Here is a 72089-nt window from a genome sequence, read left to right as displayed (position 1 = left end):
TTACTGCCTTGCCTGCTGTATGATTTATACAACTCAAGGTATTGTATGTAACACCTAGTACCTTGAGTAGTTTTATTCATATTTAGTTATCGTTTAGTTATCGTTTTTTGCATGGAATGAACAGGTCCATAGATTTTTTAGTATGTAACACATACTTCTTTGATTACATATACCTATGCTGTTTCATCCTGCAGGCAAATTTCACCTGCAGTAACAATCAGCATCAAGGGTTAATCACTCACCTGAATTTCCCATATTCATTATCTTTGTATATCTAGCAGGCAAGGTAGGAAGTGCTTTCACATTCTCTTTGCCATGAGTAAGAGCACAGCTCGTGCTTGAAACGCGTAGGCCAGGGCAAACCGCCTACTATCCACACACGTCTTGGGACTGCGTCTCCCTTCAATTTTATTTCAATACCCCAATAAAGGTGGGAATACTGCTTCCTTTTTAAATCCAAAGTACGACTCAGCGCTGGATCATTTCTTCTTTTCTTCTATTTGCATACCGCAAGCCGTAGCGGGGATCCGAGCGGAGAGTCTGGAGACGCATCAAACTGGTGAGCTGGAGGTTTCCTCCCTTCTTTACTGTTCTCAAGTATACGGCTACTCATCCGTGCCCACCGGACCTTATATATACAGACTGGAGTGTATTACATTTGGTATAGCAACGTATATTTTGACAGTTCTCAATATCAGGACTTTATTACTACTGCCACACTACAATCCAATATATTATATCTATGTCCCAAGAGTGTTCTCTATATCTATATATCACTTATATTTACCTGAATACCACTTTCAGTGCATGGCTTGTTTTTAACCATTTATGACCAGAGGAATCTACTTACATCATTTATCTTACTACCAATAAAAGATCTCAGAATACGGAAATGCCTGTGCTTCCTAAGCCACAATGTTCACGAACTGAAATGGCTGCTTTTGTATTCGGTGAAGTTGCCCATACGGATGGTGTGACTGCTCCCTTACAAAGTAAATTCAGAGATCTGGAAAAACTAGCATCGAGTGAGACCAGAGTATGGTGGGATCTAACCACTCTGCGCAACTACATTTCAAAAGAGATGATTCCCAGGGGTCTGAGATTGCGCAAAATACAGACGCACAAATATTCGGATGAATTTCTAACAGAATGGAACAAATTACTGTCGGAATGTTCCATAAATCTTATGACCCTCATTACCAAACATGAGGAAATCAAACTCTCAGAGCTTCAAACGGATGTAACCAAAATAAGGGAGGAAATCAGTTCGTTAAGCAGCTCACCAGATTTCACAATGTTACAGAGGAGAATGGATGATCATTTAGAAAAACTGGAGAAATCCATTGCAGACATCAAGAAAGCCAAATTCATGCGGGATAGTCAAGATTATAGAAACAATGAAGTTTATACATGGAATGGTGGAAATTTCAACAGACGTGGAATCAGATCTATTTTAAAGAAACGCAATAATTCGTACAAATACAACTCCAGTTCACACAGGGTCAGTTTCAGTTCGACTGAACCGGAAACAACTGACGGAGCGGAGGATGAATCAGATCCTGAAATGGCGCAAGGGGCTCGTATATTTAAGTCCCAATATGGCAGCAAGCGGGACACTTCAAAAAACGGGGGAAGAGGGGGGGCAGGAAACACAAATCAAATGGACATCATCCAACCCAGAAGGTTGAGGAATCACAGATGAACTTGGATGTGATTAATTTGTCGTCTGCACCTCTCTCCCCTATACAGCTCAAGGTCTTATAACTAGGACTTAATTTTGTGCCCAACCAAAATTTCGACGTTTTTTCCACTTTACTTTACATCAACAAGTTTATACGCAACTTGACGGTGAAAAGGCACTTCCTGACCTCTGAAGCAGTTCCTGATGAACATATTCTAGATTCTACAATCAACAGCAACAACTATAGAACACTTATGTTCCAGGAACAGATGACACTGTTATGTCTGGAAGATCTTGCTGATGAACAAATACAACAGCCAAACACCAGTCGTATACCCAAATTTGTAACGAAGAATCCGAGGTTCTACCCAACACAGTCTCGGACTGAATCCATGGATACCTTCCAATCGATTGTAGAAAGGGAGTTGCACAAAATCAAGAATCAATCGGGACCCAATAAAACTACCCACAATCTGTCCATTTCAGAAAAACAAGCCATTAAGTCCCTGCGAGACAATGAGGACATAGTGATACGTATGGCGGATAAGGGAGGGTCCATCACGATCATGGATAAGGATGTGTACATGGACCAGATTCACCTGCTATTAGATGATGTCAATACTTATGTGAAGTTGGGTTATAATCCTACCAATGATTTCTCTAATGCATTGAAGAGTATACTCGAGGAGGGTCTAGACCAGGGCCTGTTGAGCAGGAAACAGTATGATTACTTATATGTGGAATTCCCAGTGGTACCCATAATGCATGCTTTGCCGAAAACACACAAGGGCATCACCCCTCCCCCGATGCGGCCCATAGTATCGGGTATAGGGTCTCTGACGGAGAGAATTTCAGAATGGCTGGACTGCCATTTACAGCCACTTGATCTAAGGGTGCCCGGTCATCTGAGGGATACGAAGGATGTGCTATCCATCTTTCATAATAAAATTTGGAATCAAGACCACACGTGGCTAAGCTGCGATGTGGTCTCTCTTTATACCAGTATTCCTCATTTGATTGCCATCAAAGCCCTCACCCATCATTTGCACAAGTATAGTGGATATGATCCGATACTGCAGGGTTATATAGTTGAAGTGACGAACTTCCTCATGTCTCACAATTATTTCAATTTTGCGGGCATTTTTTATCTCCAGCAGAGAGGGGTGTCTATGGGAGCAAAGTTTTCTCCATCCCTGGCTAACTTGGTCATGGCTTGGTGGGAGGAGTCTACCTTGTTCTCTACTGCCAATCCATATGTTGGCCATGTCCACTGGTATGGCAGATACATCGACGACCTCCTATTCATTTGGGAGGGTGATGTGTCTGCCATACCGGCGTTCATGGCTTTCATCAATGATAACGATCTGAATCTTATGTTTACATATAATACCAATAACACAACTATTAATTTCTTGGACATCAGATTCAATTCTGTGTTTGGATCTGCGGTTTGCACAGAAATTTATCACAAACCTATATCAGGTAATACTCTATTACACGCCACTAGCTGCCATCCGAGGCATACTATTTCGGCAATACCTGTGGGTGAATTAACAAGAGCAAAGAGGAATTGCAGCACAGAGACAGGATATACCAGAGAGGAATCTAGGATATGTCGCAGACTAACGGCACGTGGGTACAGGAACTGGACACTTGAGAGGGCCAAAACGATAGTGAAAGCCAAAGATAGAGACTCTCTTCTGTCCTCTGTAGATATTAATAAATCCAATAGAACAGACCCCAACATACCAACATTGGTACTGCAGTACAGTAACCAATTTAATCTGATTAGGAACATGGTGCTTAAATATATTCCCCTGCTATATGAAGATGCCAAATTGGAAGAGGTATTGGGTAATGGATGCAGAGTAGTGTCACGGAGAGCTCCTACTCTAGGGAACATGCTAGCCCCCTCGTTATTAACAACCAAACTCCCTAAACCCACATGGTTAACCCACAAAGGGTATTTCAAGTGTGGAACACAACCCTGTAAAGTTTGTAGTTTTTCCAAGATCACAAAAGAGTTTTCAAACTCCACAGGAAATATCAATTTCCCAATTAAGTCATACATCAACTGCAACAGCAATAACGTAGTTTACGTCATTGAATGTACGAGTTGCAACTTAAAATATGTGGGGTGTACAATAAGAAAATTCAAACTACGGGTTCTGGAACACCTGGGTTACATTAGGAACCCCAATATTTTGAACATCTCCAGCATAGCTAGACATTTCATCTCTCATCACAATCGATGCACGAGTTCGTTTTGCTGTTACGCGGTAGAGAAAGTTAGGGGCACTATAAGAGGAGGCAACATCAGGCACTGCCTCTTGACAAGGGAGGCTTTTTGGATCTATAACCTGGAAACACGTTTTCCGTTAGGTCTGAATGTCAAGAAGGAACTTATGTTTCACTATTGAATCAATAGATCATATACCATTCTCTTACATACTTATCCAACTTTGGTCCTAGAGGTCGCTAATTGATTATTTTCAACAGTTCCACATACTCTTCCCACATATGGCATTGCAAGCTGTAGCTGGAAGCGCATTCAGCACCACATATTGTGGACAGCGCCAAGAGCTATATAGCATAGCAATGCGATGCATTTCCTTGACATTCCTCATGTATATGTGCTTTATCAAAATCAATAGCAATATAGTTCCGCTATGGAGTTATAGTTAGGTATACTTCAGAAGAATTCATTATAATCGGCATGGGATGTGACAGCCCGTAGTATTTTCAGCACCACACACTATGGACAACGCAAATAGTAATACGAGGCACGCCTGTAATACTCTACCCGTATTTTTTCGATTAACTAGAATCAACAGAAACAGTGTGTTGCTAGAGAGTTATATCAACTGGGGGGAACTTATTGTATCGGTCATACTCCAGAATCACCCGTTACAAATGGCATTGAATGCTGTGGCTTTAAGCATATTCAGCACCACATATTATGGACAGTGTCAGCAGCAATGCCAGGTATTTCCACAATACATTATATATATATTCCTGATTCATTGAAATCTATAGATATGGTGTTTCATCACGGAGATATGTTAAGTAGGGGGTTCACTCTGTAGGCTTCATTCCATGAAATATTCATTATGGGATTGACTTTAGGGCATACAATTTTTATATAGTCCATTCAATTTTTGACCCATATTTACATTTTATTTGGGATGTAGGTATTAAAACATGGATTTTATATCATCTATTTTACATTTCCTAAATAGGTATTGTAGGTTACAGTCTGAAGCGCATTCAGCACCACGTATGTTGGACAGCGCCATCAGCAACGCTTGGTATCTTGCCTTTTTACGGTATACATTTTTGATTCACTAGAACCGGTAGCATTGATATTTCCTTGAGGAGGTATATCAACTAGGGGGTCTAATTCCGAAATTAGACTATGGAATTAATTTGGCACGAGATTAGCTATAGGATCAACTATTTTTATGCAGTCTTTCTTACTCCAAACTTGCATGTACCCCAGGCTACAGATACTCACGTTCGAAGTTTATCTCATCTAGTATATATATTTTGCCTAATAGAACCTTTAAGGGTCCCTAAAAAGAATATATTTTTGAATAAATGCTTATAATATTTAGCAGGCTTTACTAACTAATCACAACCACGAGAATCGTTTTTGCAATTAACAAACTACAAACGTAAAATATATATAAAAATTGTGAGATCAATAATTAATTTTTTTTTATATAATCGCATGGAAATTTTTAGAGCCTCATTCAGACCTAACTAACATCGAGGTTTTTTTTTTTTTTTCCAACCACTCCAAATGAAACACCTACGGCTTAGGATTTAACTTATTGGCATTTAATGATGTATTTAAATGTTTTGATAGAAATCAAGTCAGACTGAAAATTGTGTTATATATGTTGTTTTTAATTAATTTTTTGCTGCGCAAATGTAACATCTGTGATATATCTTGTATGTATCGTGAGGCAATTACTGCCTTGCCTGCTGTATGTTTTATACGACTCAAGGTATTATATGTAACACCTAGTACCTTGAGTAGTTTTATTCATATTTAGTTATCGTTTTTTGCATGGAATGAACAGGTCCATAGATTTTTTAGTATGTAACACATACTTCTTTGATTACATATACCTATGCTGTTTCATCCTGCAGGCAAATTTCACCTGCAGTAACAATCAGCATCAAGGGTTAATCACTCACCTGAATTTCCCATATTCATTATCTTTGTATATCTAGCAGGCAAGGTAGGAAGTGCTTTCACATTCTTTTTGGCATGAGTAAGAGCACAGCTCGTGCTTGAAACGCGTAGGCCAGGGCAAACCGCCTACTATCCACACACGTCTTGGGACTGCGTCTCCCTTCAATTTTATTTCAATACCCCAATAAAGGTGGGAATACTGCTTCCTTTTTAAATCCAAAGTACGACTCAGCGCTGGATCATTTCTTCTTTTCTTCTATTTGCATACCGCAAGCTGTAGCGGGGATCCGAGCGGAGAGTCTGGAGACGCATCAAAGTGATGAGCTGGAGGTTTCCTCCCTTTTTATTTTTATGTCAATGAAGTGGTGTGTGAAGGATTATTTTTTGCAGGAAGAGCTGTAGTTTTTATTGGCACCATTTATAGTACCATAAAATGCTTAGATTGGAAAAAAACTGAGATTCCTCCATGTTTTTTTGGGTTTCATTTTTACTGTATGTATTTACCCTATCTTAAAGGTTTTTTCCAGGACTTTTATATTGATGGTCTATCGTTAGGATAGGTCATCAATATAAGATCAATGGGGGTCCAACTCCCAGCACACCAGCCAATCAGCTGACTGAAGGGTCCGCGGCATACATCCACACAGCCTTTTCAAAGTTTACAGGCACATCACCATACACTTCTGTAGTGGATGTGCCCAGAATTGCAGTTCCGGTCCCACTATGGAAGTGTACGGCGCTGTGTCTAGTAAACGCTGAAGAGGCCGCAGCGACGACTGTCGCGACCCCTTCATTAATCTGATTAACGGGGGTGTTTGGGAACGCTGTAGTGCTCAGAAGGGAGGGAGCGCCATTTGGCTTTTGGAGTGCAGATTTTGCTTGGTAGTAGCTCTGGCGTTTTGCTGGTATTTCAGTTTATAATGTGGGGGTATATGTAGGCTGGGCAGAGTATATCAGGGCATAATAAGAGGGTATAATAATGGGGTAAATAAATAATAATTGGCAGATATGTGACCAGTGTCGCACTTATAAATGGCACCCGATCCTATCCGCTTTTGGAATGCTCTGCACATTTTGCATCGCCATATTCTGGGAGCCAGAACTTTTTTTATTTTTTCACCACCGGAGCCGTGTGAGGGCTTATTCTTTGCGGGACAATCTGTAGATTTCATTGGTACCATTTTGGGGTACATGCGGTTTTATTGATCACTTTTTATTCCATTTTTCGGCAAGCCAGGTGACCAAAAACCATCAATTCTTACAATGATTTTTATTTATTTTTTACGGCGTTTACCCCGGGCTATAAATGACCATTATATTTTATTCTGTGGGTCGGTACGATTACGGCGATACCATATGTATATAGGTTTTTTTATGTTTTGCAGCGTTTGCGCAATAAAATTACTTATTTAGAAAATAAATTATTTTTTGTGTCACTATATTCTGATAGCCATAACTTTTTTATTTTTCAGTTAAAAAAGCTTGTTTTTTTGCGGGACGGGTTGTAGTTTGTGTCGGTACTATTTTGGCGTACATGCGACTTTTTGATCTCTTTTTATTGTAGGGGTGGTGAAAATCGTGATTGTGGCATTGTTTTTCGTTTATTTTTTTTGCGGTGTTCACCGTGCGGGAAAAATAATATTATAGTTTTATAGTTGGGGTCGTTACGAACGCGGTGATACCAAATATGTGTACTGGTTTTTTTACGTGTTCATTTTTTTCCTATAACAAAAGACTTATTATAGGAAGAAAAGCAGTTCTTGTTTATATCACTTATAAATTTTATTTTTACACTTTTTTTAAAACATTTTAATTCTTTTTTTTACTTTTTTCACTTGTCTCACTAGGGGACACTTAGGGTATGTTCACACGTGCACGTCCATTACGGCCGAAATTACGGGGCTGTTTTCAGGAGAAAACAGCCCCGTCATTTCTGCCGTAACGGCATGTGCAGGCGCTTGAACGCCGCGTCCATTACAGACGTAATTGGCGCTGCTTTTCATTGGAGTCAATGAATAACGGCTCCAATTACGTCCCAAGAAGTGACAGGACACTTCTTTGGCGCGGGCGTCTATTTACGCGCCGTCTTTTGACAGCGACGCGTAAATATACGCCTCGTGTGAATAGACAAACGTCAGCCCATTGCTTTTAATGGGCAGATGTTTGTCAACGCATTGAAGCCGTAATTTTGGACGTAATTCCAGGCGTAAAACACCCGAATTACGTCCGTAATTTGGCCGTGTGAACATACCCTTAGACTTGCAGCTCTGATCGCTGCTGGAATACTTTACACTACACACGTAGTGTAATGCATTCCAACTGTCATTGTGACGTAACAGTCACACTGACAGGAAGCCTATGACGACCACCCTCCGGCTGGTCCTCTTAGGCTTCTGTACATGGCAGCCCGGAAGCCATTGTATGGCGTCTGGTTGCCATGGGTACCATCGCCAGACCCCGTGATTTCATGTGGGGGCTGCCGATCGGCGCTAAACTCCTTAATTGTGGCGTTCAAAATCGAACGCCGCAATTAAGGGGTTAACTGCCGAAATCAGCGGCGATGGGCCGCTAATCGGCAACAGGGAATGCATGGCAGACACCCTGCACAGTTAACCGCCGCTGCGGTGTAGCGCCGCGCAGCGGTTAACTGTCAAAGCACAGACGTAACTGCACGTCAAGGTGCGCGAACTTACTGCACACATCGACTTGCAGTTACGTCAAGGTGCGGGAAGGGGTTAAGTCACCTGTACTGCAGTGACACCTAGTGGCTGCTAATAACATGACAGGCATACACTAGATAAAACATAGGTGCAGATAACACAGGAGCAGTCATCACTCCACAAGAGGGAACACAGAATGAAATTAGCAACAAATATAAAGGTTGCACATAAAAGACAGTTCAACTTAAAGGAGCAGTATCACCCCCTTACAAACTCATGGGAGGATGGATTGTGATTGACAGCCAGCCCCCTGTGGAATTTAAGCGATTAACAATTATTGATGTGTAGCTGCATATCAACCTTGTATCTTGCACTGTGAAACAGTAAGACTTTATATTTGCCTTTTTCCTGTGAATGTTTGAAGTTCTGCAAAAAAAAGATGGTACAATGTCCATAGTATACAGATCCATATCGAAATGTAACATACATTTAACATCTTTCTAGATAAGCAAAAACAATTGTTTAGAAGCACAGGTTAGCAAAGTGTTAATGGCGTAACTGTGTCACTTCAAAGAGAAACAGATCTACAAATGAAAATGTGGCTTTTCTGTATAATTCTATACATGGAATTCACTTGGTACAGATGCAGCAGATGTGATTTTTCTCATTGAAACCAGTTAATGTGAAAAATAATACGCTAATTAAAGAAATATTGCATGCTTTGCTGTGCTTTCATTAGAGCTCGCGTGGAAGCAGGATTACAAAATGTGTCAGCATTGTTGTAATGCGCAATAGCATCTGCTAGTTCCATGACAACTTATTTTTATATTATGCCAATGAGACAAAAAAAATTAATTACATCCAAAAATTATAAAAAAAAAATCCACAGGGTAAATGATGGTGATACAGAATCACTAGTGAATATGACATTTCAAAAATAAATATGTAATTGTTACTGGATATAGCGAGGTATATCATTGCTCAATGTATTTTGGAGCTATTAATGTAGATTCATAGATATTGCACAATACCTCAGTCACCTATTTATTTATACACTCTACTTCAGTTTGCTTTATTGTTCATTGCTTTTATTCCCGTTTTCTATACACCTTTAGCATTTCAGCTATTTGGCCTTGCAATCTTTACATTAAATAACTTTCCCTCTTCTTTAGGTCTGTAACAGATCTGAAGGATCTTCTGTCTTACATGATATTTGCAGTGACTGAATATAACAAGTACCCTAATTTGTAACCTTAAACTTGCAAGGAAGTATTATACTGCTGAAAGGAACAAGCAGGTTACAGTTTTTAGAGCACTCTCTACTTGTAGCCAGCGGTAATGGTATGCAAAGGTAAGGGAAAAAGGACAGGTGAGTGGGAAACAAGACAAATGCAGCATCTAGATAAAGAGAAAATGATGAAGAGGTGGAGCCTGACCGCTGTTAGTGATGGACATCTGAGCCTGCAGCTACTTCGAACCACCATTAAAGGGGTTGCCCTACAAAACACATGTATCCCCCTATCCACAGGATAGAGGATACATGTGTGATCGCTGGGGGTTCCGACCACTGGGACCCCCACTGATAAGGAGAACAGGAGGGGGCGTAAGTCTCCCGAAGTGCTCCATGCTCTTGTGTGCATGCCTGACTAGCGCTCCATTCATTTCTATGGACCTGCCGGAGACAGTGGTCCTGGTTGTCCCATGGAGCACTTTGGAGGACTTTCAGTCCAGAGGTCGGACCCCCAGCGATCACACATTTATCCCCTATTCTGTGGATAGGGAATACATGTGTTTTGTGGGTCAACCCCTTTAATAGCCACACCAGTGCCTCAAAATGGTCAAACCAAACAGAATTAAAGGAAATGACTTACCTGTGAAACTGCGACCTAGCAAAAATCAGTTTGTTTTCCATTGATAGCTAAGAACTCAACTAATATTTTTTCTGCCAGCTGGATTCCCAAGATAAAGGTAAATGTTGCCATGGCGACAGTGTGAATATACACTGACGTCGACAGCATTGGGCATGGGGAGCAAAGTGTGGTCTTCTGTCCTATGTAGATACTGGTCAAATCTTGGCTGCAGCCAGAGAGAAACTGAGCCTAAAATATGACGATGCAGACCTATTTTTTCAAGATATTACGCCTTCCACGCTAGCGAAACAGAACCTAATGTACTGTAGCCATTTTTGGTGGTCTTGAGAGCAATAAATCTTCAATATTCCTGGCGACAAAAGTGCCAAAAAAAGCCCCCAGCAAAGAGTGACACCCTGCCTTGCATTACCCTGATGGACAGTTAATGCTGCTTTCTATACTGTGGACCTGTCCCCTGACCTGAGTCTCTTGACCTCATGTCACTGACGTGAGGTCAGGTGACTGGACTGGTCCACTCCCTGGCCGTCACAAACCCCAGTCAGAACGCCGTAATGTCCTGGCTCTTCCTAAGCTGCTGCAGGTGTCCGACATACGGGGCGCCTGTCAGCAGCGATCAGCTGCTCTTCAGCGCCCCCCTTCCCTAGCCTCCGGGTTGCGCCCGGGGCACATGCCCCGCCTGCCCCCCCTAGCTACGCCCCTGGTTAAACGGGTGAGATCGATACTAATATCGATCTCACCCGACAGAGCAGGGACGCCCCCAGCCCTCAGAAGCCTCTAGCAGCTGAGAGCAGGGAGATTTGACGCTCCCTGCTTTGTTTACTTTATCCTGATGCAGTGTCGTAAAAAGGCATATGCATCAGAATAAAGCCCGTTAGTGGCCGCCGTTAAAAGGCGTATTGGCTGTCACTAACGGGTTAAAATGTCACCGACATATTTACATTACACACATTTTAAGGAAACCTGCTCCTTACTTCTTGACTCACACTCTTGTAAGAGAGACTTACTGAATTAAGAAAAAATAAAAAAATACTATAAACAAAATCCTTTGTGCAATGGGAAATCTCTAACTGGTATCACAAATTTGTTGTTAAACCTTCATCTTCCAAACCAAATTACTTAATATCTTGAAAAGGAACTGGAAATTTCCCTTTCACGCCAGAGTTTAGAAATTGTCAAACACAATTGTCTGCTGAAGATGCAATAATCACACTAGTTCCTCTTTCCATATTTTCAGGTCATGTCCAGACATTAGCCCTTTATGCACACAAGTAGAACAGATAATAAGGCCAGTTACTACCCCGAATTTCAAAAACTCAATTAACATGGTAGTTCTTGGGAGGCCCAACCGTACTCATAAACATTCTAAAGCCAATTTGGCTAGCCGCTTAATTGCTGTAGCAAAATCATTAATACCTCTTAATTGTCTGCAAACCCAACCTCCTTCCAATTCAAATTGGGTACATAAAGTCAACCAACTATGAAGATTCAAAAAGCTTCGTAACTGGATAACTAGGAGGTGTAACATCCACGGCCATGGACCGTCGTGGTTACTCACCCCACGACGGCCACAGCCATGGCCTTGTGAGTGCTGGTCCGCATCTCCTTCCCAGCACTCGCTTATGCTTTGCTCTGCAGTGTCCCGTAGGGTGCGCGTGCACGCTCGTGCTTGGACTTAAAGGGCCAGCGCAAGTGCATGAAAATATGGTACTAATTAGCCTAATCACCCTGAACTATAAAAGGGCTCCTGCCCTTTCACTCCTTGCCTGAGCGTTGTTTGTATTCCTCTGTTAGTCTTGCAAATGGGCCCTTAGTCATATCCTATTCACTGTGTTCCCGTGACCTGCTACCTGTATCCTGTATCCCGTGCTGTATTTGTTCCTGTGTCCTCTCTTGTGTTGGAGTCGTGTTGTGCTGTCTACTACGCCTGCTGAATTACACCACGTCTGGTGTCATCTGCCATGTTTTGCATCACCTGCCGCCAAGGTCTCATCTGTGCCTAAGCCCCTGCTACTGTCTGGACTATTACAGGTACCCTTGTGCTTGGACTTTATATTGACTTGTTACACTGTTGTTTGGCCAGCTGCTACCCCGCTATGGGGTACAGAGTACACTCAGGCCATGGACCCCGCTGGTCAACCTATGACCGTGACGATGTCACAAGCCATGCAGTCAGACGTGCGAGACCTTCGGTCACGACAGGACCAACTCCTCCTGGCGGTGAACGCTATTGCACATCGGCTGGATGAAAAAGCTGCAGTTGTCACAGCACCTGTTCCTGTTGCTCCGGCTTTTCCTCCTGCTACACCTCCTGTCAGTACCAGTGCCGACTCCCGATTCTCATTGCCACTACATTCTCACTAACACAGAGACGCAAGGACCTGCAGAAGATTTCTGAAACAGTGCCGGATCCACTTCAGTCTATATGCCAGAGCATTTCCTTCCGATGGAGCAAGGATCACATTCTTAGTCTCTCTCCTTACTGGCAAGACCCTGGCATTGGCGAATCCAAGAACCAGAGACCCGTGACTTACAGTGTTTCCTACAGACTTTCCGCACGGTATTTGAAGAACCTGGAAGAGTCTCTTCAGCAGCTTCATCCCTGCTGACCGTTCGCCAAGGAGACAACTCCGTGGACGAGAACGCCATTCAGTTCCATACGCTGGCGGCCGAGCTGACCTGGAACAATGAAGCCTTAGTGGCCACATTCCAGCAGGGTCTATCCTCTGATATCAAAGACGCTCGAGATCTGCCTTCTACTCTAGATGACCTCATTCTTCTAGCCACCCAGATTGATATGAGGATTCAGGAACGGTCTCAAGAGGTTCGTCGGGCCAGAAAACTTCCTAGGCTGGCTCCTACATTCCAGAACCCCTGTTGCCCTCATCAGCTGCTCCATCTGAGGAGCCTATGCAAGTAGACCGTCTCAAATTGTCTGTTCAAGAGAAACAAGACCGACTCACTTCGGGACTCTGTCTGTATTGTGGCCTTGGAGGCCATTTTGTGCGTCTGTGCCCCCAAAAGCAAAAAAACTCCAGTGCCTAGGAATGGTTGGAGAGACAACCCTAGGCGGAACGGCGCTAAATAAGAAACTCTCTCCCAAATTGTCCATTCCTGTGACCATAGTGTCCGGTGAGAAGACGCACCAGGACTCTGCCTACCTGGACTCCATGTCCACGGCAAACTTCATCCAACAGGACCTAGTGGATCAGAACCAGTTGCCGACAGCTACCTTAGAGACACCCCTGGCTGTTGCCTCGGTGACCAGACTTCCTCTGCTCGATCCCATCGTGTCCAAGTCCAAGCCACTGAAGCTCCAAGTGGGAGCTCTTCATACCAAGAAAATTAAATTTGTCATCTTGCCCAAAGCCATCAATCCGGTGTTACTGGGCCTGCCCTGGCTCTGGTTTCATGCCCTGGCCTTGGACCGGAATTCTGGATAACTTCTCCAATGGGGCTCCAAATGTCTCCACCGCTGTCTGTTTCAGGTTCTTCCTGTTATACTCCTATGCGTCTGTTTTTGACAGGACTATCTACTCATTTTGCGCAGTTTGCGTACGTCTTTGGCAAGATGGAGGCTGTGCTTCCCCCACACCGGGCGTACGACTGTCCGATTGAACTGTTTCCTGATACTTCACCTCCCCGTGGATGCATATACCCCCTATTCTTGCCAGAGACTCAGTCCATGTCAGCCTATATCAAGGAGAATCTGGAGAGGAGTTTCATACGAAAATCCTCCTCCCCGGCCAGTGCTGGGTTTTTCTTTGTATAGAAAAAAGACGGATCTCTTAGACCATGGATTGACTACCATGGTCTCAACCAAATAACGATCAAAAACAAATACCCTTTGCCGCTAATCTCAGAATTATTTGATCACATACGTGGGGCCTACAACCTAATCTGTGTCCGTCAAGGTGACGAGTGGAAGACGGCATTTAACATTCGAGATGGGCACTATGAATACCTGGTGATGCCCTTTGGCCTGTGTAAGGCTCCCGCGGTCTTCCAATAATTTGTCAATGATATCTTCTGAGATCTCCTCTATGTCTGTGTTGTAGTCCATCTTGATGACATTTTGATCTTCTCCCCAGATCCGACGACACATCGGAGGCATGTCCGTCAAGTCCTGCTACGATTAAGGGAGAATCGTCTGTATGGCAAGCTGGAGAAGTGCACTTTTGAAAAAAATTCTTTACCCTTCCTGGGCTACATCATCTCGGATCAGGGTCTCAAGAAGGATCCTGAGAATGTAAACTCCGTCCTGGAGTGTACACGTCCTCAGGGCATGCAGGTCATACAGCGTTATTTGGGATTCGTTAACTTCTACCAGCAATTTTTCCCAAACTACTCTTCACAGACGGTCCCCATCTCTACCTTTACCAAGAAAGGTATGAACGCCAAAGTGTGGACTCTAGAGGCAGAATCCGCATTCAATAGTCTCAAGGATGCCTTCACTTCAGCCTCAATCCTCCATCATCCTGACGTTTCCCGGCAGTTCTCGTTGGAGGTGGACGCTTCTTCTGTTGGTGCAGGTGCACTTCTGTTCCGGAGAAGCTTCAACGGAATGGCAGTAGTATGTGGCTATTACTCGAGACTTTTTTCCTTCGCAGAGCGCAATTACTCTATTGGGGATCGGGAGTAACTGGCCATCAAATTGTCTCTGGAGGAGTGGAGACATCTGCTAGAGGGCGCAGCTTACCCCATCCTGATATACACTGACCACAAGAAACTCACCTATCTCCAGTCGGCTCAACGACTAAACCCCTGTCAAGCCAGGTGGTCGCTGTTCTTCACCCATTTCTAATTTGTGCTCCACTACCGTCCCGCTGACAAAAATGTGAGGGCCAATGCCCTGTCTAGGTCGTTTAAAACAGAGGACACTGTGAAGACCCCTCAGAGTATCATAGACCCGTCCTGTATTGTCACTGCCAATCCTTTGCAAGTTGGAGATATTCCTCCTGGGAGGACTTTTGTTCGGTTGGCAGACAGGAGAAGAATTATCTGCTGGGGACACCGCTCCAAACTGGCTGTGCACGCTGGTGTTCATGACCTGATAACTTGTCATTTCTGGTAGACCACGCTGCACAAAGATATTGTGGACTTTGTCTCTTCCTGTACTGTGTGTGCTTCTAATAAAGTTGCTCTCTCCACGCCTGACGGTCTGCTCCAACTTCTGCCTGAACCCAATGCCCCTTGGCAGCACATTGCGATGGGCTTTGTCATAGTACTTCCCTCCTCAGCATGATGCAATATTGTTTGGGTGGTGAAGGACCGCTTCTCGAAGATGGCACATTTTATCCCGCTGACCGGTCTACTTTCTGCTCCTCGACTGGCAAATCTCTTAATCCAGCACATCTTCCGCTTGCATTGCGTGCCCCTTCACATCGTGTCTGATCGGAGGGATTCAGTTTACCTCAAAATTCTGGAGATCCCACTATAAACTCTTGGATGTGAGATTGGACTTTTCCTCAGCCTACCACCCCCAGTACAATGGTCAAATTGGGAGGATTAACCAGATTATGGAGAATTATCTCTGCCACTTCATCTCCATGCATCACGATGACTGGGTACAACTTTTTCCATGGGCCTAGTTCTCATACAACAATCACACAAGTGAGTCCACCACTTCCACACCATTCTACATTGTGCACGGTCAACATCCAAGAATCCCTCTTCCTGTTTCGGCTACATCTCAGGTACCCGCAGCTGACTCTGTATTAGGGGACTTTCGGCAAATCTGGCAACAGACCTGGTCCTCTATTCTGCTGGCAGTCGATCGCATGAAGTGAAAGGTGGATACAAGAATAAGAGAGCCGCCTCAGTATCTTCCGGATACCAAAGTCTGGCTGTTCTCAAGGAATATCCGTCTGAAGGTACCTTCATATAAATTTGCTCTCAGGTTCCTCTGACCTTTTGAGATCCTGCAACAAATTTACCCAGTCTCCTATAAGCTTCAGCTGCCTCCTACCCTCAAAATCCCTAACTTCTTTCATGTGTCCATCCTGTAGCCTGTGGTCCTGAACAGCTACACTAAAACTCCAAGTAATGCAGTTACTCCCAGCTGTTCCTCCGATGTGTTTGAGGTAAAGGAGATCCTAGACTTCAAGGGAGTAGGAGGAAGGACTTTTTATTTGGTGGATTGGAAGAGGTTTGGTCCAGAGGAGAAGTACAGTGAGCCAGAAGAGAACCTGAATGCTACCCTCATTAAGAAATTTCTCTCTCGCTCTAATTCCAAGAAGAGAGGGCGTAAGAAGGGGGATACTGTAACATCTGTGGCCGTGGACCATGATGGTTACTCACCCCTTGACGGCGGCAGCCATGGCCTTGTGAGTGCTGGTCCGCATCTTCTCCCCAGGAGACGGCAGCACTCACTACCGCTACGCTCTTCAGTGACCCATATGGTGCGCGCTCACGCTCGTACCCGGCCTTAAAGGGCCAGCGCACGTGTAACATCCGTGGTGGCTGACCACAAACTCCTCCCATCCTGTCGACGCCCTTTCTCCAGAGATGTCTGCACATGCGGCCATCCTGTACCGCAGCCATCACTAGGGTGCGCTCACAAGCTCAGACCAGCCTTAAGGAGCCAGAGCACACACATGTGTGAGATTGAGCTGATTGCTCCCAGATCACCCTGGACTATAAGAAGGGCTCTGCCCCTCCCTGCATTGCCTGAGCTTTGTTGTCATTACTCTAGTTTGTATTTGCAAATGGTCTCCTAAGTGTTTTCCAGTTCCCAGTTTTTTCCCGTTCCTGCTACCTGTAACCTGTATCCTGTGCTATCCTGGTCCAAGTGCTGTATTGAGTTGGAGTCATGCTGCACTGAGTACAATGCATGTCCTGCTACACTACACCTGGTGCCTGCCTGCTGCCTAGTCTCACCCTGGACTATAAATGGGCCCCCTGCCCTTTCACTCCTTGCCTGAGCATTGTTTGTATTCCTCTGTTAGTCTTTCAAATGGTCCCGTAGTCCTGTTCCCTGTGTTCCCGTGACCTGCTACCTGTATTCTGTATCCCGTGCTGTATTTGTTCCTGTGTCCTCTCTTTTGTTGGAGTCGTGTTGTGACGTCTACTACGCCTGCTGACTTACACCACATCTTGTGTCATCTGCCACATTTTGCATCACCAGCCGCCAAGGTCCCATCTGTGTCTAAGCCCCTGCTACTGTCTGGACTATTACAGCTATCCTTGTGCTTGGACTTTATATTGACTTGGTACACTGTTGTTTGGCCAGCTACTACCCTCTACAGCGGTGCGGCCTAGTGGGTCCACATACCCACAGATTGTGACAGGCGGCACAAGTCTTTTCTAAAAATATGGTTACCTTGGATGGATATACAAACCCTAGTGGGTACAACTGGGTCATCAACCCATCAACCAACAGTAGAAAGGGGTCCAAGAAAAGGAAGGTCAATCCCGTTTCTGATATTCCAAGCAAAATTGCCAAGTTGGGTGATGATGCGAGGGTTTCGGTCTCAGAAATGGCAGCCCTAGTGCATACTGATCTCCCTAACAGCCAGGAGAACAGCCCAGCTAGTAGTCGGCGGGATGGTAATGCAGGTAAGGCAAGACAATTGCTAGTTGTAGGGGATTCTATAATCAGGAAGACGGATAAAATAATTTGTCGTCAAGACCGCCTCAACTGAATGGTTTGCTGTCTCCCTGGTGCCAGGGTTCGGCATGTGGTGAAACGGGTGGATAAATTACTGGTAGGGGCTTGTGATGATCCAGCTTTCGTGGTCCATGTAGGTACCAACGACAGAATAAATGGTAGGTGGAGGAGCCTTAAGAATAATTATAAAGAACTAGGCTACAAGCTGAAGTGAAGGACCTCCAAGGTTGTATTCTCAGGAGTACTGCCTGTGCCATGCGCATCACAGGAAAGACAGCGGGAGCTCAAGGAGTTAAATGCATGGCTGAAGTCTTGGTATTGAGGAGAAGGCTTTGGGTTCCTAGAGCACTAGGGTACAAACTGTATTCTGCAGATGATTTGCACCTAAATGGAAGGGGGTCTTCTGTGCTGGGGGAGAGAACTCTAGCCGGGGTGTTGAAGTATTTAAACTAGGACTGAAGAGGGAGGTCAATGTAGAAAATAAAGGGGTAGTCAGGTTAGAGACTATATTGGTGGGGGGGGGGGGGAGAAATAGACTGTGTGGAGAGGACTAGACAACCAAATAGGGAGATAATTTTGTTACAAAATAGTAATGAAAATAAAAATACCCAAATAATGTCAAGTAATCACATTTCTGAAACTGAAAGTGAAAAAATTAAATGCAAGTTAAAGTGTATGTTCACAAATGTCAGAAGTCTAGCAAGCAAAATGGGGGATCTGGAGTCCTTGGTACTGGAGGAACCTATTGATATAGTTGGTGTTTCTGAAACATGGCTAGACTCTTCACATGACAGGGCTCTAAATCTACAGGGTTTTACACTGTTTCAGAAAGGCAGGACAAATAGGAAAGGCGGTGGTGTATGCCTGTATGTGAAAAGTGATATGAAGGTGAGTGTGAAAGAGACAATAGTGGGTGAAGACTGTGAGGAGGTTGTAACCTTGTGGGTGGTAAACACTGAAAATGGTCTAATCTATAGACCCCCCAATATAACTGAAGAGATAGAAGGTCAAATATATAAACAGATGGAGCAGGCTGCACAGGCGGGTACTGTAGTGATAATGGGAGATTTTTATTACCCAGATATTAATTGGTGTCATGGTTCGGCTTCAACTGTAAAGGGGAGAAATTTCCTCAACCTGTTGCAGGAAAATTTTATGGGCCAGTTTGTGGAATTCCCGACTAGAGGTGAAGCAGAAGCCTAGACAGAGGGGCCGCTGTGGATATAGTGTTTTTGGACTTTGCAAAGGTCCCTCATAGACATCTAATGGGTAAATTAAGGACTATAGGTTTAAAAAGCATAACTTGTAATTGGATTGACAATTGGCTCAAGGACCGTATCCAGAGAGTTGTGGTCTATGATTCCTACTCTGAATGGTCCCCAGTTATAAGTGGTGTACCACAGGGTTCCGTGCTGGGACCACTATTATTCAACTTATTTATTAATGATATAGAGGATGGGATTAATAGCACCATTTCTATTTTTGCAGATGACACCCAGCTATGTAGTAATGTTCAGTCTATGGAAGATGTTCGTGAATTGCAAGCGGATTTAAACAAAATAAGTGTACATGTACAGGAATAACTGCATCTAAACATTTCTGGTAATTGTTGATTAATCCTGGACTTTGGCTTGGAGGAATTTTAGCCCATTCCTTCATACAAAAGAACTTCAGCTCTGTTATGTTGGTGGGTTTCCTCCCATGAACTGCTTGCTTCAGGTATTTCCCCAGAATTTCTATTGGATTAAGGTCAGGACTTTGACTTGACCATTCCAAAACTTTAACTTTATTTGACTTAAACATTTCTTTGGTAGAATGACTTGTGTGCTTAGGGTTGTTGTCTTGCTGCATTACCCACATTCTCTTGAGATTCAGCTCACTGACAGATGTCCTAACATTTTCCTTCAGAATTTGCTAGTACAATTCAGAATTCATTGTTCCATCGCTGGACACTAAAGGTAAAGATTCAAATACTTTTGCCACTCACAGATATGTGATATTTGATCATTTTCCTCAACAAATAGATGACCAAGTCTAATATTGTTGGCTGATTTGTTGGATTTGGTTCTCTCGATGAACTTTTAGGATTTGTGTGAAAATATGATGTCGTTTTAAATAAAATGTATGCAGAAATATAAAAATTATAGAACATGCTGATATAGTTGCATGTCTAATTTATGCAGAAATATAGAAAATTAGGAATGGTTTACAAACATTCAAACACCATTGTAACTACTTGCCCACCTTTTACTATTTTTGGAAGATGCGCAGTTAGTGGTCTAATTGGCCTTAAAGCACCCTTCGTTCTCCCACTTTTCCTTTCTGTTCCCCCATGACTTTTCTTTCACCCCCACCCTCTTTGTTAAGAATACTGTAAGAACCATATTTTCACTAAGTATTTCAGATTCATCTTTTGTTTGGTTCACTTATAGGGCTTGTGCGTAATATATCTCTTTTTTCAGCCTATAGCGATGTAATTCATTTTTCACCGTATGATACATTTGCCAAGGCAATGATTTTAAAAAATTTAAAAAAGAGAAGGAAAAAGATGACCATCACAAGCAAGAGGTCATATTTAGATAATCAAACAAAAAGCCATGGACTAACAGCTGGAGAATTTTACCCGTAATATAAACTGTATTAAAATAGCAAGTGATCTTAGTCTAGTTCTTGAATCAACCACAGTTAACTGTTGCCACTACTCCCCAAGTCATAAAGTCAATAAAGGTTATATGGAGCTTTGTATCTATTTGTATTTCTTTGTTCAATACATAAAAATGAAAAACATTTTAAAAAAACTTTAGAAGCAAATTGATACAAAAATATCTTAATATTATATATTTTCATCTTCTATGCAGACCTATGTGTGGGTGTGGCATCGTTGAGAACACAGACTCGCAAAGGAAGTGTTCCAATTGAATGGTCATCCTGAATGTTAAGACATTGTTCTACTTCGTGTGTAGTGAAACCCACAAGATGGTGTACCTCTTTTGGGTGTTGTAACCAAGACTATTGTGCCTCTTAAAGGGAGATAGCAACCTTAACACTTTGGGTGTCACAGTATTTGCAATTGTGTTTAGTAAAGTTGAACTGTTTAAACTTTATTTGGTGTGCGCATTTCTTCTTTTAAAAGGGGAACCACGCCAGTAACCCCATGTTACATACGCACCAGGTTGATGTACCTGCTGTTTTATAGTTAATGGTGATTCACACACAACATGCTATCTATCTCTGAAAAGGTTTCTGATCTAGATCTTCTCACAGAAATCACAAACGGAAAAAGGGGGGAAATACCACTGAGCTCTAAACTTGCAGACCAGCAGACAATTGAATTGATGTTTTCATCTTCTTATGATATTTACTGGAGAAGTGGATCCTTGAGCCACAATCAGATTGGCACTGGCTAAACAGAGGTGCAGAGTTTAAAGAATCTTCCCATTTTTCTCTGTTATAGACTACAAGGATGTAAGAACATTGCCAGTCGGATTTTCAGGCCACGGTCCCCAGAGAAATCAGCCAGAAGTTAGAATCAACAACAAATTAGCTCAATAGAAGTACCTTAAAATCTCAATGAACATCAATGGTAAATTTACAGCAGGCAGTGCTGGCCCTTAAATCTACCCTAATATATATTTATGGCGACTGCCCGAGCAATTGGGAAACTGAATGTCGGATGCCCAGCAGTTGGTGACTGCTGGGAACCCTGGAGATGAGACAAAATATTTTTTACCGCTTCTGTCTACTCTATTCTTGACTTAATAGCGCTCAATGTGTGCTGTGTATGAAATAAAGGCAGTGGCAGTGCAATTGGCGTTGCCTCACATGATCACTGGCATGTTAGTAGCAGGAGACCAGTTGCAGTGGGAAATGATAGTGTTAAAAAAAACTAATAAACTTCCCCTAGTGGTCTTTTCTGACCTTTAAGGGACAGACTTTAAAATAAAAAATAAAATAAATAAACAGAGATAAAGTAAATAAAAAATACCTATATTGCAAACACCTTCCTGAACCCCCCTACACACACACACACACACACACACACACACACACTCATACTCATTGTTGGACCGTTATCCCCAAATACCTTACCTTAAAGTAGACATGTAATATTTAAAATTAATACTAGACAATGACAAATTTAAATAAAATAAAGTCTATTTTAGGCTAACACTATATAATTACCAGAAAAATTAAATAGAAAGTAAAAAAAACTTTTATTTTTACTACTTTTTTGAAACTATAAGCCCAAAGATTTAAAAAAGTTAAAAATATGTTTATATAAATGCTAAAACACAAAACCTGCATGGGCACAAAATACTCAAAATTAGCAATTAACATGTCAATCACCCAATAAATAAAAAAGTTATAGCAATTGAACTAACAAATACTAAAAATGGCTAAACGCAGTCTGGTCCTGAATACCCAAAATATCCTGGACTTGTAATGCTTGATCAACAGGCAACTTCACTATTAATAGGCCTAAAGTCAACACAAGGCACCGCTTGTTGCAGAAACATGATGCGGCCAGTGTCTGGAAGATCATCACTGGATCGGGAGAGGTGGGCATCCCGGCATGGCCAGTGGGGTCATTTTTCCCATACCCAGATGCAGGGGACACTGCCCCATTAAATCATAATATGAAGTGCTGCCTTTTAAGGGACCTGCTGTTCTTTGACTTTTATTTTGGATGATAAAAGATGGACTGAGATTCTTGTAAATCAGTAAATAGAAAATATACGAAATGTTCCTTGTGAACATCATATACTACCTTATTAGCATTTATGTTTAAACTATTATTGAACAGAGTAACAAGTTGAAATTACATATTCTAGAATTTACATTTCTTCAGAATATTCAGTAGCTTTGCAGACTTATAAACAGGAATCAGATACGCAATGAAAGAATTAAATTTTTATATCAATCAGAAAATGAACAGAATGCAAAATATAATTTCATGGAAGTAAATCTTATTATAAAAATGAACCTAAGAATCCCTACAGGAAATGTATTATTCCGCCACACGTTTCCCTAGGACAATCACCTGGGTTAAGTTAATTATCCAGAATATCTTTAAACTTCATCTAACAACATCAGATTGCTATTGCAGTAGGAAAATTAGTAAGGATAAAGAGGAATACAAATTATGCCTTGACTATGAAAACATATTTATGTACAGGGATAGTTTTGAATTGTTGCTATTGTGAAGGGTACAAGTTATAACCTCCTTATCATTACCTTCTGCATCATAAGAAAATAACACATAGTACTGACACCCCATGTACTATTCACAGCACTGACCCCTATTCATCACATTTATTTATTTATTTATTTTTTTTACATTATTACACAGTTCTGACACTTTCATACATACATATTTATTTTTTACCATCCATTCACACCCTAGCACTACACTGACACTCATTTATCGCACACCTTTGAGCACTTAGTCCGCCACTCCCCTCAAGACTAGTGGGAGGGGCTATCACTATTTAATGCACACTCCTTCTGCAGCATTCTTTGACCCGTCTGCGTCCTGATGGGAACGGGTTTTTACCCACCCACCTACCTAGTGAGTATGGCCTTTTTTGTGGTTTTGATGATCTTTATGTCCCATTTTTTCTGTTTGTGTTTTTACATAGTTACATAGTACGGTTGAAAAAAGACACATGTCCATCAAAGTTCAACCAAGGGATGGGAAAAGGGAAGGGAAATATTTCCACACATTGACATAGGAGCTGATATTTTTTCGTTCTAGGAAATTATCTAAGCCCCTTTTAAAGCCATCTACTGTCCCTGCTGTGATCAGCTCCTGCAGTAGGATATTCCATACATTAAGGGTATGTTCACGCGCAAACTCAAAAACGTCTGAAAATAGGGAGCTGTTTTCAAGGGAAAACAGCTCCTGACTTCCAGACTTTTTTTAGCAACTCAAGTTTTTCACAGCGATTTTTTACGCCCATTTTTGGAGCTATTTTTCAATAGAGTCAATGAAAAACGGCTCCAAAAACGGCTCAAGAAGTGACATGCACTTCTTTTTCGCGGCTGTTTTTTCACGCGGCCATTTTTCAAAACATGTCCCGTCGGAACAATCAATGCAATCAATGGGCAGATGTTTGGAGGCATTCTGCTTCCGATTTTTCGGCCATTTTTCGGCCATTTTTCGGCCGTTTACAGCCCGAAAAACGGCCGAAAATAAGCCATGTAAACATACCCTTACAGTTCTCACAGTAAAGAAGGCTTGTCGCCTCTGCAGGTTGAACCTTTTTTTCTCCAGACGGAAGGAGTGCCCCCTTGTTTTTTGAGGGGGTTTTACATGGAGCAGGATTTCACCATATTTTTTGTATGTGTCATTCATATATTTATATAACTTAATCATGTCTTCCCCTAGTCATCTCTTTTCAAGGCTAAATAGGTTTAATTCTTTTAATTTTTCCTCATAACTTAGATTCTGCATGCCCCTAATTAATTTGAAAGTTAGCCCTACGATTGCATAGCAGATGGCTCCCGATGAGTTAACATCCCTTTGTCTAAGTCTTTAGGTGCTGCAGTTGTATCAAAAATGTTAAATGATCGAGATGGGAGTTGTCACTAAACTGGCCATTACTGCTATATGTCATGGCTCTCGATGGGTTAACAAAGAAGTTTCTTCCCGTCTAAGTCCTTAGGTGTGAGCAGTTGTGTTAGAAAGGTTAAATGGTTAAGATGGGAGTTGTCTCTAATGTGGCCATTTTTGCTATATGTCATCCGTTAGTTACAACGAACTTCCAAGAATGCTGGCGAGGGGACAGCTCCATGACTTTTCCGAACATTCCTCCTTGTGTTATCCATGTATTGCAGAGTGTGGGAAGGTGTTAAAATGAATGTCAGTGTTTTAACACTGAAAATACGGTACAGATTATTTTCATAATAGATCTCTTTACAGATCTCCAACTCTTAACAATTAAATGATAAAATTCTTTCGCCACAACTAGGGGAAACATTGGAGATTACTTCAGAATTATTTTTTATTGACGGAGTATAGAAAAGCTATCCTTAGTGGTAGCTACAGGCAGCCAGAATTATTTCATTTAAAGGGGTTGTCTCATTAGAGAAATTTATGGCATGTTCACTATCTCACTGACCTACGCTGTTTCTATAATTTCCATAGAAGTGAATGAGAGTTTTGAAAAAAGTGTAGCACAAAGCGTTACACTGTATCTTTCACTTGTGAGATGAGCTGTGCTATGCTTTTTCTGTAGCTCATAATTATTTATATGGGAGTTACGGACACAGCGTTGCTAAGAGCACATGGCTGCTTACGCATTTCGTCCTCCTCTTTACTAACTCTCTGCCTGGATCCGGTGACCAGTGGGGATGATATAGAATTAAACCGAGAGAAGGATACTTGAACATCAAACAAGTCCATCTAATAAATCATGATCCTTGCACTTGGGAACCAAACAATACCATACTGCTGCATTAATACTATATAAACTCCTGGGGTGCTGGTCCGTGTGAAGGCATTTGATATGGCATATGGTGGGTGAGGATGACTCTTGTGTTAAGTTTATATACAAAATTTGTGTCGGAGAAGTTATTTTTGTGTAACAAACGTTTGGTATACTATGTAGAAATTTTTTCTTGATAATTGCTATGCTATTTCATGTACTTATGTACTTTTGTAAAACCACAATTTTTTTCCTACCTTATATATCACGCTGCCCTATTTGTGTGCAATGTTTTTTTGCATAATGTTTTTTATTAGGTGCTTTTAATGGTTTGTACAACTATTCGTGTAAAATAAAGTATTTATATTTTTTTTCTATATTACTTGACCTGTTGATTACATAGCTTTGAGGGAAATATTATAGGTTTTTGGGATGACAGAAAAAAAGAAATTTAAAAAAAAAAAAATATGTTTAACATTAAAAGTTTATATAAACAATAGATCATTTTCTGTCGATAGGTTCACCTAAAGTAAAATTCTAAACACTCTTTGGCAATGCAAATTAAAAAAGTAAAAAAAGAAAACAAAACAAAATAGTACCAATATAACAAGACATAATGTTTAGTGTGCAAAATGTTTATTAGGAATGGTTTACTGTTCCCAAAAAGTTGCATTTAGCACATTTTACGTATTAGGACATCTCTGTTCATATTTATGATGCATGCAATGCACTTTGAAGAGCTGTGTTCCCAACGTTACCTTAGGGTCATACTTTAATCTTTTTCTGGAGGAAATTTTCACTGTCAAAAGTGCACAAACGTTAATTAGCAACACTCAGCTGTTTCTGAACAGAACATTTTCGAAGCTTTTGTAGCCATCATACACCAGTGGGTTGTTACTGAATTGTTGTTTTAGTATCTCAGCATCTCCTTACTAACAATTCTTCATTTGTTACTACCTGACTCCAGGCAACTACGCCACAGAGATCTCACTTAAAATACATTAAAAGAAAACATTTCTGCTGAATTCAGTATTTTCCTCAATACTCTATCAAGTCAGAATTGACTGTAAATCCGTAAGAAAATGATTACTGATAACCTTGCACCGTAAAATCATGACTTCAGCACAGAGGATTATGTAGGCACAGATACACAATTTTTTTTTCTGAACAAGATTGGCAGACATTAAGCATTAATTCCTATGATATAATTCACTGTATTATCTTTCTATTTGTTCATATTTATTGAAAAACTAAAATAAATTATCAACGTACATTAACATTTTTTGTAATGCATCACAGGCACGTGTGCATAACACAGTCAAGTACCCAGAAAGAACATACAAACTTTTTTTTCCCTATATTCTTGATCTGTGATGTGTATACAATAGAGAAGGCAGCAGAGAATAGTGGCCTCTATTGGTTTTTGACGATCATGTGATCACCAGTCCTGTAACCAGCAAAGCTCTGATTAAGAGAACTGTCATATAATTAGGGATATATTCACCCTTTTAACTGTAATGGAAGCTCCAGTGAGAGGATAAATATGCAGCGTTAATATAAATAAATAATAATATCCCTCAAAGGTTTTTACTGAACTTGTTATCCACTTGTTATGAAAATAAAAAACAAAAATAACAATACAATTAACCCCTTAGTTTTGGGGTACATGGGATTTATTAATGAGCTTTTATTATGACTTTTTGGGGGGGCAATGTAAAAAGTAGCAATTTCGCCGTTGTTTTTTTCATATTTTTTTTATGGTATTTACCTTGCGGTTTAAGTTACATGTTAACTTTATTGTTTTGGCCATTACTGCCGCGGCAATACCATATATGTGTACTTTTATTAAATTGTTTACACTTTTACTAAATAAAACTACTTTTTAAGGAAAAAACATTTTTTTTTTTTACTGTAATCTTTATTAATAATTTTTATTCCACATTTATTACTTATGTTTTTAGGCCCGCTAGGTAACTTCACTGTGCGATCATTAGATCACTGTTATAATGTTTTGGTATACTTAGTATACCAAAGCATTATTGCCTGTCAGTGTAAAACTGACAGGCAATCTATTAGGACGTCCTAATAGGTATATACCCAGGGCAGACCTGGGGTCCTTTATCAGACCCCCGGCTGCCATGGCACCCCATTAGAGGCCTGCAATTGCATTTTTGGGCCACCTATGAGTGAGAGAGGGTGCTCACTCCCTCTGCAAATGACAGCAGCATTTAACGGGTTCGAAGTAAACGTTGATCGCGGCCATTGGAGCAGGAGCCCAGGCTGTCATCAGACAGCTGAGCCCCTGCTCTAGCCTGCACGGGACACCCGTGCCTGGCTTAGACTGGGCCGCAGTGAAAAGGCGATGGGCTATCCTAAGGCCCCTTAGTGACCACCGTGAAAAGGCGTATTGGTGGTCACTAAGGGATTAATATATAAATAAATAAACAAACAAAATATGTCAAAAGCCCTAGCCCCAATGCAATTTCGATAACCAGGCCATGTTACAAAATTAACAGTAGAAGTCAGATGTGGCTCCTCTGAGCTCCTTTGCGAGAGATCTTGTAGCTGCTAGAATCCCCTCCGCTCGCTAATTCGCCTGTGTCGGGTCTTCTAACTGCCTGGGGAGCTATTTGAATTGTCTTCTGTTCATTTAGCAGCCTAGAGGTGTGTGGTGAAACTGCAACTGCGGTCTGGATTTTCTCCATCTGAAGGCCTCCTTCTGTGTCATCACTCTGAAGATGGACCCCATGTCTCCCACTCCAAAAGTGATCACCATCCCTAGCTACTGTCTGGGAAGCTGATCCATCTAAAGGGGAGACAGGAGCGCTCATCCCTGCAGCTGCCATTTTAGGGACAGGAGCACCTTCTCTGGATCCCTGGTGCCTTTACTTTGAATTGGGATTCCCTAGAATCCAGCTCACTGTCCATTTGCCTGGTGGCCTGTTGTAGTCTTTATCCTGGATGTCTCTCTATCGTACGTGGCACCAGCATCAGCCTTCACCCCCCCCCATATGTGACTGCAAGTTCCTTACAGACATTGCCCCAATTTTTCTAGCATACTCTGCAATCACGGCCATAGTTGCTAATTTTGCCTAGCTACGTCATCCGCCCAAGAGATTACAGGGAGCACGGCTCTAATTTCTTCTTCCAAGACACCATCTAGGCTACCATCCCTCTCCCTCTATTGAACTATTCTATGGAGGGATAGCCTACATCTTTTACTCATGTTTTTCAATAATTTGTGGCTCCTATATTGATTTTTATTCCACCAAAACTTGCATCACATTTTTGATCGTATAACCTACCTACTCACAATACAATCTGATTGTATGTCCCACATAGCACACTCTTTGGCTCTCTTATTGAATATTTTGTTGTGTGTTTTGTATGTCCAATGCCTTCTTTCCAGGTCATGTCACTGAATGCTAAAGGTCTGTGCTCCCCTGCGAAACGTTCACAAATCCTTCACCTCTCCAAAAGAAGTGGAGCTTATATCATCCTCCTACAGGAGACTTACTTCTTGCAAGTTAAACTCTCTAATTTATCGCACTCCCAGTTCCCCACTTGGTACCACTCCTGTAATGACACAGCAAAAACCAATGGGGTTAGTATTGCTTTTACCGTAACTACACCTTTTGAACTTATATCTTGACTGGATGGCGACTCTGGCAGATTCCTCTTTCTTAAGGGGAAAATTACTAACACCAAAATTGCAATAGCCAATACTTACACTCCCAACACGGCCTGATATCCTGGCTACTCAGCGTATTAGACTCCCTTCATTCCCTCTCTGAAGGCCCAGTCTTTCTAGGTGGAGATTTGAATCTCACACTGGAACCCCTTCTTGACTCCTCCACAAGCACATTGGCACATAACTTTGCTTCTCTCTGTAAGATAATGAGATCCTTATCGCATCACAACCTAAAATCTGGCATTCCTTTTTTCCTGCTTCTAGAGATTACTCCTTCATACCAAAGACATGATTACTAGGAGTCCACCTTCGCCTCTCCTCTAATATCCATGTAGGTAATATAACCATTTCTGACTATGCTCCCCTCTCTCTTGATCCTACTTTTACCTCCCTTCTCTTCTGCCCCCTTGTTGGCGCTTAAACAAAACCCTTTTAACCTATCCTGAGACTAAAGGGCAAATTAGGGCTGCGCTTTCCCGGTATTCTGCTGAGACTGAACTGGTACACACACCGGTTGGCATGTTATGAGAGACCAATAAGGTGGTCATTTGCGGAGTCTTTATCAGCATTGGTGCTTTTAACAAAATAACAGATCACTTGCTTGCCCAAATTTCTGCTTTAGGGTCAGCACAAAAGGTCATCAGCTCAAAAATACTCTCGCTGATCTAACGTTATGCAGAGAAAAACATAAGGACCACCTTAATCTGCTAAAGCAAACATGTATGCCTCTCATAAACATTACCTACACAAAGGAAGCAAACTTATGGTTCTACTGGGAAAAAAATATATAGCAAAATGTAATTTAACAGATCCACTTTCCTACCAGGGATTCGCTGACTGAAAACTCTAACATAGCTAACGCATTTTGCAAATTCTATCAATCTCTGTATGACTTATGATTGGAAGAAACTGATATTAAGCTAAAGGACAGGGAAGCGCAGATCAATTATTTCCTTCATTATCTCCAACTTTTTAGTTTGACATTTGAACAGCAGTCCTAAACGTTAGCCCCTTTTACTGACCATGAACTTAATAAAGCGCACTCTGATATGCCATCCAATAAGTGCCCTGGCCCAGATGGCTTTCCAGCGGCTGAAACTAGTCAAAGTCTGCAACTCCTTATCTGAACGGCATAATTTCCCTCCGCAATCCCTGGATGCGTATATCTCCATTATCTATAAGGAGGGGAAAAACCTGACACAGTGTGGCAGCTACCGTCCAATTTCTGTACTTAAAACTGATGTCAAATTATTTGCCAAATTACTGATGAAAATAATGAAGACAGTGCTGTTGCTCTTGGTTGACCAGGAGCAAGAAAGTTTTGTGATAGAGGGGAAGCATAACACTGTTTTTATACTGCATTTAATCCACTACACTAAGTAAAAAAAAATCACGTTATCTCTGTTGTCTACAGATGCAGACTGGGAAGCTTTTGACTGGGAAGACTGGACCTTTATGTCCCTTACTCTATTCTGCCCCGAGTGCCAAAATTCAAGTCAATTGCTTCATGTGTTCCCCTTTTCAAATCTGTAACGGTACTAGGCAAGGTTGTCCCTTATCCCCCCTGCTATTTGTACTCACCATGGAAACTCTAATCCAACAACTGAGACAGGAACCCATGCTCATTTGAGTGAGGACTGGAGACAGGACACACATAGCTGTTTCCTTTTCTGAAGATTTGTTGGTTATAATCACTAATCCCCTGATCGCTCCCCCTTGTCTTTCAATTTTATTTGAAGAATTCGGGAAGTTATCAAACTTTTTTTTTTTTAAAAGAGTAAAAATGAGGCCATGTGTGCCTCATTCCCCCAGTCTTTAAGAGGCCCTTACCTCCCACTTCCCCCTCGTTTTTGACTATATGAAATACCTAGGGATACAAGTGTCTGCTTCTCCTGACCTATGGTACTCATTGATTTACGCACCTCTACTCTCTCAAACTGACACACTTATTTCTTCCAGTCAAATTTCATATATCTCATGGATGGGAAGGACAAATTTATTCAAAATGACCATACTCCCTAAAGTTCTTTATCTCCTACAATTCCTCAAAGATGCACTCCCCAATCCTTTTTTTCATCCCTGAGACGTATGTTCACTAAGTATATCTGGAATAGCTCTAGACCTAGAATAGCTTAAAGTACGCTAATTCTTCTGAAAAAGGCTGGGGGGGATGGGACTCCAGGATATTCTTTTCTACTATCAGGCATTTCAACTGTCCTTTCTTCTGGACTTGCTTCACACTTTGTCTCCAAAGCCCTATGTGTCCGCGGAGGAGATATCGGTAGTTCTCTATTTATCCTCTGCTGTGGCTGGAATTACCCCTGCTCCAAACCATTTCTTAAAAAATTATTTGCTCATCAATGCCTGCATCTCCACCTTGCACCAAATACATAGCAGACTACATATTCCACTTTCCATTTCACCGCTCATGTCTGTCTATTACCTTGTAGTTTTTTGTGCCAAACAACTATTTATCCTACCCGAGTTCCCTACTGCAATCAAAAAACTCCTGCTCAAGACCATTCTTAACCGCTTCCCGACTGCCCACAGTAAATTCACGTCGGCACTTGCAGTGCTCTGTGCAGCTCCAACGTGAATTCACGGTGGGTGTTAAAAGCGCGATCCGGGTGTCTCAGAGTAGCGCTGACACCCGGATCGCACTGTTATCCCCTGCCTCTGGTCCCAGAGATATGATCGGGACCTAATTGGTTCAGGTCCTGGTCATGTGATCGCAGGGAAAGTTTGTTGTAGCAACGAACTGGAAAGTTTGTTACTATAACAAACTGGAAAGTTTGTTGCTACAACAAACTTTCCCGGGGACCGATTGCGGGTGCTGCAGTCGGTTATAAGGCAAAACCGGAGGCCATACAACAGCCCCCGGTTCTGCCATGCACGGCAGCCTATGAGAACCAGCCGGAGGCCGGTCCTCATAAGTTTCCTGTCAGTGTGACTCTCAGCGTCACACTGACAGTTTATAATACATTACACTACCTAGGTAGACCTGCAGGTCTTCAAGTAAAACAAGTAAAAAGTAAAAAAAAAAAGTAATAAAAACATTTTATAAAAGTGTAAAAACAAGTTATAAAAGTTACGAAAAAAAAAATGCTTTTTTTTCCTATAATAAGTCTTTTATTATAGGAAAAAAATGAAAATGTTAAAAAAAATACACATATTTGGTATCACCGCGTTCATACCGTCCCAAACTATAAAACTATAATATTATTTTTCCCGCACGGTGAACACCGCAAAAAAAATAATTAAAAAACAATGACAGAATCACTATTTTTTGGTCTTCAACCCTCCCAAAATATAGAATAAAAAGTGATCAAAAAGTTGCATGTACCCCAAAATAGTACAAATAAAAACTACAACCCGTCCCGCAAAAAACAAGCCCTAACACAGCTTTTTTGACTGAAAAATAAAAAACTTATGGCTCTCAGAATATGGTGACACAAAAAATAAATAATTTTATTGAAAAGTGATTTTATTGCGCAAACGCCACAAAACATAAAAAACAATATACACATGGTATCGCCGTAATCGCAGAATAAAGTAAAATTTACTTTATAGCGCACGGTGAACACTGTAAAAAAAGAAGACAAAAAACATTGTCAGAATTTATGTTTCTTTGTCACTTTGCTTGCCAAAAAAATCTAATAAAAAGTGATAAAAAAAATCACATGTACCCTAAAATGCTACCAATTAAAACTACAGAACCATACCGAAGAAAAAGAGCTATAGCGTCTGAGTATACAAGAATATATAAATTTTATTAATAGAAAATAACATACATTTAAAAACACATCATAAGAAGACTCTAGTACTAATACCGTGGTACACAATACAGCACAGGACAAAAATAGACAGCAGAGTGGTATATTAGGGCAGACCCATATTCACTACCCATACAATAAAGTATATAGAGTATCTCATCCAAATGAGTCATATACTGATGGTTCTCAAAGTCCTAATGTTTATGTGGCAACAATGGATATATACCTGGCCAAAATATAATGACATAGGGAAAATCAGTAATTGTATGGTGAGCAGTTATAGTGATGCTGTCTTACCCATTAAAAAGTGAGAGTCTCACGATATGTCCGTGCTGAGAGGTCCATAGTACAACCCCAACGCGCGTTTCGCTATCTTTGGTTGCTTCCTCAGGGGGTACCTGATTTTCCCTATGTCATTATATTTTGGCCAGGTATATATCCATTGTTGCCACATAAACATTAGGACTTTGAGAACCATCAGTATATGACTCATTTGGATGAGATACTCTATATACTTTATTGCATGGGTAGTGAATATGGGTCTGCCCTAATATACCACTCTGCTGTCTATTTTTGTCCTGTGCTGTATTGTGTACCACGGTATTAGTACTAGAGTCTTATGATGTGTTTTTAAATGTATGTTATTTTCTATTAATAAAATTTATATATTCTTGTATACTCAGACGCTATAGCTCTTTTTCTTCGGTATGGTTCTATAATTATGGAGCAGTCTATTTGATGTAATATGGGGGGAAGTTGGTTCTCCAAACTTTACCTAGCCTGTAACCAATATATGCTTAGAGCTTATCTATCTACAATTAAAACTACAGATTGTTCTGCAACAAATAAGTCCTCACACTGCTCCGGTGGAGAAAAAAAAAAAAGTTCTGGCTCTCAGAATATAGCGACAGAAATTGTGCAGTGTCCAAAAGCGGATAAGATCGGGCGCCATTTATCAGTGCGACGTCGGCCACATATCTGCGGATTATTATTTATTTACCCCATTATTATACCCTCTTATTATGCCCTGATGTACTCTGCCAGTTTACACATACCCCCACATTATAAATTGAAATACCAGCAAAACCCCAAACAAAACAGTTACAAAGCAAAATCTGCGCTCCAAAAGCCAAATGGCGCTCCCTCCCTTCTGAGCCCACAGCGTGCCCAAACACCAGCTTACGTCCACATATATGATATTTTATATCCGGGAGGACCCGCTCAACATTGTATGAGGTATTTGTCTTCAGTGGCACAAACTGGGCACAACATATTGTGCATTAAAATGGCATATCAGTGGACAATTTTTATTTTCAATTTGCACCATCCTCTGCGCATTAACGCCTTCGCGCACCACGACTTAATAGCATGTTGTGGTGCGAGCGGTTATATATGGAGCGGGCTCATGCGCTGCGCCCGCTCCATATTCTGCAGGTGTCAGCTGTGTATTACAGCTGACACCCGAGACTAACGGACAGGAACAGTGATCGCGCTGTTACAGGAGCCTGTAAAAATGATATTATATTTCAATACATTAGTGATCGCTCGTTCCAATCCCCTAAAAGGACTTGTGGGAGCTTTCCACTGTTTTGGTACCTCAGGGGCTTTGCAAATGCGACATGACACCCGAAAACCATTCCAGCTAAATTTGAGCTCCAAAAGCCAAATATTGTTCTTTCCCTCCTGAGTCCTGCCATGGGTCCAAACAGCAGTTTATTACCAAATATGGTGTATTTCTGTAATCAGGACAAATTGCTTTACAAATTTTGGGGTGATTTTTCTCCTTTATTCATTATAAAAATTAAACATTTCTATGTTTTTTTTCAGAAAAAAGTAGATTTTCATTTTCACGGCCTAATTCCACTAAATTCAGAAAAAAAACTGTGGGATCAAAATGCTAACTATATCCCTAGAAAAAAATCTTGAGAGGTGTAGTCTTCAAAATGGGGTCACTTTTGGGGGGATTCCACAGTTTTTCTCCCTCCAGGGCATTGCAAACGCGACATGGCACTGAAAACCAATCCAGCAAAATCTGTGCTTCAAAATCCAAATGACGCTCCTTCCATTCTGAGCTCTGCCGTGGGTCCAAACAGCAGTTTAGTACCACATATGGGGTATTGGCGTAATCAGGAGAAGTAGCTTTACAAGTTTTGGGGTGCTTTTTAATCTTTATTCCTTGCAAATATAATTTTTTTTTATATTTGTTCAGAAAAAAAGTCGATTTTCACTTTCACAGACAAACCCCAATAAATATAGCAAAAGACATGTGGGGTCAAGATGCTAACTATACCCCTAGATAAATTCCTTGAGGTGTGTAGTTTCCAAAACCGTGTCACTTTTGGGGGATTTCCGCTGTTTTGGCACCACAGGACCTCTTCAATCCTGACATGGTGCCTAAAATATATTCTAAAAAAAGGCCCCAAAATCCACTAGGTGCTCCTTTGATTCTGAGGCCTGTGTTTCAGTCCATTATCACACTAGAGCCACATGTGGGATATTTCTAAAAACTGCAGAATCTGGGCAATAAGTATTGAGTTGCATTTCTCTGGTAAAACCTTCTGTGTTACAGAAAAAAATGTATTACAATGAATTTCAGAAAAAAAAATTTTTTGTAAATTTCACCTCTACTTTGCTTTAATTCCTGTGAAGCACATAAAGGGTTGAGAAACTTTCTGAATGTTGTTTTGAATACTTTGAGGGGTGCAGTTTTTAATATGGGGTAATTTATGGGGTCTATCTAGTACATAAGGCCCTCAAAGCCACTTCAGAACTGAACTGGTCCCTGTAAAAATAGCCTTTTGAAATTTTCTTGAAAATGTGAGAAATTGCTGCTAAAGTTCTAAGCCTTGTAACGTCCTAGAAAAATAAAATAATGTTCAAAAAATGATGCAAATATAAAGTAGACATATGGAATATGTGAAATAGTAACTATTTTGTGTGGTATTACTATCTGTTTTACAAGCAGATACATTAAAAATTAGAAAAATCATAATTTTTGCAAATTTTCTCTACATTTTGGTGTTTTTCACAAATAAGCAATGAATTTATTGACCACATTTTTCCACTAACATAAAGTGCAATATGTCACGAGAAAACAATCTCAGAATCGCTTAGATAGGCAAAAGCATTCCAAAGTTATTACCACATAAATTGACACATGTCAGATTTGAGAAAATGGGGCTGGTCCTGAAGGCCAAAATGAGCTTGGTCCTGAAAGGGTTAAAGATAAGGTATCACAGTCCTACACTGACCTAACCTTGTTACATGCCTTTTCATTTCTTCATTTTTTTTGTCCTATTCCCAAATGTAGTCCTGCTACATAGAAGCTAGGGTAAGAAAGACTGCAGCACTCGATTTTCCAAAAGGTATTGGTCTTTATTCACCAAGCAATAAAGACTGCAACGTTTCAACCCCTGTTGGGTCTTTGTCAAGCATAATGATAGTGAATCAGTGCACACTTTATATAGCACATGTCATATGACATCACTTCCTGAACAAGTTTCATATCAACATCAAGTGTATATGCATAGAAAATACAGAATAATACAAATAAATATCCCCCATATTATTAATATATAACACAATAACCAAATATATATAGATCGCCAAGAAAGTATCTGTATATCAGTAGATTCAAGCTTATTGTGCTAACAGCGTCTACCCTTCTCTATTGCGCATTACAGGATCTCTCTGTCATCAATATCCGGCGTCTGCCATCTCCATGGTTGCACATCGCAATCTCAACACGGACTGCCAATATTACATAGTGCCTGCTGTTAGACATTACGCTAGCCATCAGAGAACAGGTAACAGAAAGACGCTAGCACATCTCAAATGGAGCACACAGTCTCCAGAAAGTCCTAGTAGAAGATTCTGCGTTCCTCATCCAGAAGAACATACACATTTCACAAATATAATACGCTAAAATTATAGGCATACCATATCGAATAATATAAGTTACAGTTGTCCCATAAATGGGATCAAAGATTGCTATTAGATAGCAGCATTATATATCAATATTAAACCACACATTACAGACAATAATGAAGCCTATAACAGTCCAGCGCATAAAATTTTCGATGAGGCAGGCAGAAAATCCAAGGACTAGCAGCATTCCAAAAATAAGACTGATCAGAACTTTTCAAGGCTTTCTTCACAATAAATTCCAACGTGATCCCTCAAATAATGTGATTTACCTAAGAAAAGATATAAAAACAAGTAATCAATTATTCAAAAAAATATCAATTATTACCCACAATTACATGACCAATAGTCAGGCACTCTATCATAAATGTACTACCGATGATGATGTGGCCAAAATCCTGCCAAAGGGCACATGTTTAACAAATGCCCCTAGTCCTGAACTCCCTATTTAACCCTTTTGATTCCAGGGTATCTAATTCATAAATCCACTTTAATTCAAGTTGCTTTAGGGTCTTTTCCCTGTCTCCTCCTCTCCTCATTGGGACCACCCCATCAATAATTTAAAATCGCAGCTGTGAGATATTGTGTCAGTGTCTAATAAAGTGTTCTGGGATCGGCAAATCTACCTTCTTACTCCTAATGGTATACTTATGCTGATTGATCCGTGTTCGGTATTCCTGAGTGGTTTCTCCCATGTATAATAGTCCACATGGACACTGTATAACATATATGACAAAACTAGATTGACACGTAAAAAATTGCTTAATTCCATATATTTTCCCAGTCCTGGGATGTACCAAGGTATTTCCCCGCATTATATTATTGCAATTGCAACCATGCCTCGCTGGGATATTTTGCCTTCTCCTCTCGATTATTGTTTGGTTGTGCTGCTGACTTCCTTTATATGCTACATAGAAGCTACTAAGCCCCCTCTACTTGAGTGTTAAGTGACGAGTCTAGAAGTCTTTCTTCTCCTGTTGTATGCTAAATTGACTTCCTTAGGCTCTATTCACAAGACTGGGTCCAAGTGTCGGCTGATAAAAACTGCCATTTTGGTCCGTTTTTCTCGGCCATTTTGCATCCGTTCCGTTTCCGTTCTGAGCCGTGTTTCCATTTTTTATGGCCGATTGCGACCCGTTTTGCATCCACTTTTCACTGTCCATTTTAAAAATGGATGCATTTCATTTGTCAATTTTGTTGGTCACAACCCACTAGAAACACCCACACAAAGGTCACATGATTGCCCAGTCACCATTTTCTCTTGCTTTCAGAGTATGGAGAGATTTGTCTGATCCCTCAGCTTCTTTGCATTGTTTTCTGCCTGCTTCTCTGCTATTTTTTACTTGCTACCATATCCTCACAACCATTGAACCATGTACTGCAGCTTTGGCTGATTTCTCGGCAATTCGGACAGCAATTGCAGATTTTGATGCCCTCTGTAGATAGTGCCACAGTGCCCCCTGTAGATAATACCACAGTACCCCCTTGTAGGTAGTGCCACACAGCCCCCTGTAGGTAGTGCCACACAGTCCTCTGTAAATAGTGCCACAGCCACCTTGTAGATAGCACCCCTGGTAGATGGCACCCCCCCATGGATGGCACCCCCTGCAGATAGCACCAGGAGGAGGAGAGAGTGAGCTGCAGAAAGCACGGCCATTACTCGGATCACATCCATGTGACGGCCGTGCTTTACATTGCCCCAAAGACCTCTATGGGAGCCGTGCAGCCATGAGAACGGCCCAAAATAAATAAAATGGGAATGGTTGGTGATATTAACTTCCTGTTTGTGGCACATTAGTATATGGGAGGGGGAAACTTTTCAAGCTGGGTGTTGACCATGGTGGCCATTTTGAAGTCGGCCATTTTGTATCCAACTTTCGTTTTTTCAATGGGAAGAGGGTCATGTGACACATCAAACTTATCGAGAATTTCACAAGAAAAACAATGGTGTGCTTGGTTTTAATGTTACTTTATTCTTTCATGAGTTATTTACAAGTTTCTGACCACTTATAAAATGTGTTGTGTTGGATTGTCAATGCAACCCTCTTCTCCCACTCTTCACACACTGATAGCAACACCGCAGAAGAAATGCCTCCCGATCTGACCACCTTAGACTTTTATCTTTGGGGTCATCTGAAGGCAATTGTCTATGCTGTGAAGATTCGAGATGTGCAGGAACTGAAACTACGGATACTGGAAGCCTGTGCTAGCATTTCTTCTGGGGTGTTGGTATCAGTGTGTGAAGAGTGGGAAAAGAGGGTTGCATTGACAATCCAACACAATGGGCAGCACTTTGAACACATTTTATAAGTGGTCAGAAACTTGTAAATAACTCATGAAATAATAAAGTAACATTAAAACCAAGCACACCATTGTTTTCCTTGTGAAATTCTCGATAAGTTTGATGTGTCACATGACCCTCTTCCCATTGAAAAAACTAAAGTTGGATCCAAAATGGCCGACTTCAAAATGGCCGCCATGGTCAACACCCAGCTTGAAAAGTTTCCCCCCTCCCATATACTAATGTGCCACAAACAGGAAGTTAATATCACCAACCATTCCTATTTTATTTAGGTGTATCCATATAAATGGCCCACCCTGTAGTTCTCAGTATAGCAGTTGCTTAAAATATAATGGCTGATATCTGCCGTGTGGACATAATACTCCCTCCTCTTCCTCTTTTTTATAATCTTCCATAATATAGAGAGGCTGTACAAAGATGCACAATCTCTCTGCGGCTCCATAATACAGTCATAAGCACTCAGTAAGGCAATGTATGTTATTCTTTATAGACCCGAAATTACAGATTTAATTTCCCCTAGAAGCAATGTTTCTACGGAAGAAAAGCTCTGTAATACGGCATCTATGGAAGCGTGCCACAATTTATTCTATGTTACATTCACACGTTATCCGATATACAAACTCTGTATGCCTCCGTATAAATTCAGAGGCATACATTGATACAGTAAGGCCCCATATACTTCTATGTACACCATATTGCGGCTCTGTACAATTCAGAAGTTGTATGCACCCATAATATGGTCGTGTACATGGGGACTTATTTCCAGATGGGGTTACTTTTATCCCTTACTTTGTGGAATGATCTTGTGATCATTGTATTGTAATGGTACAGTTTACCAAGGCCTATGCAATACCCTGATGCTTTGTAGTTTCTTCTAGGGACATCTGTACAGGTTTGTGTAATATTTAACATTATGGAAAAGTTGTAGTGGAGCTTTGCTTAAAAGGGTTGTTCGTGAACGGGATATTTTTTCATACTGATGACCTGTCCACAGGATAGCAGATGGCTCGGGTCACAGTATAGCGGTCGTACTGCAACACTGCAGCTCTGCTCCTATTCAAGGGAATAGGAGCAGAGTTGCAGTTCTGCAGCACGGCCGCTATACAGTGTATGGAGCCATCTGCTTCCGACACTGACCACTGCATAACATCCGGGGGCCCGGAGGCAGTCGGAACAGTTGATCTTTGCGGGGTCCGGATGTCCCCACCAATCATATACTGATGACCTATTCTGTGGATAGGTCATCAATATGAAAAACTATTTGTGCCCAGAAAACTCCTTTAGGATTAAAGAAATTTGATGTTAAGTCAGATTCAGCTCATTTTAAGTAATTAAAGTCAGAACCTAATAAGAAAGATCAGCAAGAAACCGTATACGAAAGATTTGGACTCAAGTGAAATAGGAAATTTAGATTTAAAAAAAAAGTTTTTTTTACTGCTAAATAGCTAACTGAAACTTCAGTCTAACCTGCATTTATTAGCTTTCCTCCTTTCTTAGTACTATAAATTATAGGAGTATAAATTAATCAATGCAAATGTAAGAGATGAATGGTTGTTCTATAATTTTCCTTTGTAAAACCTTTTGCATAGAATATTGAGTAACTGAATATTGACAGACGTAAGATTTGTTTTGACACACTCGTGTATGGTATCTAATTTTACAATAACTTAAACTGACATTTATGTTTAAAATAATACCGAAAAAATACTGAAATGCTGCCAAAATTTTGCTGTTCTCAATACATGACAGAGTGATGAAAAAAGGTATATATATATATATATATATACATACACAGGGCATAGCTAAAGGCTCATGGGCCCCGAAGCAAAGGTTCTTCTTGGGCCCCCTCCCCAAACTTCTCATGGCCGATATCCCGCAGCTTTGAGCTGCATCGCTGAGTCTCCTAAGTGACCCAACAATGCAGCACTAGCAGCCAGGGGCGTCACTAAGGACTTAAAACATCAGGGGAAATAGCCCCAATACATATGTTTCCCCCCCAAAAAAATGTGTGCGTGTATGTATATATGTGTGTATATGTATGTGTGGGGGTAAGGAAACAGACAAGTGAGCCATAATCTACCCGCCACTCAGTCCCTGCCTACTTGCAACGACCCGCCCTAGGCGACGGGGTACAACTGGGCGACGGTCCCTACGCTCAATAAGTGCCCGACAGACAAACAGACAAGGGTACACAGAAGCAAGGGAAAAGGGGCAGTTGCCCACGGCAACACCGTGAACAACAAGAGTGGTGAACGAGCCGAGTCAAACCAGGAGTGTACGAGGTACCAAACGCAGAGCAGGAGAGTAGTGAACAAGCCGAGTCAAACCAGGAGTGTACGAGGTACCAAACGCAGAGCAGGAGAGTAGTCAGTAAGCCAGGGCCAATATGAAGCAGGGTCAAATGGTTAAAGAAGCTGCAGCAGGGCCAGGAAACAAAACAAGAATCACAAGCAAGGAGGAACAGGAAAGGCAGGTATAAATAGACAGAGGGCGGGAGCTAGCTCCGTCTGGCCAGGCTGTGATAGGCTCTCCCACTCCTAAGCCTGCCATCCTGAGTGGTGGAAGATGGAGTCAGTCTCACAGACATAGAAGCAGGTGCAGACTGATTACCTATGGGCGTGGATACAGAAGCTGTGCCTGGCAGATTCTTAACAGTATGTATATATATATATATATATATACATATATATATATATATATATATATATATATATTAGGCAGCATATCTATAGCACTACGACCCTATAGCTATGGATAGGATTAGATACAGCGGCATAGCAGGCAGTATCACACATGATAGGATTAGATATAGGGCTCGCTGACATTGTGGCTCCAGCGCTGGACCCAGGAAGGTTAAGTATAAGAATTGTTTTGCTTTCTTATGTGTTACTAATTATTTTTGTGTGTTTGTGTTTTTTTACAAGTTTGGTTGTTGGACTACTTCAGATACGATGACTACTTCAATAAAAGCGTTTTTTTATTCTCAATAAAATGGTTAATGAGGGTTGTGTGTGGGATTTTTATTTCAATAAAATATTTTATCTATGTCTTTGTATTTTTCTAAACTTTATTACTACCACCTTAGTAATGGCCGCTGGCTGATTGACAATGTCCATTACTAATGCGGGGCTTAATGTTAGCCATGAAGAGGCTAACAGTAACACCCATTAGTACCCTGGTACCCTCCGCCACCAGCGGTACTGGGAAGAGTCGGGAATGATCCAGTACCCGACTATCTGTAGTGATAGTCATGCACTGGGGCGGCCACAGGCTGTTATTATCAGGCTGGGAAAGGCCAACAACAATGGCCGTCCCCACCCTGGTAATACTAGGCTGCTGATGCTATGTTGTATCTGGCTGGTTATAAAAATGGGGCAATTCACAGTGTGAGAAAGCGACCGTAATGAAGGGGAAGTAGCGCTCGTATGAGCGCTGCACTCCTTCAAAACAGCTGATTGGCGGGGGTCCCGGGAGTCGGACCCCGACCCATCAGCTCCAGCAGACAGTAATATTAAACTTACCCTACTCTTCGGCCGCAGCGGAGGTCCTGACTCCATCCAGGGTCAGGATGTTGTGCGCAGCAAATAGCGTCGTGACGTGACTCTCAAGGCGTTTAGAATAAATGCAAAAACCCATTACATATTTAGTTGGTCACATAAAATTACAATATCACTTAATGGCACTTTATACAGGTGGCACGGTGTGGCACTTTATACACAGGACAATGTGTTGCACTCTACAGGGAACACCATGTGGCACTTTCTACAGCGGGCACTGTGTGGCACTTTCTACCATGGTCACTGTGTAGCACTTCTACAGGAGGCACTGGGTTGCTCTATCTACAATGGGCACTGTGTGGCAATAACTACAAAGATCGCTGTATGGTACTGTGTGGTACTTCCCAGAGGGCACTGTGTAGCAGTTCTACAGAAAACACTTAATGGCACTTTTTACAGGTGGCACTGGGTGGCACTTTATACATGGGACACTGTGTTGCACTCTACAGGGCGCACCATGTGGTACTTTCTACAGAGGCCACTGTGTGGCACTTTCTACCATGGTCACTGTGTGGCACTCTACAGTGGGCACTATGTAGCACTATCTACAAGGGGAAGTGTGGCACTAACTGCAAAGTGCACGGTGTGGTACTATCTACAGGTAGCACGGTGTGGAACTCTCTACAGGGGGAACTGTGTGTAGCATTTTCTATAGGGATAAATGTGTTGCACTTCCTACAGGGGCACTGTGTGGCACTTTCTACAGTGGGAACTGTGTGGCACTTACTATAGGGGGCAGTACAACTTTTAGCAGACACTTTGTGTTTGGCGCTTTATTTTCATAGGGCACAACCTATGGCACTGGTTTCAGGGAGCACAGCGTATGACACTTTTAGGGCTTGTCCACATGTAACGGAATTTCTGCAGCATTTCCGTTGAAACTTGCAGACAATCCGCTATGGAAAAAGCGCACCATTTTCTGCGTTTTTTACTGCAGAAAATATTGCTGATTTTGCGGCGTTTTTTTCAATGCAGGGAGATGGTGATATCTCCTCTAAAAAAGGCAGCAATTCAGTCCACTTTCCGCAGCAGGAATTGACATGCTGCGGAACGAAAAATACACACCGCAGGTTAATTTGTGGACGGAAATTTTACGCAGCGTGTGGATGAGATTTGTTATATCTCACCCACTATGCTCCTACTGTGTTCTGCTGCATATTTTTCATCCGCAATTCCGGATGGAAAATACGCAGCAATTCCATTACGTTTGGACAAGCCCTTATGGTGCACTGTCACTGTCCATAAATGGACACAGATGACAGGAGCTTCTCCTGGAGTGGAATGCCCGGTCACAGCGGCCGCAACGCTGTGGACAGGGATTCCGCTTTAGGAGTTTCCCCTGATGTCACTGTCCATATATGGATAGATAAATCAAGGGGAGCGCTCCAGGAGCGGAATCCCCGGCCACACGGGGATTCCGCTCCTTCAGGGAGCTACAGTGGCGCTATCTACAGGAAGATGGGGGGTTGCTATCTACAAGGCGGCTGTGTGGCACTAACTACAAGGGGGCTGTGGGCTGTGTGGCACTACCTAAAAAGGCAGCTGTAGGCTGTGTTGCACTACCAATAAGGTGGTTGTGTGGTTCTACCAACAAGGGGGATGTGTGGCACTCCTTACCAGGGGGCTCTGTGGCATTCCCTATCAGGGGGCTGTGTGGCACTCCATACCAGGGGGCTGTGTGGCACTCCATACCAGGGGGCTGTGTGGCACTCCCTTCTAGGGGGCTGTGTGGCACTCCCTACCAGGGAGCTGTGTGGCACTCCCTACCAGGGGGCAGTGTGGCACTCCCTACAAGGGGGCAGTGTGGCACTCCCTACCAGGGGGCTGTGTGGCGCTACCTACAGGGGGCTGTGTGGCGCTACCTACAGGGGGCAGTGTGACGCTATCTTCAAGGGGGCTGTGTTGTGCTATATACAAGGGGGTTGTGTGGCGCTATCTACAAGAGGGATATGTGGTGCTACCTACAAGGGGCTGTGTGGCACTATCTACAGGGGGAATCTGTGAGTGGTGGGCTGATGGTCATTTTACTGTGGGTGGCGGGCTGATGGTAATTTCACTGTGAGTGGGGAGCTGATGGTCATTTTACTGAGAGTGGGGGGCTGATGGTCATATTACTGAGAGTGGGGGGGCTGAGGGTCCTATTACTGAGAGTGGGGGCTGATGGTCATTTTACTGTGAGTAGGGGGCCGATGGTCTTCAAGGGTCTTCAAGTGGTTTCCACCTCTGACCTCCAATTGAAATTAATATGAGGCAGAAAATACCTGATGCGCTTGTTTGGCACTTTTTTTCCTGCAACTTTTGCATTAGCTTCAACGGCTTAAGAAAAAACACAAAAAAAAAAGGTCAAACAACGCTGTCAATACAAAATCTGCTTCAAAATTCCTGAAGGAGTTTTGAGGCAGATGTTTTCTGCCTTACAAAAAACGCTGTGTGAACATACCCTACGAGTGTAGTGCTTGTTTTTAGCCATTTTCTGTCTTTCTCTAAACAATTTTTGGTACGAGTGCCCTGAGGAAATTTTATTTTTCCAGTGCTGCCTCGAGTCTGAAAAGGTTGGGAAACTCTGTACTAGACTACAGGATCACGCCGGCCTACGTAAAGATCCCATCGTGGGAACAGGCCCTATCTAAGGGGACATTATACTGTATGGGGGCAGCTTTGGGGTCATTATACTGTATAGAACAGCTATGGGGCATTATACTGCATGGGGGCAGCTATGGGGACATTATACTGTATGGGGCACCTGCTAAGGTGGCATAAATGCTTTATGGTGGCAGCTAAGGTGATATTATACTGTATGGGGGCAGCTTTGGGAGCATAATACTGTATAGTGCAGCTACGGGGGCATTATACTGTATGGGGCATTTGTGTGGGCATTATACTGTATGTGGCAGCTATGGAGGCATTAAGCTGTGTGTGGGCAGCTATTTGGCATTATACTGTGTGGAGGCACTATGGGGTATTATGTGGGGGGAAGCTATTATACTGTTTGAGCGGTTCTATGCGGGCATTATACTTTGATGAGGTACTATGGGAGCATGATAGTCTATGGGGATATTATACTGTAGGGAGGCACTATGGGAGCATGATACTGTGTGGGCTGAACTATGTGTGTATAGACAGGGATTGGGCGGGGTTAGAGGCATCGCTTAACATGGAAAATTTTTGCCATGGAGCAGTAGGCTAACCACATCGATGCTAACCACATTGGTTGTCCCTCTTGATAATGCTTGAAAGTTGGGAGGAATGGTATATATGTGGGATATGATGCATACTATATATCCAGAAAAAAAGGGAAAAAATAAGAAATAGGCTCCCCTCTAAGGTAAATATCATCAGGATCCATAGGGTAAAATGACAAAAGAAGGTGGTAATCAACTCACCTATTTGGGTTGTGCAGGATGGTCGGCACAACTCAATTTTTTAACATGTAGCAGTATGTCACTGCAATCGAAAGATCCACAGTATGCAAAGCCTCGGGAGTTGGACTTCAGGTTTGCGTACAAAGATGACTTCAGCCGGTGATGATGCTAGTTAGGAATAACAAGAAAAAGAAAACTCTTGGTAGAGGCACTCCTGTGTCCGTGAAGTATATCTGGAGGCTTAAAATGGTGAAGACAACTCAGGTAAGATGAAAATAAAATCTTTATTCTTATTAATAAAACCCCCTTTTATCACTTTTAACCCCCTCTGCTACAGGGTTTTATTAATAAGAATAAGGATTTTATTTTCATCTTACCTGAGTTGTCTTCACCATTTGAAGCCTCTATATACACATAAAGGACACAGGAATGCCTCTACCAGGAGTTTTCTTTTCCTTCTTATTCCAAACTATACTGTATACCCACTGATCCAAAAATGAGTTTATAAAAACCCTGTACAGTGACAAGCATGCTGTATATATGTGGGATATGCTCGATACAGTATTTCCACTGATCATGGCCTCAGGATATAAAGAACCTGCAAAGAGACATGTACATATGCTGTATATATGTGGGATATGCTGTATACAGTATCTCTACTGTTATTATTAAGAGAAGATAATACAGCACTGAACAATCTTTAAGATGAATCCTTCTTTGTAATTAAGAGGGCCGACACAAAAGGAGCCATCAATTTTATGGATAAAGAAATGTATATGCATGTAGCTTGTTCTCAACTAAATGATGTACGTATATATTTCAATTTGAAAGGTGATCCGTCCATAAACATTAAAAAAATATATATATATTAATATAGCAGAGATAGCTAGGAAACTGGTATTATTGGTAATTATGTTATAAACGCATTAATCAATGAATCCCCCAGAGTCCCACTATTGTATTTGCTACCTAAAGTGCAGAAGAATCCAGCCTGTCCTCCGGGACGTCCAACCATGCCCTGAGTAAATTCCGTTTTACAACCATTTTCAATCTATATAAGATTCCTTCTTGCAAAATTGCTTGAAGGCTATACTAATAACTTAATAGAAATAATCAAACCAATTGACTTCATAGAGGAAGTATTCTTGTGCACTTAAGAATTTGGAAGTCTAAACACTAACATCCCACACTATGAAGGTATATCCTGCGTTAGAGAAAAATTGTGTGTAAATGGAAAGTTTTATAATTATACTATCATGTTTCTGATCAGGCTTTTTGAAATAGTACTGAGTAAAAATGATTTCAGATTTTAAAATGAATATTTTTGCAGCTCCATGGCACTACTATGGACTCATCGGAAGCACCTAGATAATGATTTCATGCGGATATATAAAAAAAAAAATATGTATTTTCAAAAAGACTGGCTCAGAAACATATAATAAAATTGCTATGTTATGTGGATGATTTCTTTATGGTATGGGGAGAAGCAGAGAACGAACTGCTGCTATTCATTAATGAATTAAATGAATCACATGATGCCATCAAATTTACTTTAATATATAACAAATCCACTATTCATTTTTTGGGATGTAAAAATCCTAAAAACACAGTTCGGATTGGAAACAACTTTATGTATAATAAAAAAACAGATCGTAATATGCTGCAAAAGCTTTTATGCTACGCATATATTTAATAGCCTACTGCACAGCCAATTTAAAAGAACAAAAATAATTTGTAGTAACGAACTTATGTATGAACAATAAGGGTATGTGCACACGATAGCAGGCTTTTACGTCTGAAAAGACAGACTGTTTTCAGGAGAAAACAGCTGCCTCGTTTCAGACGTAAATGCTCCTCCTCGCATTTTGCGAGGCTTCTCTAACAGCCGTAAATTTTGAGCTGTGCTTCATTGAGTTCAATGAAGAGCGGCTCAAATTACGTCTGAAAGAAGTGTCCTGCACTTCTTTTGAGGAGGCTGTATTTTTACGCGTCGTCGTTTGACAGCTGTCAAACGACGACGCGTAAATAACAGGTTGTCTGCACAGTACGTCGGCAAACCCATTCAGATGAATGGGCAGATGTTTGCCGACGTATTGTAGCCCTATTTTCAGACGTAAAACGAGGCATGATACGCCTCGTTTACGCCTGAAAATAGGTCGTGTGAACCCAGCCTTAAGGTGGTGGACAAATTTTGTAGGTAGGCTTTACTCCAGAGTAAGACTACAGAGGCAATATCTAAAAAAAATATATATATATAACACAAGGGCAACATACTACTGTGAGAAAAAAAAAGAAGGAAAAACCGGCATTCGAATCTAACTATGCAAATATAATTTAAAAAAACAGTACTAAAATATTGGAATATGCTAAAACATAATGAAAAATATGGAAATATATTCTATGACACTTCAAAGTTTGCTTATCGAAAAGGCAGATCTATAACTAATAAACTAATTAGAGCTGATATTAACCCTTAAATGACCGCCCACTGTCTTTTCACGGTGGGCGGTGCAGGTCCTCAGACTACAGCGATGTCTTTTGGCATAGCTACAGAAGAGACTAATGAGTGCTCCAGTGAATGTTCATTTTCTAAGCAGGAGCTGTTGGTAACAGCTCTTGTTTTTAGAGATGCCTCTTGATCCCGGCCGTTTAACCCTTTGGGGCGGACATACCAATGGTACAAACTATGCAACTGCACAGGGGCCAAGTAGGTAAGGGGCCCACTGTCACCTTAAAGCAGCCTTCTTCTGTCTATTAGATTGCATGTAAATGGCTGAGGTAATACATTATATGGCTAACAATTACTGATGGATTGTTAGGGCAACATAAGGTGATGATCTATGATAAGATATTGGAGAGCAAGGGGCCCACATACTGTTTCTTGCACAGGGGTCCCAAGTTGTCTGTCTCTGCCATCGCCGCAGTCCGTGACTGCGACATGATCAAAGAGGACACCCCCCTCCAATCGCATAACCAGGTTACCCGGTGATGCAATGGGAGACTAGGGGAACTCTCTGCAGTCAGCTTGGGCGATCTAGAAACGACCCCAGGGATGTCTGTTTAGTAAGCCTGCTTTTGGGGCATACTAATGTTGCCCTAACAGCAGAATGTGTGTGTGTGTGTGTGTGTGTGTGTGTGTGTGTGTGTATGTATGTATATATATATATATATATATATCAGCCTACAAGAGTACGTTAATACATTATAAAAAGTATAAAGTATAAAAAAACTAGTAAAATAGTCATCTCTTTGTAAATTGTATTGAAAACATTAATGATCAAAAGAGAAATGTTGTATATATATATATATTTTTATATATATATATATATATATATATATATATATAAATAAGCAACTTGTGAGGAGCAGCACCATAGCTAAAAAAAAACTTGCGGTTGGTGCAGGGCTTCAAGGGAGCGACCATCTACCCATGTAATTTAGAAAAGTACAGTATAGAAGCAGCCCTCAAGTTCAAAAAGGTTTTAATCACCAGAACATCAGCTTTTTGAAGCACTGCTTCCCGACTATCCTTTTCTATATGTATATATATATATAGTGATAATTTAGTAAAAAAAAAGCAAGCTACACATATTATTTATCCACATAGCCATAATAACCTGAGAAATTAATTTACCATTTTATTTGTGATAAAATGTTAACAGTGTAAAAAAATAAACAAGAAAACAATGCTTCATATTTCAAAACTGAAACGCTGCTTGTCTTTAAACATGAGCAAATAAAACTACAGATTACAGATTATTTACTGGACCTTGCTGGACTGCTGCTACCTTTTTCTCATATGGTATTTTGAGCTCTAGCTGCTTTGCACCCACCAATTTATTACATGAGTGCTGTTTCAATTGAATATTTTTGGTACTATCGAAAAACAAATTATATAAATGACACAGTAATTTATATGTATCTCCAAACTGCACCAAAAAAATACAATTCCTCACCTATAAATTAGAGCCTCATACAGCCACCTCAATAAAACAAGGAAGAGCTATGGCTGCTGAAATGTGGAAAGGCTAAAACTAAAAAAATTAGATGATCATTAAGGTCCTCCAAGGCCTGGTCATTAAGGATAAAAGCTAAAGCAATGAAAAGTGATAAACTCGTTTGAAAGCAAGAAATAATGGAACATACCCTTGCTTGAATAGTCAGAATAGTAATGCAATAATTAGGGGGAGACAATGTATTATCCAATGATAGGCACAAAAATTCCATCCAAAGGTTTATATACACGTTACACAAAAAAACGCATTATATATGTAAAAATGTAGGAATGCAGCAATGCATACGTAGGACAAACATCCATACCAGTCAAAATAAGACTTAATGAACATAGATCAGTGATACATAGCTATGAAAAAAAGGAAAGGAGAAACAAAGTAATAAAACTAAAATATACCAAACCCATATGAAACTACAGTAGCAAAACGTTTTTGCAAACACAAACCTAGACTATCGGACCCTAAATGGTTAATTCTTGAAGAGATACAAAGTGACAATTTGTATAGTAATATGATTAAAAAGAAACTGTAACAAAGGGAAGTGAATTCGATTTCATGGTACTCACAAAACGAAGTTAAAAAACAGCATGACCTGGAAGAAGCTGATATGGCGAAACCCAGGGTTGGGCAGAGACTTGGTGTGACATGTTTTTATTGATACATGCCGGTTTTATCTTACTTTTGTGAGTACCATTAAAACTAAAAAACTGTGTTGTTCTGTTCTATTGTCTTCTGTTTTAAAACTATTTTTATTAGTTTTCAGAACAATAAACAGTATACAACTAAATGTAGTTTCAATGACATAGCTTTCACATTGTTACATGAAAAGATATCTCAAAATGCAAAAATCAATGGTATATGACATTATGTCCAGACATCATATGCATATAATCCAATATTTAAAAGCTGCTATGTCTATTACAAGACTCCATAGTCATATACCGAATGGCGTCTCTACATAAATTGTATAAAACAGTTGACGGTAAATAAACAGATAGAAAGGAGACCCATATCTACAGAAAGAAGAAAAGAAGAACCAGGAAGGGGGGAGTGGTTGGGGGTGGAGGAATTATAATATAGAACACCAATAGGGGTCAATTTGCATATAACATTTTTAATTTCTCATACCAGGGTGCACCCTGGTATGAGAAATGAACAATTTTATCTGAAAATATACCCCTATTGGTGTGCGTAATACTTTCTACAATTGTTAGTGGGTTGGGCCCCTATTCATCCACCCTTCTACTTAATCACCTGGTGCTATCTAAACCTACCTCGTATAATATAGAACAGTTCTTTATGTATTGATGTACTAGTAAGTATTCTAAAAAAGGAATGAACAGCACAAAGATCAAATGACTTACATATCCTCCCTTACATTTAGATTATATAATTGCAGTATATTATCTTGCCAGCCTTTCCAGATTTGGGTAAAAGAGTTGTGTGTTTAAGCTTCCAATGCGAGAGTTCCTCCAACCTAGCTATCTGATCCACTTTTTGTGGCCAATATATAATTGAAGGAGATTCTGTTGACTTCCACCTGATCGGGATCAAAAGACGAGCTGCTGCAAGCAGAATTAGTAACAACTTAATCGATTTCTTGGGTATATCATCAGGGATTAAAGCTAGGAGAGCCACCATTGGATATACCTGTAGGCGAATCTGACATATCTTGTTAATGTGGTGGAAGATTTATTGCCAGAAATGCAGCCACCAAATATGTAAGAAAGAGACATTACCGTGTCCACATCTCCAGCAGACATTTAATGAGGTGCTATACATCTGTTTTAATCTAACAGGTTTTATATACCATCTGGAGATTATTTTATATGCATTCTCTGGTATTTTAATACATCTATATTTGAATTTAGGAGCTTTAAATATCTTCATAATATCTGTACCCACTCTCTAATAAAATATGGCACATCACCTCCCTCCAACATAACAGTACATTTACTATGCTGGGATAATAATTTTTTAGGAGTTTGGGTTTGCGACCAAATTTCCTCAAACCACGATGGAGGTCTGAAAAGTCCAGTGGCAGGAAGAAAATGACGTACTAGTTTGCAGATGAGACTATATTGACAAGCATTTAGGTTCTTTATGCAGCACCTTGATTATCAAAGGCCAGGCAAATCTATCGAACATCTTTTCTGCATCTGTACCAAGCAGGAACAAGGGGAATTGACATTTGTTGGCATAAGCAATGGAGTTAAGTACCTTATGTGTGTTATCTTTCCCTTCTCTTCCTTGGACAAAACCTGTCTGATAGGGATTAATAAGGTGAGGGAGGATAGGTTTTAGTCGTGATGCTAGAATTTTAGCATATAATTTTAAATCTATATTCAATAAAGAGGCCGATAATTTGCACAACTAGATGAGTCTTTACCAGGTTTATGTAGAAGCGCATGGGAGATCCATCCATTGCTGAATTAAAGGAGTTTAACATATACTAGGTTATGAGGTATCAGGCAGGGGCTGCAAATCGTGCCTGCTACCTCATACTTGGCAACAAACCGGCCAGCACAAAATGGAGGCTGTTATATCCCACTATATACAAGTCACTCACCCACGTTCCTTTGCTCCTTATAGTGACTGCGAGTAGAACCAGAGGGTACAGCTGTTGGAAATCTACCTGCAGCTTGGGATATAATCGGAGCACCGGAAGGTTCGGGCATCAGGACGGACTTCTGAAATCGAGGCCTGTGGTTCAGTTGTGCCATAGGCCTCGACAGTCCGCGGCTCTTCACAAACCAGATCTGCGTAGGATCTCTGTTTTCTACATCTCTATCGGGGCACCTGTTCCTTGTATTGGGTCGAATCTGGTGAGTATTCCAGCGACGTTTGTCACAGCCAGGCGACGCGGTCTCAAAATCTGGGCAGCGGCTGTACAGACGGCGCTAGTCCGCGTTTATCCAACAGTCAGGAGTTGACCAAGGCAGGTATCAAAATGTTCCTCCAACTCTGTAAAAGTTATATAACAAGGTTATATACACTTTTTTTTGTGGAGCAAAGGGAGGATTTGGCTGGATAGAGATCTGGTCTTCAGGAGCTCTGTGCAACACGTCTTCCGGCCACACCCCCATGCTCTGTTCTATTGTCAGTTTTCTCAAATCAGGTTTACTTGAAGAGATTGAGACGGTGTTGGAACTACAAAGTCCAGTAGATTGACATCCAACAAGGCTGCACATCGCACGTTTACTCAAGGTGGAAAAAAAGAGAGATTGATCTATTCTCAGAACTTTGGACATATTGGACTCATTTGGTCGTCAGAGCGCCTAAGTATATTTTATTTGTTTAATGTGATTTTAAAGGGAGTTTTGGACTAGTCCTTTGCTTGACCTGCTCTGACCATTGTAGAAGACAGTGTGCATGAAAATTTTCGTTTATTTATTAGGCTTCTTTAACATCTGCGTTGTGGCATCCATTTTAGCGGATCCATTGAAATTAAAAAAAAAAAAATCGGACAGACTGGCTGATGCCAGGCTGAATGCAACGGAAGGTAAAATATGTTTGTTTTTGACATATCAGCTTACCGAATCCGTCAAAAAAACTAACACAAAAAACTGTTTGTGTAGTTTGTCATCAGTTATACTCCGTTTTTAATGGATCTGTTTTTATCATTGCATCTTTCTTGCTTTAATTTTTAGTCTGCGCATGTGCAGAAAAAAACTGATCCCTTAAATGTATTACATAACTGATACAAATGGATGGCATATTATCCATTGACTTCAAAGTAAAAAAAACAAAACTAAAAGCTCCTTTCCGTCAGGTTTCCATAATTTTTGACGGGAATAATAGCGCAGTAGACTACACTATTTCTTCTGCGAAAAAAAAAACGAAACCTGGTGGAACGGAGCCTAACTGAGCACAACTGATGCAAAAATAAAGTCCATTGAAATTAATGTTTTTTTTGAAGGAAACATTAATGTCTGTTCTTGTGGTCCTTTGATGGATACACTAAAACAGAAGCCACAATGCAGATGTGAACGCAGCCTTAGTGTTCTAGATATAACCAATACTGAAAAAAACACACCATATAATTTACCACATTATTGGTAAAGTAAATTTCAAAAAGTTTGCTTTTCTCTAAATCTAAAATATAGTATATTGTACATGACCACATAATTGCATTCAAATTAATGTGAATTTGCATATAAAACAACATTCTAACACATTTTTTTAATTTCTTTTTTACAAAGTTTACAAAAAAAATTATCTATATGTTCATTGGAAACTTTTCTTGTTTTATGCCACATGAGCAAGATTTTTAGTATAAATGTATTCAATATTATATAAACATTAGCTACAATGTTGCATTTTTTAAATAGTATATAAAAATAATAATTTCTAGCTTTCTCAATTATGCAGGTGCTGCAGATGTCTTTCTAATGTGTCAACATATCTTTGAATTATGTTGTTTTACATATGTTTTTTCAAATGAAGTTTTAAGTTTAACAGATAAATTTGAGCCCTGCTGATAAGTAACAATGCATATTATTTACTAAAACAACACCATGTGTAAGTTGCATAAGGATATCTTTATTACTGCACAGCAGATGTTTATATACTGTAAATGCATTTTGTTCATGCTTCTTTCCATAGGATTCTTATGAGCTCTAGCTCCACTTTACCCCATGTGTGCTATGTGAGTTCTTTAAACACATTTAGCATATGTGACAGAGAATAGCTGCAGAATAGTTGACATATGTTTCTGACATGCATCACTAGATACATATCCCTACAGAGTGTTATGTCTGTAGAGAATATAGGCCAAGAAAATGTTTATTAAACCTGTAGTCATCAGAGTTACTAACACATCTTTTTTTTGTGTACAAGGATTTTACTGTGTCTGTGTAGCAGTGTCTTGTACATGTTACATTTGGCAATACATTTCTTAACTCCTAATAGAAAGTTACACAATTGATATTTTTTTTCATTAGATATAAACAAAGAAACAAACAAACATAAAAACAATTTTTTTTTTCCCAAAGAATACTCAGTCTAGTGATAATATGTAGCTGCCTCTTTTTCAAGGGACAAAAGGTAATTGGACAATTATCTCAAAAGCTATTTAATTGGCTGCATGGGCTATTTCCTCATTAATCCATCATCAATTAAGCAGGTAAAAGGTCTGGAGTTGACTCCAGGTGTGCCATTTGCATTTGAAAGCTGTTGCTCTGAACTCACAACATGAGATCAAAGGAGCTCTCAATACAAGAGAAACAGACCATCGTTAGGCTGAAAAGAATCAAGAAATCCATCAGAGAGATAGCATAAATGTTAGAAGTGGCAAAATCAACAGTTTGGTACATTCTTGAAAAAAAACACACCACATCCTCTGTAAAACAAGGTGGAGGGCAGTGTGATGGCATGGGCATGCATGGCTGCCAAAGGCACTGGGTCACTAGTGTTCATTGATGATGTGACTGAAGACAGAAGCAGCGGCTGAATTCTGAAGTGTTGAGGGATAGACTTTCTGCTCAAATTCAACCAAATGCAGCAAGGTTGACTGGTCGTCGCTTCACAGTACAGATGGACAATGACCCAAAACATACTGCTAAAGCAACCCAGGAGTTTTTTAAGGCAAAGAAGTGCAGTATTCTGCAATGGCCAAGTCAATCACCAGATCTCAACCTGATCGAGCATGCATTTCACCTGCTTAAGACAAAACTTAACCCACGTACTATTCCGTCATGGTAACCATAGCGTTCGTGCTCCATGACGGAATAGTACATCACGGGAGGAACAGCCATTTAGGCCGTGCTCCCGACACTTACAGGAGCTGTGACAGCTGCTGTCTCATACAGCAGTTGCCCCAGCTCCTACAGTGTCCCCGCTGATTAACCATTTAGAAACAGCGTTCAATAGCGTTCATGGCTTCTTAGGGGTTAAACTACCATCGTCGGCCCGCTACACGATAGCGGACGGAGATGGTGGCTATGGCAACCGGACGCCTAATAATGGCGTCCGGCTATGCCATCGACGGACTATGCTTGCTGTCAGCGAGTAGCTGACAGCTCTATACACTGCACTACGCATGTAGTGCAGTTTATTAGAATAGCGATCAGAGCCTCCTGCCCTGAAGTTCCCTAGTGGGACAACGTAAAAAAGTCTTAAAAAGTAAAAAAAAAGTTGTGTAACTATAAGAAAATAATAGTTTAAGTAATAAAAGTAAAAATCCCCCATTTTTCCCTTATCAGTCCGTTATTATTAATAAAAAATAGATAAATAAACAAATAAACTATACATCATTGGTATCGCCGCGTCCGTAACAACTTGAACTACAAAAGTATTTTCTTATCTATCCTGCGTGGTGAACGCCATAAAAGAAAATAATAATAAACCATACCAGAATCACAATGTTTTGGTCACTTCACCTCCCAAAAAAATGGAATAAAAAGAGATCAAAAAGTCACATGCACCTAAAATGTTACTGATCAATACTACAGTTTGTTACGCAAAAAAACAATTCATCACACGGCTTTCTTGATGGAAAAATAAAAAAGTTATGGCTCTTAGAATATGGCAATAGAAAAAGTAAATTATTTTTTATAAAAAGTATTTTATTGTGCAAACACCATAAGACATAAAAAAAAACCATAAATATATGGTATTGCGGTAAACGTATCGCCACGCAGAATAAAGTGGATGTCATTCATAGCGCACAGTGAACATTGTAAAAAAAAAAACGATAAAAATCAATAGTAGAATTGCTGTTTGTTAGTCACCACGCCTATTCATAATAGAATAAAAACTGATCAAAAAGTCGCATGCACCCCATGAAATCTACAATGAATTCCTTAAGGGGTCTAGTGTCCAAAATGGGGTAACTTTTAAGGGGTTTCCCCTGTTCTGGTACCTCAGAAGCTCTGAAAATGAGACATGGCGCCCAAAAAACAATTCGGCAAAATCTACATGGAGCCCTGCTGTTTGTGCAACCTGCAGTGTATGACCACATGTGGGGTACCACCGTAATCGGGAGAAATTGTGTTACAAATGTTGGGGGGCTTTTCCTCCTTTTATTCCTTGTCAAAATTAAACATTCGTACCTTTTATTGGAAAAATGTGATTTTCAATTGCACAGCCTAATTCCACAAATTGCAGCAAAAAACCTGTGGAATATAAATGCCCACTATACCCCTCTATAAGTTCCTTGAGGGGTGTAGTTTGCCAAATAGGGTCTATTTTTGGGGGTTTCCACTGTTTTGGCACCACAAGACCTCTTCAAACCAGACATGTTGCGTAATAAAAAGGAGGCCTCAAAATCCTCTAGGTGCTCCTTTGATTCGGAGGCCGGTGTTTCAGACCATTAACGCACTAGGGCCACATGTAGGATATTTTTTAAAAACTGCGGAATCTGGGCAATAAGAATTGAGTTGCATTTTTCTGGTAAAACCTTCTATTTTAAAGAAAAAAAATTGAATATATAGGATTTTCTGACAAAAAAATCTAATTTGTAAATTTCACCTCTACTTTGCTTTAAATTCCTGTGAAACACCTAAAGGGTTAATAAACTTTCTAAATGCTGTTTTGAATACTTTGAGGGTCTAGTTTCTAAAATGGGGTGTTTTATGTGGGTTTCTAATATATAAGCCCCTCAAAGCCACTTCAGAATTGATCAGGTACCTTAAAAAAAAGGCTTTTGAAATTTTATTCAAAATATGAGAAATTGCTGCGAATGTACTAAGCCGTGTAATGTCCTAGAAAAAAAAAACAAGAGTGTTCAAAAAATGATGCCAACATAAAGTACATATATGGGAAATGTGAACTAGTCACTATTTTGTGTAGTATTAAGATCTGTCTTACAGGCAGATGCATTTAAATTCAGAAAAATTCTATTTTTTTTTTAAATTCTTTATAAATTTAGCTATTTTTCACAAATAAACACTGAATATATCGACCAAATTTTACCACTAACATAAAGCCCAATATGTCAGAAGAAAACAATCTCTGAATCGCTTGGATAGGTTTAAGTATTCAGAAGTTATTACAACATAAAGTGAAATATGTCAGATTTGAAAAATAGGCTCTGAGTCTTAACCCCTTCAAGACCAAGCTATTTTTGGCCTTCAGGACCAGACCCATTTTTTCAAATCTGACATGTGTCACTTTATGTGGTAATAACTCTGGAATGCTTTTACCTATCCAAGCGATTATGAGATTGTTTTCTCGTGACATATTGTACTTTAGGTTAGTGAAAAAATGTGGTCGATAAATTTATTGCTTATTTGTGAAAAACACCAAAATGTAGAGAAAATTTGAAGAAATTATGATTTTTCTAATTTTAAATGTATCTGCTTGTAAAACAGATAGTAATACCACACAAAATAGTTACTAATTAACATTTCCCATATGTCTACTTTATGTTTGCATCATTTTTTGAACATCCTTCTATTTTTCGAGGACGTTACAAGACTTAGAACTTTAGCAGCAATTTCTCATATTTTTAAGAACATTTCAAAAGGCTATTTTTTTCAGGGACGAGTTCAGTTCTGAAGTGGTTTTGAGGGCCTTATATATTAGAAACCCCCATAAAACACCCCATTTTGAAAACTGCACCCCTCAACGTATTCAAAACAGCATTCAGAAAGTGTTTCAACCCTTTAGGCGTTTCACAGGAATTGAAGGAAAGTAGAGGTGAAATGTACAAATGTAATTTTTTTTTACAAAATTCATTTGTAATACATTTTTTTCTGTAACACAGAAGGTTTTACCTGAGAAATGCAACTCAATATTTATTGCCCAGATTCTGAAGTTTTTAGAAATGTCCCGCATGTGGCCCTAGTGTGATAATGAACTGAAACACAGGCCTCAGAAGCAAAGGAGCACCAAGAGGATTTTGGGGCCTCCATTTTTTAGAATATATTTTAGGCACCATGTCAGGTTTGAAGAGGTCTTGTGGTGCCAAAACAGTGGAAACCCCCAAAAGTGACCCCATTTTTGAAACTACACCCGTCAGGGAATTTATCTAGGGGTATAGTTAGCATTTTGACCCCACAGGTTTTCTGCTAAATTTATTCGAATTAGTCTGTGAAAATGAAAATCTACTTTTATTGTGGAAAAACTTAGAATTTTCGAATTTTTTCAAGGAATAAAGGAGAAAAAGCACCCCAAAACTTGTAAAGCTACTTCTCCCGATTACGGAAATACCCCACATGTGGGAATAAACTGCTGCTTGGACCCACGGAAGTGCTCAGAAGGGAAGGAGCGCCATTTGGATTTTGGAGCACTGATTTTACTGGAATATTTTTCGGTGCCGTGTCGTGTTTGCAATGCCCTGGAGGGACCTAAACAGGGGAAACCCCCCAAAAGTGACTCAATTTTGGAAACTATGCCCCTCAAGGAATTTTTCTAGTGGTATAGTTGGCATTTTGACCCCACAGGTTTTTTGCGGAATTTATTGGAATTAGTCTGTGAAGATGAAAATAGACTTTTTTTATGAAAAAACATAGAATCTTCTAATTTTTATAAGTAATAAAGGAGAAAAAGCAAATCAACATTTGTAAAGCAATTTCTCATGATTACGGCAATACCCCATATGTGGTAATAAACTGCTGTTTGGACCCACGGCAGGGCTCAGAGAGGACGGAGCACCATTTGGATTTTGCAGCTCAGATTTTGCTGAATTGGTTTCTGGGGGCCATGTCACATTTGCAGAGCCCCTGAAGTACCAGTATAGTACAAATTCCCCAGGTGTGATCCCATTTTGGAGACTATACCTATCAAAGAATTAAATTAGAGGTGTAGTGAGCATTTTGATCCCTCAGGTGTTTTACAGATTTTATTAGAATTGGGCCGTGAAAATGAAATTTTTTTTTTTCCAATAAACTATAGATTTAGCACATAATTTTTCATTTACACAAGCAATACAGGAGAAAAAACACCCCAAAATGTGTGACAAAATTTCTCCTGAATAGGGAAGTACCCCATATGTGGTTGTAAACTGCTATTTGGACATACAGACCTATTGGTACATTCAGGAAAATCCTGTCAAGATACATGTAAAATAAATATGTAAATCATGTATAGACAAGAACAATATGTAAGCCAAGTAACCTTGGTGCATTGACCCTACCAATGAACATGAAACCTGTGGGGTTCAATTAACACATAACAATATTTTTTAGAAAAAATACAAACTTTATTCACAAAATATAACAATGTTGATTAAAAGATGAGTCATGCAGAGCATGAACAAGGCGTCACTCATTGCAGAAAATGTATATTGACAAAACTATGTAATGCATGGGCATAAATAAATGAAGCACAAGGTGCAGAGTGTTAAATGTCAGTAGCTAGTCATGAATTGTATCAACTGCTAATAACGAATGCAGAGCACAACTGTGCCTGAGTATATCGGAACTGACATAACATACCAATGTAATTTGTCCTGCAGAAGAGAGACGCCAGACCCGACGCGCGTTTCGGCGGAAATGCCTTTTTCCGGGGGTGGCGTCCCTCCAGTGGGGACCAACATTAAAAGGAAGAACCAGCCAATCGGACAACAGGGAGGCATTACCATCCTCGGTCATGTGTGTGCTGATGGAAGCGTCACACACCAGGTGTGGAGAGGTCGGAGGCGTGTCTCCGGCCGAGCGTCATCAAGGAGGGCGGGGGTCAACGATGTCTGACATCGTCGAGCCACGCCCACCGAGATGCAGACGCCCGGACCGCAGCACAGTCCAGCCACTCCCCCCGGTGTGAGCGCACAGTCACCATGCCTGAATATAAGGTAAGTGTAGATAGGGATAAGTCCGATTGACTGGTTGATGAGGAGAAATATTTAAACAGATGGATCTTTCCGTGCACATATATTTTACAATGAACATCATAGCATAAGTCATAACTGTGGACTTAAAGCCGCGGCCTTTTTCTTAAATACAGGGAATATGGAGACGTCTATTTCCAATTTTGTACTTCCCTTACTTGAATTTACCCTCACTCACAACTTTTTCATCTTCAATGGATCCTTCTACCTGCAGCTCCAGGGAACAGCGATGGGGGCTGCATGTGCACCCTCATACGCCAACCTGTTCCTGGGGCTGTGGGAGAGGGATCTATTTCAGGGTGGGCAGGATGTGTCGATGGACAGGGTCATTTTCTGTGCCGGTATATAGACGACATCCTGCTCATCTGGAAGGGTTCATCGGCATAACTTGTGACCTTTATGAGTAACTTGAATAATAACAATCTCAACATTAAACTTACATATAATTTTGATAAATTTAAAGCAGAGTTTCTGGATGTTAAACTATCCAGGAACCCGAACGGTTTTCTTCAAACCGATGTATTTCGGAAGGTAACTGCGGTTAATTCATTTCTCCATGCTTCTTCCTCTCACCCTAAACAGACAATACGTGCAGTACCAACGGGCCAGTTTTTGAGAATTAGAAGGATCTGTTCCTCTATTGAAGTCTTTGAAAAGCAGGCTTACGATCTTACAAACCGATTTCTGGCTCGGGGTTACAGTAGAAGATCTATTAAGAATGCCTACCATCGTGCTAAATATACCCCAAGAGAGCACCTTCTTTTTCCTAAACCTAAAAACAAGTCCGAATCACAGGTAAAATTTACGACTGATTACTACTCACGCTGGTTCCACATGAAGGAAATAATGAAACAATTCTGGCCAATTTTATTAACAGACCCCACAATTGGAAAATATATAACCAAATATCCTAGTATCTCTGGCGTCTCTCTTCTGCAGGACAAATTACATGGGTATGTTATGTCAGTTCCGATATACTCAGGCACAGTTGTACTCTGCATTCGTTATTAGCAGTTGATACAATTCATGACTAGCTACTGACATTTAACACTCTGCACCTTGTGCTTCATTTATTTATGCCCATGCATTACATAGTTTTGTCAATATACATTTTCTGCAATGAGTGACGCCTTGTTCATGCTCTGCATGACTCATCTTTTAATCAACATTGTTATATTTTGTGAATAAAGTTTGTATTTTTTCTAAAAAATATTGTTACGTGTTAATTGAACCCCACACTCTGTAGGTTTCATATTTGGACATACAGCAAGAGTCTAAAGGGAAAAAGCACAATTTCGTTTTTGGAGTGGAGATTTTACAAAATTAGTTTTTTACTCCATGTTGCATTGCGCTGAGGTACCAGTACAGTGAAAACCCCCGAAAAGTGACCCCATTTGGGAAACTACACCCCTCAAGGAATTCATCTAGAAGTGTAGTGAGCATTTTAACCCCAAAGGTTTTGTAGAAATTAGTGCACAGTGATGTTGCAGATTTAAAATTGCCATTTTCCACATATATGCTATTTCAGTGCCCAATGTGTTGTGCCCAGCTTGTACCACCGTTGACACACACCCCATAAATTATTGTTAAGCGGTTCTCCAGAGTACGGTAATACCGCATATGTGGTCATTAACTGCTGTTTAGGCACACTGCCAGGCCCAGAAGGAGCTCCATTTGGCTTTTGGAGCGCAGATTTTGCTTGGTAGTAGTTTTGTTTAGTGTTTTACTGGTGTTTCAGCTTATAATATGGGGGCATATGTAAGCTGGGCGGAGTGCATCAGGGTATATGTTAGCTGGGTGGAGAGTATCAGGGTATATGTAAGCTGGGCGGAGTGCATCAGGGTATATGTAATCTGGGCGGAGTACATCAGGGTATATGTAATATGTGAGGAGTACATCAGGATATATGTAATATGTGAGGAGTACATCAGGGTATATGTAAGCTGTGAGGAGTACATCAGGGTGTATGTAAGCCGGGCGGAGTACATCAGGGAATATGTAAGCTGAGCGGAGTACATCAGGATATATGTAAACTGGGCGGAGTACATCAGGGTATATGTAAGCTGTGGGGAGTACATCAGGGTATATGTAAGCTGTGGGGAGTACATCAGGGTATATGTAATATGTGAGGGGTACATCAGGATATATGTAAACTGGGTGGAGTACATCAGGGTATATGTAAGCTGTGCGGAGTACATCAGGGTATATGTAAGCTGAGCGGAGTACATCAGGGTATATGTAAGCTGTGCGGAGTACATCAGGGTATATGTAAGCTGTGGGGAGTACATCAGGGTATATGTAATATGTGAGGGGTACATCGGGATATATGTAAACTGGGCGGAGTACATCAGGGTATATGTAAGCTGTGCGGAGTACATCAGGGTATATGTAATCTGGGCGGAGTACATCAGGGTATATGTAAGCTGTGCGGAGTACATCAGGGTATATGTAAGCTGGGCGGAGTACATCAGGGTATATGTAAGCTGTGCGGAGTACATCAGGGTATATGTAAGCTGTGCGGAGTACATCAGGGTATATGTAAGCTGTGCGGAGTACATCAGGGTATATGTAAGCTGTGGGGAGTACATCAGGGTATATGTAAGCTGTGGTGAGTACATCAGGGTATATGTAAGCTGGGCGGAGTGCAACAGGTCATAATAGGATGATGTAATAATGGGGAGAATGAATAATAAAATTAATGATCCCTGGATAGTGACGTACGCTTTTAACCAATCCTTCATGCACAGGCTGGATTTTTGGGTGTAGGAGTCGCACTTCTAAAGGGTGTCCGTGGTATTGTACAAAATATCCGCACTCCAGCATTGTCTAATCTTTGACTTCACTAGCCCCATATGTAGCACAGACCCCAAAATGTCATCATTTTCGCTGCATTTACAGGGTCTACAAATGGGGGCTGCAAATGATGACGTGGGGTTTTAGGTGAAGAACTGCTGCACATATAAATTAGTCTGGGCCGTCGTTTTGTATTATTGCGTTCCAAGAGTCATAACTTTTTATTTTTCCGTTGACGAGCTCTGTGAGCGCTTGATTTTCATGTGATGAGCTGTAGTTTTTATTAGTATCATTTTGGGGTAAATGTAATAATGTGATCAGTTTTTATTCCATTTTTTGGGGGGTGAGAAAACCAAAATACAGAAATTCTCTCGCTGTTTTTTTTTAATCAATTTTTAACGCGTTCTCTGTGCAGCATAAACAACATGTTTGCTTTATCCTGCGGTTTGATACGATTATGGCAATACCAAATTTATATAGTTTTTATATGTTTTACTACTTTTACACAATAAAAACCCTTTTTATAAATAAAATGTTTTAGTGTCACCATATCCTGAGAGCCATAAGTTCTGTATTTTTATGTCGACGGAGCTTTGTGAGGGCTTGTTTTTTGCGTGACACACTGTAGTTTTTATTGGTACCATGTTTGGGTACATGCGACATTTTGATCACTTTTTATTCCATTTTATTGGTAACAGCGTGACCAAAAAAGGAAATTCTGCCATTGTTTTTTATTGTATTTTTTTTTACGGTGTTCACCGTGCGGGATAAATAATATTATATTTATTTTTAGGTCACGCCGATACGAACGCGGCAATACCTATTATGTCTAGTTTTTGTCTTTTTTTCCATTTTTTTCTAATTATAAAGGACTTGATCAGGGACACAAGATGATTATTGTTTTTATTACATAAAACTTTTATTTATTTATTTATCTAAAACTTTTTTTAACTTTTTTTTTACTTTTTATTTTGCACATACTAGGGGACTGGAAGATCTGATCTTCTGATCCCCTGTACAATACACTGCACTACTTGTGTAGTGCAGTGTATTATAACTGTCATTTTATAACTGACAGTTGAGCCTATCACGTCCTGCCTCGGCAGGACCTAATAGGCTCCCGTACCTGGCAACCAGGAAGCCATTGCTAGGCTTCCTGGTTGCCATTGCAACCATCAGAACCCTGTGATTTTTCGCGGGGGGCCAACGGGGTACAGAGGGAGCCCCCTCCCTCTGTATCAATCACTTAAATGCCGCTGTCGCTATTGACAGCGGCATTTGAGGGGTTAAATGGCGGTGATCGGACATAACAGTGATCGCCGCCGTTGCAGCGGGATGTCAGCTGTATATTACGGCCGACACCCGATGAGGATGAAGCGCGCACAGCTCCTGTGTCTGCTTCATCCTCAAGGCGTTACTGTAAGCCCATTTGCGGGAACGAGCCGCTAAAAAGGACGTACAGTAACGCCCATTTGTGGGAAGGGGTTAAGGCCCAAACTAGACTGCCTCCTTAAGGGGTTAAGGCAGAAAGACCCACAAACAAGCAACTACTGAAGACAGCTGCAGTAAAGGCCTGGCAAAGCATCACAAAAGGAGGAAACCCAGCGTTTAGTGATGTCCATGTGTCATAGACTTCAGGCAGTCATTGCCTGCAAAGGTTTCGCTACAAAATATTTTTTTATTTTTTATTTATGGTAATGTTAATTTGTCCAATTACTTTTGAGCTACTGAAATGAGAAGGCTGATTAGAAATTGGTTGCAGTTCCTAAACGTTTCATGGCATATTTTTGTTCAACCCCTTGAATTAAACCTGAAAGCCTACAGTTCAATTGCATCTCAGTTATTTAATTTCAAATCCAATGTGGTGGCATGCAGAGCCCAAATTATGAAGATTGTGTCACTGTCCAAATGATTCTGGACCTAACTGTATGTATATATATATATATATATATATATATATATATATATATATATATATATATATATATGTGTATATGAACTTAGATGTGATCATGTATCATAGACACGCAGGACCCGCTGCCACTGAACTCGTTAGTGCCGCTGACCTGACAGATCCAGGTTTCAGCACTACATACAGCTGCTGTGTATACAGGATACAAAACAGCCGTATCTCAAACATTTTTAATAGTTTTTAATAAAGAGTAATTAGAAAGTTGCACCAAACACACTGATGGACATTTTTATTTAAATATATATATATATATTTATATATATATATATATGCTTTCAAAGGTGTACATAGCCTTCAAACAGCCGGAATTAGAGTTATCTCCGATCCCAGTCGTTAGGGCAAGAGGCCGACTGTCACTCACAGTTAATAAATAATAAGCCTTTGACTTCTTTGTATTTTGTAAATGTGTTAATATCATGCAGAATCATAGCCATATCCTACAGTTACAGCCACAGCCATATCCATGACTACTAATGATAATACTAAGTGCCTTTATCCTGAATTCCTGTACACAATCCAAACAACATTCAGATATGTTAGAGGTGCAATTGTCCCATGGTGATTCTGAATCATCAGCTTTGGGTTTAGCTATTGTAGGAGCGGTGGATAGCAATGTATCATTATTATACTGTATACCATTTTCTTTATGGCTATAACTGGTACATTGAAAAACATGACTCATGATTTCTGCAGAAAGTATATAATAGTTTATGCCCACTGGAGAATCAAACTAATAACAATGGATTTCCCTGTAAAAAAGCCAATCAGCCAGTCCTGACAAATGTTATTTGTCACTGGCCATATAGGATAATCATACCCATTCCAGTGCTCATTCGACCTGCGTTGTTCACATAACTAGCACAAAACAAGAAGAGCATTGTATGGACTTGTACTGTTTTTTTCTTCCTTTTAATAAGCTCAACACTTACATATTGCTAAAAGGACAAAACAAAACAGACAAAACACTATATTATCTGAAATACAAGAACTAGGTTATAAATACAGGTCACAAAGGACATTACAGATGTTTGCTATCCCAATTTGAAGAATAAAAATTTTTCTTCAACTTGCAACAGCCATTATTTAAAACTACTACAGAAAAGCTTTGGGGCCATGCAAAAAATATCAACAGAATCCTGAGATAAAAAGCCAAAATTTAATAGGCAATAAGCATTGCTTAGCAAGTATTTTAAACCTGACCTGATACTGATCTTTGAGAACGAAGGGGCAGTGTCCGAGTGCATTATTGGGAGCAGTGAATGGAGCTGAATGAGTGGAGCTAAAAACATTTAGGCAGATTTACTATTTAAATTGAGCCAGAAATCTAACTTTTTAGACACTTTTTTTAGACACATTCAGCAAAGGGGCGTTGCTTAGGGGTTAGTTTAGCAGAAAGGGGCATGGCTTAAAATGTGACAATGACTGCCAAATATGTGCCAAAATATTGGCACCAAAAACTGTCATAAACTAAGCCAACTAATAGGTGGTATAAGAAAGAGAAAAGGGTCTAGCATGTCTATCTAGTTGCACTAAAATTATCATACAGCGTGCACCATTTTGATAAATGTAATGCATTTTTTTTCATACAGTATTAGTAAATCTGCCTCAATCTGTTTAATTCTTTAGTGACCAACCTATTTTAGGCCTTAATGACCAAGCAATTTTTTTAACGTTTCCATCGTCGCATTCAAAGAGCTATAACCTTTTTATTTTTGCATGGACTTTTACACATTAAAAACACTTTTTTTTCAAAATTATTTGTTTTTGTGTCTCCATATTTTAAGCCATAACTTTTTTATTTTTGCGCTGACGTAACTGTATAAGGTCTTGATTTTTGCGGGACAACTTGGCATGGCCTAGCACGCATTAATTAGATGCAGACCTGGGGGCGTTTATTAGGCCCCCGGCTGCCATAGAAGACACCGGCCCCCTGCGATCTTATGCAGGGAACTGGTGGGGTGAGAGAGGGAGATCCCTCCCTCTCTCCCCCCCAAAACCACTCAGATGCGGTGCTGGCTATTGAGCACTGCATCTGAGGGGTTTAACGGGTGAGATCCATACTGATAACGCCCGTTCGAGCAGGTTTGCTCCCAGCCCAGAGCCACCTCTGGTATCTGAGAGCAGGGAGATTTAACTACTCCCGGTGCTGTTTATTCTGATGCACCGCCTTAAAAAGGCTACTGCAACAGAATAAAGTCCGTTAGTGGCAGCCGTAAAAACACCCAAGAGACATATGGGTGCAATGATGCAAATCCTTATCAATGTTATGCAACAACAAAGAATGCATCAGGTATGTTTTATTTAGTATTTGTTTTAGTATTTTTCACAAGAACAGGACTTCAGTATATACACTCCTCAACATTAAAATTGCAACACCAAGAAGGAAAAATTTTGGAATTGTGGAAATCACAGAATCGATAGACATGTCAATGATATGCAAATGATAGAAAAATAGAAACAAAATATTTGAGACATCTTGATTTATTCAGTATTGAGTATAAGCGCCACGCGCAGAAATACGCACACTTACACGCCTTGGTATGCTATCAATGAGGTTATTAATGGTTGCCGGAGGAATTTTATGCTACAATTATTGCACTTGGGCATGCAAATCATCAAGATTGACGGCTGGCAGCTCCCTTTGCAATTGCTGATCATTGATGTCCCAGATGTGCTCGATGGGAGACAAGTCCAGAGATGCTGCAAGCCATGGTAGCATGTTTAGTCAACGTAGGCTGCTCACAGTAATTGGAGGAACATGCGGCCTGGCATTGTCCTGTTAAAAAACGACTTCTGCGACACTTAGAGAAATGGCCGTACCACTGTTTCCACAACCAAATTAATGTAATGCAGAGCTGTTAGTATACCTGAAATGAAGACTAGAGGGTCCGGCTAATGTACATTATTCCACCCCACACCATAATCCCAGGAGTAGGACCGGTGTGACATTCCCTTGTAAAGGCCTCTTCATGGCATTGCCTGCGCGGTCTCCAGACCAATCTCTGGCTATCATTGCGTCCTAGACAAAAGCAGGACTTATCACTGAAGTAGATAGACCTCCTATCCAGTCTCCATTGCTATCTTGCTGTGTACAATGATAGCCTTTGGGAGCGGTGGCGTGTGGTCAATAGAACACCTGTAGCTGGACGTCTGGCTCGTAGCATAATGTCATGCAAACACCTACTTATGGTTTTTGTCGATACAGGTTGCCATCCTAGGCTTGGGATGGGACGTCCAATTTCCCCTGCAGTACAGAATGGATCAATATGCCCCATTCTTCCACTAAGACAATTCGTCCATGTAGAGGTTCGCCTCCGTGATTCCTGTTCGTTGTTGTCCTTCAAACCTCCGGGACACGCAACGTTGAACAGTGCTGACATCTTGGTCTAGGCGCGTAGTGATCTGCCGGAGTGATAAACCAAGGTCTCTCAGTTCAAGGATTCTGTCCCTCTCAGTTTGCGACATATGGCGATAACCGGCACGTCAACGAACCCGGATGCACCGTACAATTATTCCACACCACTTGATTTATTGAGGTTACAAGTTGGTAAAAAACTGTGCTTTCAATCTGGCTTTTATGCCCCTCCCACGCACCACAGATTGAAGCTAGGTGCTTGAAAATTTGATGAATTGCAGACCTTAGCGACACACTACCTCCTCAATTTGCACAACCTTATGGCTTGCCCTTCTTGGTATTGAAATTTCAATGTTGAGCAGTGTATTTACAGTATGTATACACATATATATATAACAGCAGCACAGCAAAAAGACTGCAACCGCTGGACCTTGACAAGTTGACCACATATTCAATAATGAAGGAAAAGGCAGCACTGCAGATTTTCATGAGAAGACTTTATTTACTCATAAGTTTTATTGTTTTAGCTGCCTCAATGGAGCATTTCTCTCCATTCAGCCATGAGATTGACTCAGCCATGAGATTGACACTACTGCACCTGTCAGTAGTGAATAACATTTATTGTTTTATTTCAATGGCACCTTTCAAGAGGTGGGATATATTAGGCAGCAAGTAAAGTAAGTTCTTGAAGTTGATGTGTTGAAAGCAGTTAAAATGGGCAAGTGTAAGGATCTGAAGGACAAGAGTCAAATTGTGATAGCTAGACAACTAGGTCAAACAACTCCAAAAAGGCAGGTCTTGGTGTTCCTGGTATGCAATGATTAGTACCTACTAAAAGTATTCCATTGAAGGACAACCCTTGAACCAGTGACAGGTTCATGGGCGCCCAAGGCTCATTGTTGCTCGTGGAGAACAAAGACTAGCCCATCTTGTCGGAACCCACAGAAGAGCTACTGTAGAACAAATTGCTAAAAAAGTTCATGCTGCCTATAATAGAAATATGTCAAAACACACATAGAACACCGTAGCTTGCTACATTTGGGACTGTGCAGCTGCATAACTGTCAGAATTCCTATGCTGACCCCTGTCCACGGTGGAAAGCACCTACAATGAGCACGTGAGCATCAAAACTCGACCATGGAGCAAGAGAGGAAGGTGGTCTGGTCTGACATATCAATTTTTTTTTTACATCATGTGGACAGCCAGATGCGTGTGCATTGCTTACCTGGGGAAGAGATGGCACCGGGATGCACTATGGGAAGAAGGCAAACTGGCGCAGGCAGTGCCATTCTCTGGGCAATGTACTGCTGGGAAACCTTGGCTCCTGGCAATAATGTAAATATTACTTTGACATGTTGCACCTACCTAAACATTGCTGCACATGAAGTGCACTCCTTCATGGCAAAAGTACTTCCTAATTGCAGTAGCCTGTTTTAGCAGGATAATGTTCCCTGCCACACTGCAAAAATTGTTCAGGAATGATTTAAGGAACATGACAAATAATTCAAAGTGTTGACTTCCAAATTCCCTAGATCTTAATCCGATCGAGCATCTGTCTGAGTCCGGACAGAAGAAGATCAACCTCTGAACTTATGGCACCTAAAGGATCTGCTGCTAACTTCTTGGTACCAAATACCACAGGACAAATTCAGATGTCTTTGTAGAGTCCATGCCTCGAAGATTCAGAGCTGTTTTAACAGCACAAGTGGGATCTGCATAATATTAGGCATAATATTATAAGTGAGGTCGCCTTGTCGTGGCAGATGGGATCACACAATTTGATCAAAATGTGCGCTAAGAACCTCACTATTGTAAAGAGATTAATCAGTAATGTATATTTATGTATATATTGTTTTTAGGTGGCATTGGTGTTTGAAGAGTGCTGTCGACATTATCTTGTATATATATATATATATATATATATATATATATGTACTCAAGAAAATGGCAATAGCCCACTGTGAAAACCAATGCCACCTAAACACTATCAATAAATAAATATGCATTGCTACTAAATCTACTTACAATGGTTAGGTTCTTAGAACTTTTTGCCAGCACATTTTGACTAAATTGTGTGAGACCACCTGCCACGGCAAGGCAACCTCTATAAGGTGGGTCCCCATGCTTAAGTAGATTCAGCAGCAATGCATATTTATTTATTTATAGTGTTTAGTTGGCATTGGTGTTCGCAGTGTGCTGTATAATTTTGCAGTCACAGGCGTTCTTTCACCTGTATGCACGTTTTGTTTCATCTTGTTGGAATGTGTTGATCAAACTTTGTGTCTCTTATGTATTAATTTAATATTATCTTCATTGAAAAAAACTGTGCTTTTCTTTCAAAAATAAGGAAATTTCTAAGTGACCCTAAAGTTTTGAACGGTAGGGTATGTTGTGCCCAGTTTGTGCCACTGAAGAAAAATACCTCATAAAATATTAATCGGGTTCTCCCGGGTATGACGATGCCAGATCTGTGGGCATAAACTGCTGTTTTGGCATGCTGCAGGGCTCAGAAGGCAGGGAGTGGCATTTGGCTTTTGCAGCGCAGATTTAGCTTGGTAGTAGTTCTGTTTTCCGTTTTGCTGGTATTTCAGTTTATAATGTGAAGGCATATGTAATCTGTGCGGTGAACATCAGGGCATAATAAGAGGGTAAAATAATGGGGTAACTAAATAATAATCCACAGATATTTGTCCAGTGTCACACTGATAAATGGCGCCCGATCTTATCCGCTTTTGGACACTGTGCACATTTTGCGTTGCTATATTCTGAGAACCAGAACGTCTTTATTTTTTCTCCCCCGGAGATGTGTGAGGGCTTATTTGTTGCGGGACAATCTGTAGTTTTCATTGGTACCATTTTGGGGTACATGCGATTTTTTTGATCACTTTTTATTCTGTTTTTTTGGCAAGCAAGGTGACAAAAAAACATCAATTCTGACAATGTTTTTATTCTTTTTTTTTTTATGCCATTCACCCGCAGCTATAAATGACAAGTTAACTTTATTCTGTGGTTCGGTATGATTACGGCGATACCATATGTATATCGTTCTCTTATGTTTTGCAGCGCTTGCGCAATAAAATAATTTATTTATAAAATTATTTATTTTCTGTGTCACCATATTCTGAGAGGC

Source organism: Rhinoderma darwinii, chromosome 5, assembly GCF_050947455.1.
Source record: "Rhinoderma darwinii isolate aRhiDar2 chromosome 5, aRhiDar2.hap1, whole genome shotgun sequence".
NCBI lineage: Eukaryota > Metazoa > Chordata > Amphibia > Anura > Rhinodermatidae > Rhinoderma > Rhinoderma darwinii.
Note: the sequence above shows the minus strand (reverse complement) of the source record.